This window comes from Amphiura filiformis, chromosome 5 (assembly GCF_039555335.1).
Source record: "Amphiura filiformis chromosome 5, Afil_fr2py, whole genome shotgun sequence".
Taxonomy (NCBI): domain Eukaryota; kingdom Metazoa; phylum Echinodermata; class Ophiuroidea; order Amphilepidida; family Amphiuridae; genus Amphiura; species Amphiura filiformis.
Window position 1 is genome coordinate 47,944,272 of NC_092632.1, and position 70,163 is coordinate 48,014,434.

Below are 70,163 nucleotides of genomic sequence, written 5' to 3' on the forward strand. Positions count from 1 at the left end.
GGTTTTGCTACTGCTATGAAACCCCACCGTACCATCCGCAGTATGCTTGTTCACCCGAAGGACAAACTTCTCCCGCAACAAAAAGCAGAGGCGATCTATGAAATCCCCTGCGGGGACTGTGCTGGCACTTACATCGGAGAAACCGGCCGTCCATTCGGCATTCGCCTCAAAGAACACCCAAAAGAGGTGGAGAAATGTGAAACTAAGCCCTACACACGAGCCAGCCGCAAGTCATCTATCTCAGATTCACAAGTCAGCTATCACCGATCATGTTGCCTCGACAAATCATTTCATCAATTGGGAGGACTCAAAAGTTATCGATAGAGAAGCTGACAAGACCACCAGGTGGCTGAAAGAAGCCATCTGGATACGCCGAAAAGGAAAAGACACTCTAAACAAGGACGAGGGGGCCTACTCACTCAACAACAACATCTTTGACCAACTCATCACGCCCTCTATAGCGGTTCCTGTTGCCTATAAAAGGAAGCAGTCAGATGTGATGAGTTGCCAGTCTGAAGAAACCACTAGTGTAGAGGTGAAACGTCACTAAAATGTGAGTTTAACATCTTCATTTTTATTGGATTTGTATTTAAAAAAATATGCCACCAAAGAAAAGCAACAATTTTAATTTAATTATTCAAATTCATATTTCATCAATTTTATTTCCAGATAATCGTGATGAAAGATTCGAACGTCTTCACGCCGAATTCAAACTGAGCACTAAATCGCCCACGGAAATGATGACAACCATGCAGACATATCATCATCAGGATATGGACGCCTTGAATACCGACAAAGAATGGACACCGATTTACACGCCTTGTTCCTTAGAAGTGCAGGCAATCCTTCAGGGAAACCATACTGAAAACAAGCAGAATAAAGCTAACCTCATCACGATGAAATCGGCATCAAAGGCAACAGTCACATCGTCACATGATAGGGTCTTGTGCAAGCAAATAGTTACAGTGACATATCTTATGCTTCGAGTTTTGCGTGTGGTTTGAAGTTCAGCGGCGGCAAAAACTCAACTTGGGCATGTTGGGTGGTAGGAGGGAGGTGTATACGGATGAGCCGGGTGATGGGACGGGCGGGTTCGGGTGGGTTGGTTCGATGGTGTATTGTGGTATGTGGATTCAGAATGTGACCAAACATGATATGCGCCCTTTTGCTTTCCCCTTCAAAGAGCAATAAAGCTATCATAGTTTGGGCAAAGACTTTTCTAAACTAAATACAGAATAATATATCAGGGTTGGCGCGATTTAAATCAAAATTTTTTTTTTTTAATCACTGATTTAAATCATCTTTTCAATTTTATAATTTTTGATGAATCTATGTTAATTTCTTTCTTGAATTGCCTGTTTTACTTCATTTATAATGCTTCTACACCTTTTGGATTCAATTAAATACCTCTATGATGTCATTTTATCTATTGCTAAAAATCGTTTTCAAGGTGCAAAATTTGATTGATTTTTTTAAATAACCTGATAGGATTGTGCATGTGTCTAGCATTCCACTGGTCTCTTTTGACTTTATCATGGGGTATAACAGTTCTTGGAAAAAATCGATTCAAATAAAAAAATTCTGATTTAAATTAAATCAAAAATCAAAAACTCGCCAACCCTGTCAAATATATCAAGTAAGAATAATCTAAATATTGCGCATTGTTTTTTACAAAAATTGTATATTATATCATGTTATTTATACTTACAAATAAATTATCGTTTTTATATAATTGAATATATTTTACATAATGAATAATTAAATGCTATAGCTTAAATGCTATATAATAATTGAAATCGGATACGTTTTATATTATTCGTATATGTTTATGTATATGAAGATGAGTAAATGTTTCTAGTCATTCTGAATACGAAGAATGTCCTTCTGATATCAAATAATTTTGATTTTTGAAATTCGCAATGTAATACACATTTTATGGCAAATGATTAAAATTGATATTTTTGATATTTAACAGTACTCGAAGCAAACTTTATAAATCTGATGATTTATACTTAAAGTGTATGTAGGTGGGATGAAAAGCCGACGATCAATTGAAATTTTGACCTTTCGTATTGAAGATATGGATTTTTTCCAAAACACCAAAAAAATTAGGTCTTTTGGAAAAAATCCATATCTTCAATATGAAAGGTCAAAATTTTCAATTGATCGTCGGCTTTTCCTCCCAGCTACATACACTTTAAGAATATATCATTACATTTATAAAATTTACTTCGAGGACTGTTATATATCAAAAATGTGAAAAATATCAAATTTTTATAATTTGTCATAAATGTTGTATCGTGAATTTCAAAAAATGAAAATTATTTGATATCAGAAAGACATTCTTCGTATTCAGAATCCAATTCGATATGTCTGATGTGCTCTCATGTCCCACAAAAATACCGTCGAAACGCTCAAAACGCTCATTCCAGATCCCTTAAAACAAGGGATAGATAAAACAATCTCTTACTTACTCCGCCGACTCTTGCTGTCGGGCATCAATGAAGGCTCGCCAAAACACCTGCCCTGCATGCTGGTCTCAATTTCTGCTACTGTTTATCCGGTGTCTTCTTGAAGCAGGTCAATAAAGATCTCCCTGGTTGGTTTCCAAGTAACCAGATCAGATGTTATTCTTTCATGAGCTCCTTTAAGTATTCTGCAAGTTACAGGTGGAAGTCCTAATACAAATGACTTGGGACTTCAAAATAAAATGAAACATGTTTTATATGAGAAGAAAGCATCGAAGGGTTCAACAGACACACAAATACATGTTTAGTAAAATTTGCCAGATTTCGACTAGACCACGAAGGGTAATTCGTAATTACGTCATATTTTAAGCAATGGGTGCATCTTGATGTGGAAATAAGATGAGCAGTTTGTTAATAACCTTGTATATGATTACAAAATACAAAAACTGTGCATAAGAATTGTTTGATTTTAACTTATGAATTAATTAATATGACTAGAACCAACAAGTGCTGACCCAATCGAAGTCAACCACCTATGAAAAAGGGTCAATACGAGGGCTTATTCTGAGCATGTATCGGATTTGTTGTGCAAAATTCACGATACCCAGTAAAACTGTACTATCTGCAATCATTAGATATTGATTAAATTATTTCAACAATAATAATTTAAATTAGCCTTTCTTTTCAGACCGTTTCCGACGTTATCAAATCTGTATTCACTTAAACCAAAACATCTTAACAACCAAAAATTCCATTTTCATTAAATAACTTTGATTTTGTAGCCAAGATATAAGAGTATATATAACCATGGTAATTTCAATATCCTGCCATGTAAGATAACAGAGATGTGATGATGGAGGTAGAACTTTTTGAATGACGCTCGTAGTTTGCACCAGTCAGCATAAGAAGAAGATAGTTGATGGAGAAGTTTGCTATCAGCAGTAGATAGTTGATGAAGTGTGCTATCTGCTATCAGCAGTATATATAGATGTTCAAGAAGTGTACTATCAGCAGTAGATAGTTGATGAAGAAGTGTGCTATCAGCAGTAGATAGCTAATGGAAGATGTGTGCTATCAGCAGTAGATAGTTGATGAAGTAGTGTGCTATTAGCAGTAGATAGTGTGCTATCTGCAGTAGATAGTTGATGAAGAAGTGTGCTATCAGCAGTACATGGTGAAGTAGTGTCCTATCAGCAGTAGATAGTTGATGAAGCAGTGTGCATCAGCATTAGATAGTTGATGAAGAAGTGTGCTACCAGCAGTATATTGCTGATGAAGAAGTGTGCTTTCAGCAGTAGATAGTTGATGAAGTAGTATGCATCAGCAGTAAATAGTTGATGAAGAAGTGTGCTATCAGCAGTAGATAGGTGATGAAGTAGTGTGCATCAGCAGTTAAATAGTTTGGTGAATGACCTTGGTGAATGACCTCGACATGTCATTTTGATGAGTTATTTTTAGGAGAAAGAGGTCCCCATCTGAATAGTTTCCCTTGTCAAATTTGACAAGTTTCTATTCAAAAATCAGTAGATCGTTTTAAAAATGTAATTGATGAAGAAATGTGCTATCAGCAGTGAATATTTGATGAAGAAGTGTGCCATCAACAGTTGGTAGGTATAGATAGTTGATGAAGAAGTGTGCTATCAGCAATATATATTTGATGAAGAAGTGTGCTATCAGCAGTAGACAGCTGGTGAAGAAGTGTGCTATCAGCAGTAGATAGCTGATGACGTAGTGTGCTATATATCAGCAGCAGATAGTTGATAAAAATGTGCTCTCAGCAGTAGATAGTTGATGAAGTAGTGTGCATCAGCAGCAGTAGATAGTTGATGAAGAAGTGTGCTATCAGCAGTAAATAGTTGATGAAGAAGTGTGCTATCAGCAGTAGATAGTTGATGAAGAAGTGTGCTATCAGCAGTAGATAGTTGATGAAGAAGTGTGCTATCAGCAGTAGATAGTTGATGAAGAAATGTGCTATCAGCAGTAGATAGTTGATGAAGAAGTGTGCTATCAGCAGTAGATACTTGATGAAGTAGTGTGCTATATCAGCAGTAGATAGCTGATATGATAAAAAGGTGTGCTATCAACAGTAGATAGTTGATGAAGAAGTGGGCTATCAGTATAGTTGATGTAGTAGTGTGCTATCAGCAGTAGATAGTTGATGAAGAAGTGTGCTATCAGCAGTAGATAGTTGATGAACAAGTGTGCTCATATAGTTGATGAAGTAGTGTGCTATATCAGCAGTAGACAGCTGATATGATAAGATTGGTAGGTATCTACTGCTGATAGCACACTTCTTCACCAGCTGTCTACTGCTGATAGCACACTTCTTCTTCAAGTGTGCTATCAGCAGTAGATAGTTGATGAAGTAGTGTGCTATCAGCAGTAGATAGTTGATGAAGAAGTGTGCTATCAGCAGTAGATAGTTGATGAAGTAGTGTGCTATCAGCAGTAGATAGTTGATGAAGAAGTGTGCTATCAGCGGTAGATAGTTGATGAAGAAGTGTGCTATCAGCAGTAGATAGTTGATGAAGAAGTGTGCTATCAGCAGTAGATAGTTGATGAAGTAGTGTGCATCAGCAGCAGTAGATAGTTGATGAAGAAGTGTGCTATCAGCAGTAAATAGTTGATGAAGAAGTGTGCTATCAGCAGTAGATAGTTGATGAAGAAGTGTGCTATCAGCAGTAGATAGTTGATGAAGAAGTGTGCTATCAGCAGTAGATAGCTGATGAAGAAATGTGCTATCAGCAGTAGATAGTTGATGAAGAAGTGTGCTATCAGCAGTAGATACTTGATGAAGTAGTGTGCTATATCAGCAGTAGATAGCTGATATGATAAAAAGGTGTGCTATCAACAGTAGATAGTTGATGAAGAAGTGAGCTATCAGTATAGTTGATGAAGTAGTGTGCTATCAGCAGTAGATAGTTGATGAAGAAGTGTGCTATCAGCAGTAGATAGTTGATGAACAAGTGTGCTCATATAGTTGATGAAGTAGTGTGCTATATCAGCAGTAGACAGCTGATATGATAAGAAAAGTGTGCTATCAGCAGTAGATAGTTGATGAAGTAGTGTGCTATCAGCAGTAGATAGTTGATGAAGAAGTGTGCTATCAGCAGTGAAGAAGTGTGCTATCAGCAGTAGATAGTTGATGAAGAAGTGTGCTATCAGCAGTAGATAGTTGATGAAGAAGTGTGCTATTAGCAGTAGATAGTTGATGAAGAAATGTGCTATCAGCAGTAGATAGTTGATGAAGAAGTGTGCTATCAGCAGTATATAGTTGGTGAAGAAGTGTGCTATCAGCAGTAGACAGCTGGTGAAGAAGTGTGCTATCAGCAGTAGATAGCTGATGAAGTAGTGTGCTATATATCAGCAGCAGATAGTTGATAAAAATGTGCTCTCAGCAGTAGATAGTTGATGAAGTAGTGTGCATCAGCAGTAAATAGTTGATGAAGAAGTGTGCTATCAGCAGTAGATAGTTTATGAAGAAGTGTGCTATCAGCAGTAGATAGTTGATGAAGAAGTGTGCTATCAGCAGTAGATAGCTGATGAAGAAATGTGCTATCAGCAGTAGATAGTTGATGAAGAAGTGTGCTATCAGCAGTAGATACTTGATGAAGTAGTGTGCTATATCAGCAGTAGATAGCTGATATGATAAAAAGGTGTGCTATCAACAGTAGATAGTTGATGAAGATGTGAGCTATCAGTATAGTTGATGTAGTAGTGTGCTATCAGCAGTAGATAGTTGATGAAGAAGTGTGCTATCAGCAGTAGATAGTTGATGAACAAGTGTGCTCATATAGTTGATGAAGTAGTGTGCTATATCAGCAGTAGACAGCTGATATGATAAGAAAAGTGTGCTATCATATTCCACGTCTTTCTCATCCAGGCTATATCAAGAAATTTTGTATTTCATACTTCCATCTAACTTTCTGTCTTTCTGGGTGCCTAGCACCATTTCTAGGTAACCGGTTTGTAACCGGTTTGGTCCATCAGATGTTCTAGCTAGGTGACCAGCCCAATACCACTTCTTTTGTTTCACAGTCTGGATGACATCGGTGACCAGTGTCATGCTTCTGATCCACTCATTTGTTTTTCTGTCTCTTTTGTGATCCCTAGTATGCTCCTTTCCATACTGTGTTGAGCCACTCTCCACTTCTGCTCCATTCTCATGGTTGTACCTGATGGAAAAAGTGTGCTATCAGCAGTAGATAGTTGATGAAGAAGTGTGCTATCAGCAGTAGATAGTTGATGAAGAAATGTGCTATCAGCAGTAGATAGTTGATGAAGAAGTGTGCTATCAGCAGTAGATAGTTGATGAAGAAGTGTGCTATCAGCAGTAGATAGTTGATGAAGAAATGTGCTATCAGCAGTAGATAGTTGATGAAGAAGTGTGCTATCAGCAGTAGATAGTTGATGAAGAAGTGTGCTATCAGCAGTAGACAGCTAGTGAAGAAGTGTGCTATCAGCAGTAGATAGCTGATGAAGTAGTGTGCTATATATCAGCAGCAGATAGTTGATAAAAATGTGCTCTCAGCAGTAGATAGTTGATGAAGTAGTGTGCATCAGCAGTAAATAGTTGATGAAGAAGTTTGCTATCAGCAGTAGATAGTTGATGAAGAAGTGTGCTATCAGCAGTAGATAGTTGATGAAGAAGTGTGCTATCAGCAATATATATTTGATGAAGAAGTGTGCTATCAGCAGTAGATAGTTGATGAAGAAGTGTGCTATCAGTAGTAGATAGCTGCTGAAGTAGTGTGCTATATATCAGCAGCAGATAGTTGATAAAAATGTGCTCTCAGCAGTAGATAGTTGATGAAGTAGTGTGCGTCAGCAGTAAATAGTTGATGAAGAAGTGTGTTATCAGCAGTAGATAGTTGATGAAGAAGTGTGCTATCAGCAGTAGATAGTTGATGAGATGAAGAAGTGTGCTATCAGCAGTAGATAGTTGATGAAGAAGTGTGCTATCAGCAGTAAATAGTTGATGAAGAAGTGTGTTATCAGCAGTAGATAGTTGATGAAGAAGTGTGCTATCAGCAGTAGATAGTTGGTGAGATGAAGAAGTGTGCTATCAGCAGTAGATAGTTGATGAAGAAGTGTGCTATCAGCAGTAGATAGTTGATGAAGAAGTGTGCTATCAGCAGTAGACAGCTGGTGATGAAGTGTGCTATCAGCAGTAGATAGCTGATGAAGTAGTGTGCTATATATCAGCAACAGATAGTTGATAAAAATGTGCTCTCAGCAGTAGATAGTTGATGAAGAAGTGTGCTATCCGCAGTAGATAGCTGTTGAAGAAGTGTGCTATCAGCAGTAGATAGTTGATGAAGAAGTGTGCTATCAGCAGTAGATAGTTGATGAAGTAGTGTGCATCAGCAGTAAATAGTTGATGAAGAAGTGTGCTGTCAGCAGTAGATAGCTGATGGGAAAAGTGTGCTACCAGTAATATATATTCGATGAAGAAGTGTGCTATCCGCAGTAGATAGCTGTTGAAGAAGTGTGCTATCAGCAGTAGATAGTTGATGAAGAAGTGTGCTATCAGCAGTAGATAGTTGATGAAGTAGTGTGCATCAGCAGTAAATAGTTGATGAAGAAGTGTGCTATCAGCAGTAGATAGTTGATGGGAAAAGTGTGCTACCTGTAATATATATTTGATGAAGAAGTATGCTATCAGCAGTAGATAGCTGTTGAAGAAGTGTAGAATGAGCAGCAGATACAGGGTGTCCCAAAAAAAAGAGGCCCCTCATTGCGCCCTCTTTTTCTCCTATTTTTGAAAAGTTGATCAAATGTATTTTGGTATGTAAAGAAACCGTAAATCGTTAGCTTTAATAAACCGAAACAATTATTTCAATCAGCTCAAAACTTTTGAAGATATGACCTTTTAAAGAAATGTATCCGTTTTTCACTCTGTCCACGGAGGAGGTTTGCTACTTCAAAGATTGAAAAGTGCATATACCATGCATGATTATAAAACATTCCTCGATGATAACTTTATAAAATAACAACTTTAATTACCGGTGGGCTTATGGGTTATGGATTTTTCTTTAGTGTCATTATTTTGGGCGAAATTGATGTGGATGGAACTTCTTTTGCTATACTTGCAATTACTTTTCTCGGTTATTTTATGCCTTTTTGTTTTATTATTTTTCTTACTTTATTGTTTCGTGCATTCATTTTATTGACAACATAAGTCATTTCTCTTTTTGGAATAAAAGGTAGCCCTGAAAAGGGCTGTTTAGTTTGTCTCTGGTTCTTTTGAAGTGAGTTTACTGTGCTGCTCTGCCCTCTACCTGGTTGTGTACCATCCTTGTGCGCCGGATACTTGCGAATACAGCAGTAATACGGGGTTGCGAAGATGTTTGAAGCTAGCTGGTGATCCTCGCTTATAGTGAATGCTTTCCCAAGCCTAATGCTATTATCTATCCATGTCATTAACCGTGTGTTTCGTTTAAATCTTTGATGTAGCCAAACCTCATCCGTGGACAGAGTGAAAAACGGGTACATTTCTTAAAGAGAGCATATCTTCAAAAATTGTGAGCCGATTGAAATAATTGTTTTAGTTTATTAAAGCTAACGATTTAAGGTTTCTTTACATACCAAAATATATTTGACTAACTTTTCAGAAATAGGAGAAAAAGAGGGCGCAATGTGGGGCCTCTTTTTTGGGACACCCTGTATATCATCATCTAAGCCATCTAAGCCACTGCAGGGTGAAGGCCTCTCCAAGTAGACGCCACTCTGGTTTGATCCACGTCTTTCTCGTCCAGGCTATATCAAGAAATTTTGTATTTCATACTTCCATCTAGCTTTCTGTCTTTCTGGGTGCCTAACACCATTTCTAGGTATCCATTCTGTAACCGGTTTGGTCCATCAGATGTTCTAGCTAGGTGACCAGCCCAATACCACTTCTTTTGTTTCACAGTCTGGATGACATCGGTGACCAGTGTCATGCTTCTGATCCACTCATTTGTTTTTCTGTCTCTTTTTGTGATCCCTAGTATGCTCCTTTCCATACTGTGTTGAGCCACTCTCCACTTCTGCTCCATTCTCATGGTTGTACCTGATGGAAAAAGTGTGCTATCAGCAGTAGATAGTTGATGAAGAAGTGTGCTATCAGCAGTAGATAGTTGATGAAGAAATGTGCTATCAGCAGTAGATAGTTGATGAAGAAGTGTGCTATCAGCAGTAGATAGTTGATGAAGAAGTGTGCTATCAACATTAACAGTAGACAACTGGTGAAGAAGTGTGCTATCAGCAGTAGATAGTTGATGAAGAAGTGTGCTATCAGCAGTAGATAGTTGATGAAGAAGTGTGCTATCAGTAGTAGATAGCTGATGAAGTAGTGTGCTATATATCAGCAGCAGATAGTTGATAAAAATGTGCTCTCAGCAGTAGATAGTTGATGAAGTAGTGTGCGTCAGCAGTAAATAGTTGATGAAGAAGTGTGTTATCAGCAGTATAGATAGTTGATGAAGAAGTGTGCTATCAGCAGTAGATAGTTGATGAGATGAAGAAGTGTGCTATCAGCAGTAGATAGTTGATGAAGAAGTGTGCTATCTGCAGTAGATAGTTGATGAAGAAGTGTGTTATCAGCAGTAGATAGTTGATGAAGTATAGTGTGCTATCAGCAGTAGATAGTTGATGAAGAAGTGTGCTATCAGCAGTAGATAGTTGATGAAGAAGTGTGCTATCAGCAGTAGATAGCTGATGGAAAGAGTGTGCTATCAGCAGTATTTAGTTGATGAAGAAACGTGCTACCAGCAGTAGATAGTTGATGAAGAAGTGTGCTATCAGCAGTAGATAGTTGATGAAGAAGTGTGCTATCAGCAGTAGATAGCTGTTGAAGAAGTGTGCAATCAGTAGTAGATAGTTGACGAAGAACGAAGAAGTGTGCTATCAGCAGTAGATAGTGATGAAGTAGTGTGCTATCAGCAGTAGATAGCTGTTGAAGAAGTGTGCTATCAGCAGTAGATAGTGATGAAGTAGTGTGCTATCAGCAGTAGATAGTTGATGAAGAAGTGTGCTATCAGCAGTAGATAGTTGATGAATAAGTGTGCTATCAGCAGTAGATAGCTGCTGAAGAAGTGTACTATGAGCAGTAGATAGCTGATGGAAAGAGTGTGCTATCAGTATAGTAGATAGTTGATGAAGAAGTGTGCTGCCAGCAGTAGGTAGTTGATGAAGAAGTGTGCTATCAGCAGTAGATAGTTGATGAAGTAGTGTGCTATCAGCAGTAGATAGTTGATGAAGAAGAGTGCTATCAGCAGTAGATAGTTGATGAAGAAGAGTGTACCATCAACTGTAGATAGGTGATAAAGTATTGTGATTATTGATATAATTATTGGCTGTTAGCCTGCCTGTTGGTCACTGGAGTATCTATATTGTGATTTTAAAAAGATAAGTGTGTAAAGGAACTTCATGGAAGGGTAGACTAAGTATCAGTGGTATAGTCTACATATGTGCGCACGTGCATATACACAGTGCCGCCGAGAGCCATTATAGGCCCGGGGGTAAAATGAACGCACGGGCCCCCTTTTTTACGGGCCTCCTGAGGTGTATTTTCTTTGCTTTTATGGACCCATGTTTTGTTTATTTTGACGGGCCCCTATATAGGATCCCGGGCCTGGGGTTAACGCACCCCTTAACCTCCCTTTTCGTCGGCGGCACTGCATGTATATCTCATATGATTTTGCCTGCAGAAGTAAATCCTGGCGAAAAATGTCTGTGTCATAGCCTTTTTGTTATACAAAGCTCGCAAACCTGTTGAAACCTTAAATTTTATGTGTTATAAATATACCCGTCGTAATCTCCGGGCCTCGTACCAATTGACTTCTAATGATCCAATACTGACATATACTTTGAATGACAAGGCACTTTTAATTCACATCAGACACAACAAATTAAGTGTGATATACTGAGGATATAATGATGATGATATTGGTAATAAACTTATCTCATTCCATTCATTGGTCTTACTCTGTACTTTTCTCATCTATAGCTTACACTATACGTTTTAACGATGATATACTAATTGAATCGGATTAACAGGTACAGCAGGGTTCAACATACTTCAAATTGCATTAAAATTTGCCATATCTTTATCAAGCTAACACAACTCTCTATTGGTGTGGTCAAAATTAAATGAAAAGTGTTTTTCTTGTTATTAATTCCCATTATGTATTCAACGGCATCCAATGAGACAAATTGACTTGAGTGTGGTGCATTTGTGGCGATGATGCATGCACGGCAAGGACAACAAAAGTGCACAGGGTTATGATACACGCGTCAGATGACTTTGTGGCGGGCGTGGTGGTTCTTTTATAAAACATTCATGGATCCCAATATAGTGATTACGAAAACATTTGGTTTATTAAGCTATGCTTTTGAATAGATAAATTCAATTACATCTAGGATAAGCTCGAATGACAATCCACTAAAATATAGCAGACTATTGTTATATCGAATTACGAGCAATTTGACAGAATCGGATAATTTACCCACATTCAACTTGCATTTCAAACATTGAAGATAATATTGTTTTTCCTAACCAGTAATTATGATATAGTTGAATGGTAACTATAGTTTGTGGGAAATTAAGTATTAAAAAGACAAAATATCAAAAAAAGAAGAAAAAAATATCTAATCCAAAGTTATATGACACGTCATGAAAATAGTCAAGTACGATAATATTTCTTAATTCCATAATCAGCGAAAATCAAATTATATCTACTGGAGATAGCATTTGCTGAAAACTTGAATCATCAATTTTTTTTAAATGGAAGAACAAACTCACAATTAATAATGATAAGCACGCAGAGCTTTCATCTCATGAAGAATTAGATTTCTGTAATTACTAGTAATGGCTGTTTCTAAGCAGTCGTAATATTAAAAGAATCTGATAATAACAGATCGTGAAAATATTTTAGCAATTTTTTATACAATTAAATGAATTTCAAAATTGAATTACGATAATTTCTCTATCAGCGGAGATTGCTATGCAATTTATGCTAATTGCATAATCATAACGTTTATATTATACAACAGCAGCAACGATGCTTATTAAACGCATTGCACATTATGTTTCCTTTGACACGATGAACTGATATATTTCAATGATCTTTGCTGATTTCTCTCTATCTTTACAACTTTCTGTGTATTCACAGTGTGCGCGGTATTCCGGGATCTGGAAAGGCTACATTACTGCCAGAGTTGTTTATTATTGTCAGTTTTGCAGTTTATGTCCAATCCCAGCAAACACAATATTTTCGACATCATTCGCAAAAGGTTATAAAAATGTCGGTTATATAATATATAAAGGTTATAAAACGTTTTCATAACATTCAGAAACATTTTTGATAACCTACTGCAAACATTTTAATATGTGTTGGCAAAATATTTGGCAAAAATGTTTAGGAAAAATAGTTTACAAAAACATTTAAAAAATATTTTTTGTTGTAGTGTGTTTTAAAACGTTTTCATAACCTTTAACCCGCCATAACGTTTTTACCTAAACCAAAACCCAAAATATAACTTGTTTAAAACGTTTTTAAAACATTTTTGTGTTTGCTGGGATGCAATAATTCATTCATTCATTCATTCATTCATTCATTCAAGTTGCTTTCGCTGTATAGTCGCTGAAGTACCTGTGGTTCGATAGAGAGTTCTGAGCGAATTCTCAAGAAAATATTCTCTTGATTTTCATTCCTTATTAGATTCCCTACTTGTGTAAATTTGGAAGTGTGTAAGGTTGTAATTTGTCGTGTAAACATAGGTAATTTGGATCAATTGTTTGGCGTGTCGGGTGAGCACGGGATGTCTTCGCGGCTGAGCGGTGGGTCTTTTTTCCTTCCTAAAATTTCCCGCGCTAAAGTGGGTAGTCATTAGATCATTAAACTGGTCCCTTTGGTGTGTTGTAGTGATTGAGGCAATCACCGTAATAACCTTGGATGAAATAAGAGACCCTTTTACTCCATATAAGGGTCTAGACAACACGTATTTCCATGTACATCAGTATATACATAGTACATACATACTTGTGCAAGAATCTGACGAGTTGTGATAATTGACTCATTCGTGATATTAACTTGATTTACATTTTCCCACGAGAGCAATATCACTTTTCTTTTTTCAGGCTATAAAAGTTTTCATCATAATTAGCGACATTTGCTTCATCGTGATTTACATGTTATATTATGACAGTTGTTGTCAAGACTGCCGCACGCGACGTATTGTTTGAATATGGCGCTACAACAAAATACAAATTAGTCAACCAAAAGAGCTATTTTATTTACTGCTATATATGATATATTCGATATCGCAGCACCATGACAGTGGGCATACAATTGTAGACGAGAGTTTGATTGAAGTAATTAGCCTGATTAGCTCGTTGTATTATGGTGAGTGTATATGCGCCAGGGCAGGAGGGGCATGCTCTTTGTACACCCGTGCAATCAAAACGCAATTCTTAATCAACCTTAAAGGAAACTGCAAACAGATTTCAAACTGCCATTAGCTTGATTAAAAAGACAGGCGGACTAACGTACAGACGTGATTTGAGCATGTTGTGATGATACAACAAAATTAGACAGCACTAACTTGTAAAATAAAGCGTTATAAACATGATAAATGCAGCACTGCATGGTAAACGGGTAAGAAAGAATATGCAGCATATATTTTATACGTCTGCATGAAAAGGAAAATCAACCAACTCGGGTGGAACAAGTTGCATGCGCGCAATGACCATAGGGCCAATTTCAACTCCACAAAATTCACTTAGAAAAAATGGCCCGCGAGAAAGGTAATTTTTAGCTCCTACTAATAAATTGCGCGGTTAAAACCTGGAGGCGTTTGCTTGCTCGTCAGCTAGCGCTATAGCTTACTCTAAAATATCGAAAGGACGAAGCTGTGTATCTAGCAAGCTAGCAGCTATGAATGGCGCTTGCTTATTTGATGGAATCACCGTACAATTGTAAATCGTGTTACAGAGCGTTTAGCTAACGGGAATTGGTAGTAAAAGGTGACGCCAAAGGGTTAGACAGGGACTTATAAATAGTGAGGGAGGGGTGATAATCGCACGAAACAAAAATCAAATGGTTGTTCGTATGTCAAGTTTGTTGCATGATAATTGTGCTGTGGATGTTTGCATATTATTTTATGCAAATTATGTAAATACGTGCTTCGATCAAAACCACAGTATATAGGCTATTAAAAAATTGCTGTCTATTAAACAATTTATTCATCAGACACTGGTTGAGACAGGTATATCGTAAGCGTTTGAAATGGAGCGTACACAGAAAATGATATGAATCTATTTTGTGATAAGTTTCCAAATGATTGATGCTGGATGATGAAGCATTTCTAGTTTCGATTGAAATCTTAGGATGTCTCCCACCCAGTCCACTGATTTTACAAGCTATTTAAGCTTATCTTCCCATCTTAAAATTGCCGGGATCTTTCATACCCATCCAGGCTCCACATTTTGTTCAATATTTTTTAAACCTTAAGGCATATACAAGATTTGGTTTCAGTGAAGGGAAAAAAACGTACACGGTGAAGAGTTGTGGCGCAGAGTCAGCGCGGGAGCCTCTGTTTTATTCTGATAGTCTGCAAATTGCAAATCAAGCGAGGTAAAATAGTTGACGGAATGCTTACGCGTCATTGAAAACCGGCAGCAATATGCGTGTAATTTTCTTCAGATGTACAGGTGAAACAAACCATGAATATGTGGAGTACCAATACTTAGTATGGTATACTGATACCTATAGATTCAACAAAACGGGTTATCAGGTTTTCATATCGTCTTATAGAAAATAACAAACAAAACACATAAAAAGTTGATAAATAACAAAAGTCCAGTATTTGAACTTGTTTAGCATTGATATGGTTTTGAATAAATTTCTTTTATAATCAAAGAAAATTCTCTACTGAACTCTATGAAACACGATTTATCCCAACCTTTTTTTTTTCTAACTGAATCCTCTTTTTCTTTTCACGGAGTATTTGGGAGGGGGTATAGGACCTTTAAGATATATGTGTTTTTGGCTTTGTTAACTATAATCATTTTCTAATATTTTCATGATTGCCGCTGAATTTTCTGATATTTCTGAAATATGATCATTTCACAAAATTTGACCCCGTTTGAATTTAGAATTCTTAGACCCCCTCCCATCAGAGTTTTATTCCATTTATCCCTGACATCAACTTAAGAAGGACAAAACATATCATGAACAACTTTATATGGTTAGATCGAAGTCATATCTTGCCAATAAATTAAGAATTAAGACGACATGTATATCTTCATTGTCTAAAACTTTACAACTCTTACATCTATAACTCATACTGCACTACATTCACAAGGTGAAATTAATCCTTGGCTTCACCACAAAGGTTTTTAGCCCTGTATAACGAAACATCTTTACTATTCAGTTGTTAGGTCCAGCAGTAAACAATTAAATTGTAATACCACTAATGACCAGTTTACATTGATCAAGTCTTTGTCATAGCTTGTTACAACCTGAAAGTATGTCTATCGCACAATGACATTTTACATTGACTTTGATTACTAAGCTTTATACCTGTTAACATGCCATAGCTGCTATTTGAGGTATGTAACTCAACCACGGCACGAATATAGTGTTGTTTCTAATATAAATGAATACAGCATAAAGGAAATGTGGCTGAAATTGGATCTGAACTGTCGACCTCTGAGTGATATTGCTAAAGCACAGTACCTTTAGAGCTCTCCAGTTCCACCAGTCAATGCGATTACACACAGAATACCAGTATCTTTGCTTAGTAAAAACTGACTAACGCCCAAATCACAACCCCGGTATATACGGTATATCTACTAACAATGTTACAGATACGTGCTATCTACTGAAGATAGCAAAATAGCAGACACGTGCTATATGCTATCTACTGAAGATAGCAATATACATCTACTGAATGCAGCAATGTTACAGATACATGTGATCTATTATACTTATGCAAATATATATGCGTGGAACAAGACATGATAATAAGAAAAACTGTCACATTGCTGACATATAAGTATAATAATGTATAAATTCTACCCTATAAAATGGTAGAAATAACGTGTCTGCCTAGTCTGGAGCAGGAAATACCAGTTTATAGCATTATTTATATTTTGCATCAAGGAGCTTTACCATTCTCACGCATGCTATTGGCTTGTTATAACCAGTAAAGTTACAGATATTCCCAAGATAGATACATCATGTGTAATTATAGGGTATTTGAAACAAATTAGGTTCTATTAGGCTCTCCACCTTCTTAAGTGTCCTATTCTCTTCGTGTCTGTTGTTTAATTCATTTATTTCTTATAATGTTAAGCACGCTATTAAGTGGGACTCTTTTCCTTATATGGGTACTTAATTTGTAGCTCATTCTTTTGTGAGGGTTGGACGATACGAAGAGTCAGAGGCTCATATATAACGACATTTATTTCAATTGTAAATACGGGCATGATTCTCTACTCTTTTTAAAGTAAACAGGTATAGTTATGATCGTTAAAGATACGTTTAAAGATGGCCATTGGCCAATCTTATGAAATATACGTATTAGGGATTTTATTGGACAACAAAAAACCACAAATCTTAATCTTGTCTAAAACATCTGTTATTAGATGGTCTATGAGCAAACACAAAACGTTTTCGACATCATTCGCAAAAGGTTAGAAGAGGTTGCCAGAAAACGTTTAAATGTCGGGTTATGTAAAGGGTATATAAAGGGTATAAAACGTTTACATAACATTCAAAAACATTTTATGATAACTTACTGCAAATATTCTAACATAATGTTACTTAAGTGTTGACAAAATATTTCGCCAAAATGTTTGCAAAAAATATTTTACAATAACATTTTTAAAACATTTTATTAATATTTTTGTATATAGTGTGTTTTCATACAAAACGGTTCAAAACGTTTTCATGACCTTTATATAACCCGACATTTTAATGTTATTTAAACGTTTTTACCAAAACCAAAAACCCAGAATAGAACGTCTTGTGTGTGCTGAGTGTTTTCTCTTCACTGAAAGGTCGTATGACATGTAAATGCAGACAAAAACAACATAATACCGTAGTTTAAAAGCCTTCTGGAGAATCATATCTATAAAGAGTTATTGGAATGATTCTTTTCACTAAACATTGATACAAAGGCTATAACACAAATAGCAGTAAGTATCTTGCGCATGAATATTTCCCACTGGGATATGCCTATACTGAAAAAAAGAAGATTCAAAACAATATCGGGGCTATGTTTGATAATCCCTATGTTATCACCATCAGAAATGTATAGGCTACACTCTATTTTTTAATGAATAAGTTGGCACCAGTTAAACAAGGTAGCTAATAATACCAGCCCGGAAACAATGTTAGAGAAACGAACTATACTGAAAACACACTTACTACCAATGTGTGATATACGAATTATACCATCTACTGAAGAAAACAAAGATGCAAATATATGCTGGCTATATTGAAGATAATGTTAAAACACCTGATATAAAAAAAGACATGTGTAAAATATAGCAATGTTACAGATATTCCTGTGCATGCTATCTACTTGCACAGTATAGATAGCATCATGTGACAGACATGCATGGTTATCTGCTGAAGTTAACAATTAATATTACAGATACATGTACATTAAATTATATTGAAGACAGTAATATTTCTGAAGATAATAATATTACAAACACGCACTATCTGCTGAAGATAGCAAATTGCTATACGGTATTACAGATACGTGCTATCTACTGAAAATAACAATGCTATAGACGTGTGATGTGATATATATTGAAGATATCAATACACGTAGCCTACATGCTATCTATACCATGTCTACAGAAGATATCAATATTATATATACTTATGTGCTATCTTCTGAAGAAAATGTTAAAACGTGTACAATTACTCAAAATATTAATATTACAGGCACGAGCTATCTACTGAAGAAAGCAATATTACACATACACACTGACGATAGCAATGTTAGTGCACACATGCTATTTACTGAAGATAACAATGTTACAAATATGTGCTAATTACTAAAGATAGCAATATTACAGACGTGTGCATTCTATCTACTGAAGATAGCAATGCTACATATACACTGACGATAGCAATGTTGCAGATAGGCGCACATGCTATCTGGTAACAATGTTAAAAACATGTGCTAATTACTAAAGATAGCAATGCTACATATGCACTGACGATAGCAATGTTGCAGATAGGCACACATGCTATATATACTGAAGATAACAATGTTACAAACATGTGCTAATTACTAAAGATAGCAATATTACAGACATGTGCATTCTATCTACTGAAGATAGCAATGCTACATATACACTGACGATAGCAATGTTGCAGATAGGCACACATGCTATCTGGTAACAATGTTAAAAACATGTGCTAATTACTAAAGATAGCAATGCTACATATACACTGACGATAGCAATGTTGCAGATAGGCACACATGCTATCTACTGAAGATAACAATGTTACAAACATGTGCTAATTACTAAAGATAGCAATATTACAGACATGTGCATTCTATCTACTGAAGATAGCAATGCTACATATACACTGACGATAGCAATGTTGCAGATAGGCACACATGCTATATATACTGAAGATAACAATGTTACAAACATGTGCTAATTACTAAAGATAGCAATATTACAGACATGTGCATTCTATCTACTGAAGATAGCAATGCTACATATACACTGACGATAGCAATGTTGCAGATAGGCACACATGCTATCTACTGAAGATAACAATGTTAAAAACATGTGCTAATTACTAAAGATAGCAATATTACAGACATGTGCATTCTATCTACTGAAGATAGCAATGCTACATATACACTGACGATAGCAATGTTGCAGATCGGCGCGCATGCTATCTACTGAAGATAACAATGTTAAAAACATGTGCTAATTACTAAAGATAGCAATATTACAGACATGTGCATTCTATCTACTGAAGATAGCAATGCTACATATACACTGACGATAGCAATGTTGCAGATAGGCACACATGCTATCTACTGAAGATAACAATGTTACAAACATGTGCTAATTACTAAAGATAGCAATGTTAAAGACACGTACATGCTATTTACTGAAGATGACAATGCTACATATGACGATAGCAATGTTACAAATATTCGTATATGCTATCTACTGAAGATAACAATGTAACAAAACATATAATATAAATGACTAAAAATATCAATAATACAGACACGTGCTATAGTGTTATCAGATATGCGCTATCTTAGGAAGAAAGCAATATTACAGACTCATGCTACCAATCACTCTAAATGCTCGTATTTTGCACCCTATATACATTTAAACCCACATTTCCGGTGCCACAGTAGTGATAGAGAAAACTTTTGTAAAATGACACATCTCCTCATTGCAGCAAATGACACCCCTATTACTTTGCACAGGTTTTCACTGGACGGGCTAAATATGGGTCATAGTCAAGTAATAAACATATTTTGCAAGATATGGATGTGCTCTGTTGATTAAGGTACACTTTGTCAATATCGACCCATGTTGCACTATAGCAAATCAGTATATAAAATTGAAATGGGAGAAATGCATTATGGGAAGCGTAAGATATCTTCTCTAGATACGAGTACTTATATATAAACATCATTTAATTTTGAAACTGTAACTTTCTGGAATCAGGAGAGGAAAAACACTTAAGCTAGTATTCAACAATTTGAAAGTTAGCGAAAGTATAATTCCGTTGATGCCTAACAAAATTGTATACTATACCCCTTAGGGACGCACCATAGAATTTTTTATTTTATTTTTTAATTTCATGCATTTATACAAAGTTAGGTGGGGAAGGTGTTTTTTTAGTGCTGGTGGGGAAAGTTGTTTTTTTTGCTCATGTAGTGGGAAAGTTCTTTTTTTTCAAAACTTCCTAGCCCCCCCTTGAAGTCTAATGGTGCGTCCCTTATAGATCATCGTAGGAAAACTTTACCCAAATGAACAAAACGATATCAAATCACCTTGTAATTCTATCTTATTTATTTACTTTCTTTCATTTTACAATATCGTAGTTTATAAATCTAGTTTATTTCAGTATTATTGACCTTTTACACTTGATTTTATTGAACTTGTCACTTTGTTCATCCCCAGTAAACTGTATTCTGATAAAACTTTTACTTGCGAAATATAAATTTGCATCTTTCTATCTATATTCGTAGGAAATGTTAAACAATGCGGCCGATAAAGACGTAGGTACAACGCATACATTTATCTTCTAATAAATTATATTTAAAATTCCAATTTAACAAATCAGACCTTTCATTAGGTTTGAATAAGCATCTAAATTTAAATTTGTATTATATTCCTGTATAAAAATTAAGCATGATGTGAATAAAAGTTGCAAATTAAGAGAGAAAGTCAAGAATCGAATGGTAATCAAAATGATACAAATGCCTTTGTTCACGCCCGGTGTTGAATAGGCTTCTGACGATAAGCTATTGTAATGATATAAAAGATTTAACCTACCACGACAAAGGTGATGGGTAGTCAGAAACCCAATGATGATTATGACTATAATTAATGAGCTGTATGTTGACATTTTGTAAAAAATATTTATAGCATTTTGACATCTCTGCTGTTCAATAAGATCCTATCTTCATTAAAAACAGTCGATGTTAACTATATTATGATGTATTGATGTATATCTATTCGTTTATTTGATGGCGATTTTCAAAAGCGGTTCGGGGTACCAGATACAGTTAATTGATGTGTTTTTTCCCAAAGGATTTTATAAAACGAGTCCTTTCGATGCTAATACACGCTAATAGTTCATAAACGGAAATTAAAGCTTATTTAAGAGACTATAAACATGGTAAATAAGCATTATTAAGTAGCATTTGACAACCACTTTTATCAATTTAGTTCATTTGTAGGGATGTTGAATTCGAATTTGTTGTCGGACAAACTATATGTATATAGTTGAACCATACAACCCTTAAAAGGACCTCTAAAATGGCCCATATGATTGTACAGGGTCAAAAATGAAATACAGCCTGTCTCAAAAAAAATTGTGCAAGTCAAAAGCGCCCTCTTTGGCAATTAGAAAATACCGTTGTGACATAATGCTTACATCAACGTCACAGGCGCAGTCTTGGCTCTCAAATGCTGTTTGTTCTGTTCAATTTGCTTGTTCCAATTTCGAGATATATGTTTATTTAACAACAAAAGGGTAAAATCACAATTGTGCCACTTTTACTAGGGAAGAGAGCTGTACATGTGAATCAATGATAGCTGATATTGATGCGTCTAATGCACTCCCCCTTTCGGGGCGCATGCATGCATTAGACGCATCAACATCAGCACACGTGCATTATTTTGTCTAATATCTCTCCCAACAAGTAATACGCGTTCATTAACCTATAACATGTATAAGTGCGCAATATTTGTTTGTCTTTTAACATGTCTTTTACTAAGAGAACAGTATTTACCACGATAAAATCATTGGCATGCACATGTATTTAATTTTTACAGCAGAATGTGAAATATTTATTTATCTTTTAATCTCTTTTAAGTGAAAAAAGAGAATCATCATTCCTGTATCATGATAAAACAGTAAAACAGTCAAAAACATTTTGTATTGTGTAATTGATGCAGTCTGTTGATTTCACGAAGGAACTCTTGATGCTATCACTGTTACATGTAAAAGCCATCTTCCCTAGTAAAAGTGGCACAATTGTGATTTTACCCTTTCGTCTTTAACTAAACATATCTCGAGATTAAAACAAGCAAATTGAACAGAACAAACTGCATTTTAGAGCTAAGACTACGCCCATGACGTTGATGTAAGCATTATGTCACAACGGTATTTTATAATTGCCAGAGAGGGCGCTTTTTACTTGCACAATTTTTTTTGAGACAGGCTGTATGCTTTAAACTTTAAACACTACTCTAAGGTGGTACTACACACCTTGATAAATTTGTGACTATTTTTGTATGTTTCTCAAAAAATAATAACACACTAGCTGGTAACAAAAGTTATGTATATTATAGGGGCGAGGAATCCAGTTACTACAGTGGAATTTCAGTGACTCAAGACAAGCGGTACGTTATTTATGATAAGAAAAGAGGTACCGCTAGGATGTACCTCATTTCTTAACATAAATGAACCACTTGTCTTGAATCACTGGAATTTCAGTGAAGTAATTGGATTCCTTGCCCCTATAATATACATAACTTTTATTACCAGTGTGTAGCCTAGTTATTTTGTGAGAAAAATGCAAAACTAGTCACAACATTTATCAGGGGTGTAGTACCACCTTAAAGACATAATCAGTATCACACAAATGTTTTGCATGCATATATGTGACGTGTCATGTCAAAAGGAGACACTTTTGGGCAGGATCGTAAATGGAGAAATAGCCAAAAATCTGCTGGTGGGTGATTTTTTCACAATTTGGGTTTGTTGCTAATTTGTGATGTTATTAATGTTAAAAATATTGTCTGATAGTTTCAGACCGGAATGTAACTGGCATCTTGTATTTTTGAGACATTTTTCAAGTTAATTCCCACTCTCAACATTGTCAATAATATTTTTAAAGGCCGATATCTCAATTTCCAATTTTATAATACCATAACTTCCGAACTCAATATCTTTGCTTAGGAATGTCCAAATTCATTTTGGAAAACGGCGTTGTGGAGCAAAATATCTCTATATTTAAGATATGTAAAAACCTCAAAATTCATAACCTGCCCAAAAGTGTCTGCTTTTGACATGACACGTCACATATGACTTCAGCTAGTAATATAAGGAGTGGTAGGCCATTCACGTTTGGGATTATTTGATGCAAACGGACTAGACTTCTTTACTTTATAATGTCCATACCACTCAACCTTTTTAGTTGAATCCGACCGAGCTACTATACAATACCCAAAATATACAAAAACTTTTCACATACTATACTATACCCAAAATATAAAAAACTTTTCACATAATGCCTAAAAATTTCACCAATGTTATAATTGTTGTCTGTCAAAACCAATCCAAAAATGTGTGAGAACTGCAATCTGACAGCCGTTGTAGAAGACGCCAAATATGTGGCTTTAATTCGCAATCAGTGATGTTCTCCTTTAATTTTTCCTCCTTAAAATGATGTGATATTTTCAGCACGATTGAATTTGATAATACGTTCATATGATTTCTGATGAACACCAATTGCCCATTGAATAATTAAGTTATAGCACGCAATGGGCAATCATGGCATTGGCAAGTCAAACGAAAACTCTGAACATCTGTACGCAAAAACAACTCGCATAATTATGATTCTTCTTGCTATGAAGCATATCTCCAAATCAGAATTCAGGGGATATTTAATTTTAAGTTTACCTTAGCTTAGCTTAATGTACATTAATGGTGATATCTATTTTATGCACTGTAAAAAACCAACGGAAACGCTTAATAAACACTAAAGCGCGTTTATATTTACTTTCTACACGTAAAAGTATAGGAGGCGTTGCATACGATTAACACTATAACAAATTTCTTTTGAAAAAAAGTACAAAAATTCTCTCTTATTCACAGTGAAGCTATGCAATTTGATAGATTGAAATTCACAAAATGCAATTTGATTAGGGGAAAGCTATTCCAGAGGGACTTATGTAAATTAAATGGAACAGCCATTTCAGAGGGAGTATGTAAATTAAATGGAATAGCTATTTTGGGACCATTATTTCAGAGGGAGTATGTAATTTAACTGGAACAGCCTAATTGATATCAATATTGACGTCACAGATTCGATTTGTCACATGATCGTCAAACCTGTATTAGAAGGTGTCAGTTCTCAGGAACTGACACAAAAATATGTAGTGGTAGCCCTGGCATCTAAACAGTGAACAAGTGATCTTCCCTCTCCTAACTCGCGCTTGGTCGATGATTAAGAAGCCGGTCTATATGAGAATCAGATCACTTCCTAATGGTTTACAACAACTCAGGGACTTTGCTGCATAGCGCACATCCTAGACATTCTAAAATTGACCATCGCAGCTTGGATCAGCTCCCCCAGTTTCGTACGGGTTACAACCAGACAATTAGCAGTAAGTTCCTTGTCCAGAGGAATTTCAAGCTAACTCAATTTTTCCACGAGAGCGTATTAAACCACCGTCAGGGATCAAACCCGCAACCTCTCGCACCATAGTCGAACGCCTTGTCGATTGAGCTAACTTGACTGCTAAGCGGATGATATGTCTGTACTTGGATTGTGAATATCCCAACAGCACCAAGACGGATTGGGAATACCCCATCAGGCTCTTGTCGAAACTGACTGCGAGATGTATGTACAGTTGTAGACATATCATTTGCCAGTACTTACGGGTTTGGGTGTATCGAACTTGCTCTAGAAGATGCATTCATTTGTTGGTAATAATCCATAGAACTTAACAATATCAATAATTTTAGTAACTTTAACATATTCTACATGCGTTAAACGATAAGCGATTAATTTGTGACCGATTAATTTGACTCAAAAAGATGCGACCTATTTTATTGGTCATATACCTACATGTCCTATCGCCTATTCATTCAGTACTGGGGCAGTAGACACTTGACTATTATCAAAATTATAATAGACGTGATAGACTTGTCTTGAAAAGTTATTAAATAGGAAAATAAAGTATATTGTTGTAAGGAATAACAACATGTAGGTGCCTGGTGGTATTAGTACGGTACTTACTCCAGGGATCGGTCTTAAAAGATTATTAATGCAATGTTCTCTACATGAAAGCTATAACACCTCGAATTTAAAAATGGTAAATCCCATGAGCGGTCGTTTTAATGAATTTCACAATTTGCAAGTTTTATCTTAAGTTACTTTGTAAATGTTTCAAAACGTGCGATGAAAATTTATCATGTATTTAACAGGTCTGTTGATTAAATATCACTAAAAGTGGATCATATGCATGACCAAGTAAACTATATATAAATCTATCAATTCTAGGTCTTTTGAAAACTTCTCCATTGTGCATGATACTCTGCACAGTGTCATCGCCCCGATATCTTCATGGCAGAAATCGCCATGGTAGGTTGAATCCACCGCCACACATGGTCATTTTGTTCCGACCTGTTTAATAGTTTTGAGACGCATAATGGGCCGAAGGACATCTGACTAAGGCTACTGACAATAGCCCAGTGACTGACCTCGCTGTGTGTGAGTTAGCATGTTACGCCATAGGTCACTGCTTTTAGACTGAGACGAATATTTAGGTATATTCGTCTCAGCTTTTAGACTACCTCCACGATTGGCCTACACTGCGCTATATAGTTCGGCACATATAAAATCAGAATTATTGTCAGTTTTTGAGTTCAAGACGCAAGCTTCTTTCTCAAGACTCAAGCTAACGACTATCATATCTGTTCAATACATATATTCAAGTGCAAGGAACCACATCTGGCTTCTTTAGACGAAATAATTTACGGGAGATATTCATCATTTTCTACCCCGGTATCCAAAGATTGTCGTCTGAATATCAAAATCGTGCATAGCACATTCACGTGTATCGATCCCGGGTATTTATTTTAGTATCTCTGCTGTATCAAGTAATTATTAGCCAGGCGATGTCGGTGTGCTCTGGCTGTTACATTTATACATAAAACTCTGATTTGTATTAATTTGTACACTCGATAGATTTTCACATCTGATCTTTTCAGTCACCGTACTCCCACTGTTTGTTACCTTTCCATTTGATATTTTTACTCGGGCTTTCGCGATCAATAAACTGGTAGATCCCAAAATCAGAATTTTTCATAAGTGAGCCCTTATTATAATTATGCCAAGATATGTTGCATTCAATAACATACGCATACTTTACTTGTGCTGCATGTATATTTTTATGATCATTTATTGAATACTTTTAATTGTGATAAATGTCAGTATAATTTCGAGTTCAACTGAATGCGTTCATCATGTAACATATTTTTATTTATCAAAAATCGACTATGGTATAGTCTAGGTCTTTTGGGAATATCTTCAATACGAAAGATCAACATTTTTATATGATGGTCGGCTTTTCATCCCAACTACATACACTTTAAATACATAGCGTTAGATTTATAAAGTCTACCTAGTTTACTTCTAGGACTACTACATGTCAAAAATATCAATTGGTAATAATTCGCCATAACATTTGTATTATATTAAAATTATTTGATATCAGAAGGACATCCCTCTTATTCAGAATGCAATTTGGTATGTTTGCTATGCTCTCAGGTTCCACAAAAATATACTGTGCAAAGGTGGGTCACCGAGCCCTTAAAGATTATGACATACAGCCCCTCTAACTTTTATATTTAATATTTGAGCTATATTGAAGACAAACTCTTCTTATTTCTTCATCTCTCAATTTACGGTAGGCTTATTCCCCGCCTCCCTTTGTCTATATGTCACAACTTTCAATTGGTAACATAATGAACTTGTTATGAATATTAAAATCACCCGTAGTTGATTGAAGCGCGCGAATATCTTTGCTAGTTCGCACAATCATATTTATATACAGTAACGTTATACATACGTGTCTAATGAACCCTGAAGAAATGTTGAGTTAAATTTGATAAATGTTAATTAATTTTAACATCGTTATGTATATTTCTTTGTTTTCGGGAAGCCGTTCTCATGTCGTGTCTTGTCTTGTTAGTTGACTGATAAAGTCATACCGGAGTTTATTGTACAGATATATAGTCCTTTTCATTCTGTATTTGTATGTTTATTAAAAATATACCTTTCATACATTATGTTGAATTAATATTGCTTTTACTAAGTAAATCAGTTCGCTAATGAAAAGTATATTGGGAAGCAAAATATTTATTTGTTTTGCATTTGTTTCGCAAATAGCATCCAAATAATACCCCAACATCAAACACAAAATGTTATAGCTATAGAAAAGGTTGCTATAATCTACAAATTATGAGTATGATATAAGTATTATGTATTAAGAAAGTTCTTTTGTTTTCATGATATGTACACAGGTATTGATATAGCCTAGTTGTAATTAGCCTGTTCAACTTCATAACACCCACACTGCATGCTAGACAACTTTTGATAAACCGATAGAGCGGACTCAGCACTTGTCTGCACTGTTCGGTTCGCTGTTTCAACTTGTTCCGTATTGCCAATACATCATACGTAATTTGCAATATATTTCTAATGATTTAATAAATCCAAAATAGTTTTCCAACTTTTAAAAAGCTTTTATATCTATACAAGTAACACTTTCTTGTAATCAAGTGATTCTAATAATATAATAAAATCACAATATGATTACCTGTTTATAGTTACTTTCAGAATCTAAACATTTTAATCTATATGGTATATCTAAATATTTAAAACAGTATAAATTGTTAGAAGCATAGAAATTCATTAAACGATAAGAACATGTGCAGAGAAACCGTGTTTTGAAATCACTTACTCGTATGGAAATGTAGATATAACAACTGCAGACTACGCAATAGACTAATCATGTAATTAGGATCCATCATTCAGCGTTTATAGATAGTTAGATAGAAACTCTTGCCTTGAGGAGTGATAGGATCACATCTTGATGGAGAAGAGAGCTTATATGTACTCATCTCACTCTAATTGTGTTCATAATGTCTAAGGTTAAATGCTTAGAGGGGCACAGGCAAACATTAGCAGGTAATCAGATGCTTTGATAATGCTAATATGTTTCTGGGATTGCTTTTTGCTAAATTGTCGATTTTCAATTTACATATATTGCCGCGTTGATATTATTAAATTTGTACACTTAGGCCTATTGTATATCCACCCGTAAAATACGAGCTGCTGCTCGTGCTTTCACCCCGCCCACACACCCCACCCACCAGGCCCCAAACCTACACCCAATCCCACACAAATTCCCACACATTCACCAACAACCCACATACAGAGAACATTATACAGAGAGCATTCTTTGTATATTTATTATTGTTGTGTTCAATCCAGCAACATTAATGCAACAACAATGATCGTAGTGTGATTTTACCATGTCCCGGATCACCACTTTATTATAGTCACTTACATGGACTTCCAATTTTAAATTCAAAAATTCAAAACATCCATCCACCCACCCGCAACCTCACCCCCCCCCCAAAAGAAAACACTCACCCCTACACTCCCACGCACACACACCTGTTTGTAAATACGTTCAAACGAGGACCTCGACTTTAGACGGATCTAACCGAGGACTTACACACCCGTTTTTAATCGACACACCAGACAACTTACTATCCAACTGAGACCCGTCCTATACCCACTATGGGGGACCTGTCTTATATGCTATCTTATATGCATATTTGCATCATTTCCTGGGCCTAGTTTCAAACCGAGGACGTCCTCGTTTGGAGGTGTGTCCTCGTTTTACGGTGTGTATCCATATGTAGGTCCTCGTTAGACGGCATTTACAAACGCACCCCTTTCTTGTTCGTTAGCACGAGACCAATATATAGCTGCAATACTCAGCCTCCAAGACAAACATCGCAACCAATGTTATTTTACCACTGCCCGGAATACCACGAACTAAGCACCTGAGCTTACACTTCAAAATTTGATAGCCGTGATACAGTACAAACAAGACTATATATAAATTTATAATAATACAAGTATGTTTTGGAGTTTGTTTGTTTTTTAAATTACCTTCAAAGTCAATTCCTATCCATATTCAAATCCCATTCAAATATTATTGTTTGATTATTTTCCTCTTTTCTGTCATCATTATTACCGTTTAGGTATCTCGTGAAGCAGGCGGAGTTGGATCAAGAAGTCAATCTCGTATGTCATTAGACCCTCCCTCGGGTCCGTGGAGAACGACTGGTAATGTAGATTACATAGCATTAAAAATCAACCCAATACTCGGAATCAGCGTCATGGACTTTCGCGTTCACTTATAATACGAGTATATTTCTATATTGATGCATGGTTGACTGTGGTGGGTGTAATTAGTGGCGTCGATTTGTGGATGAAGAGGAATGGGTTTTGGCATTGAAGAAAATAAGGGGGGAGTTGGCATTTTTGTTCATAAGGCATTACGTAATTATTTATTGTTACATTATCCAGAGATGGAACCGAACCGAGACTGGGGGCCAGTCTAGTATGTCATCTGTTCACATGGCGGATTTACGTAGCAATTATCCAAGGCTGACAGTCACACGAGCTGTCAACAACATCGATCTCCCATACAAGAGCTCTAAGGTTAATTGTTAAAATTGGAAAACAAATGCTGACAAATCTCTTGGATAATTATACAATCTCATGATAAGGACTCGGGACTCTTTTTATTTTCAGATATAGGCTAATCATAATGCTAAATTGTCTTCACAAATTTTCAAAAAGAAAATTGGTATTTATATATAGAGAGACACTTCACCCCCCCCCCCCCACACACACACACCCTTCAGCACCACCCACACCCTATATATTACTATTATTATGGGGGCATTTTTAACTTTTGCACTTTATTCCATTATCGTGAGGACATCGCACTGGTATACAGTTTGTTATAGTGCATATGACTGGCTGAAATGGGCTATATCAAGGTAAACTCCTAATATTTTCCGCATGAAAACGTCTAAATTACATTCGTTATCGCTATAGATGTGGGTGTTCACTATATAGTTTATATCATCAAGTACAGTGCCTTCTCTCTCTATTTTATTTAGTTCTTCAGATTGGCACTTTTCTCCCTACTGCGTTGAATTCTCTACTTGTTTAACATGGGTGATTAAATAGGCTATGGCCAATTTACCTATTACATTCTACCCGAAATAGTGCAGAGAAGACGGCAATGTGGATCCGTCCGGTATATCCTTTAGGAAGTCTCCGCATCCATAATTCGTCTCAAATGAGTACAATTAGGTTGCTACCTGGGTAATTCTGTTAGACGGCTAACAGACGGAAATTTTTCTGTTAGTACGGTATGTTTAGTTAATTATGCTTGTTTTATATGGTGCAAACTTTCATGCAGTGTACAATATAGCTTTTGGGCACAGCAATCTGCTTCATTTCAGAATGAAAACAACATAATCAGAGCATAATTCGTGTATCAGAAGTACGAATTTAGAGTAATAAAAAGGATCATATAACAAGATCTAAAGAAAAAATTGATAATAAAACATAACAACAGAAATGAACAAAATGAGATTTTGGCGCCATTTTGATCGTCATCTTTATACAACCTAACCTATCATATCATATCATATAATGGCATGTCATATTATCATGTCATATCATATCATATCATATCATATCTATAAACATAACATAACATAACATAACATAACATAACATATAAACATAACATATAAACATAATATAACATAGCATATAGCATAGCATAGCATATAGAATTGCCGAGCATAGCATAGCATATAGCATAGCATAGCATAGCATAGCATAGCATAGCATAGCATATAAGCATAGCATATAGCATAGCATAGCATAACATATAACATAACATAACATAACATAACATAACATAACATAACATAAAACATATAACATATAACATATAACATATCATAACATAACATAACATAACATAACATACCATACCATATCATAACATAACATAACATAACATAACATAACATAACATAACATAACATAACATAACATATTTATGATAAAACTGTACTGTATAGTAAGCCTACAGGTAAAATAGATTTAGATAGGAATATGACGTACAATTTGACGTTGGTTTATGACCATTGTCAATACCCTTGCAGTTATTTGTGTCTATTCCAACCTTACATTTTAACATTTTTCTGTTTTCATTACCCAAACTCCCGCGCAACAAAATCACGTTTATCAAATAGACAGATATTTTGATTTAGTTTACGCGCGCAAATTTATCAAATTATTAGTCTTATTGGCGCGAATTGTAAAAGAAATGTTATTAGAAATTTTCAAAAATTACCCTGAGCAATCAGTCCATTAACATGTAATAAAATGTAAAATTGCCACTTAAGGCCTATAACATTGTGAAGCGTGTAAAATCAAAATTGCATTTCTAACGGCACTATTTCAAAATCATTTATAGGCCTAGGTGCAGAATAAAAACAGCAATAAGCTTCCTTTCTGGCCGGGCAATAAAACCTAATTAAATCACTGCATAGCACTTTTTGTCATATGGGAAAAAGATGTCCAGTTTTATTATTACCTGCTTTGGTCTATAATGATCATTATAACTGATCATTTATTACTTTAATGTCTACTTACTATCATTCAATTTCATGTTATTTACTCCTAATAAGCATGATGTGAACATCAATAAAGCGACGCCTGCAAATAATATTTTTCATGTTTTCGTACGACATATGCAAGCATTATACTGGAGGAGACGCGCGCTGCTATACAATGAAATTCGTTTGCGTTTTCTTGTTTATGTTTAATAAAAATTGCCTCTCTTATTTTTTGCTTGAACAGTTGAAAAGAAATGTATCCCCTAATACCTATAAATCCGAAAATTCAATGATGAACCAATTCATCGCGCATATGACCGCGTGTACTAGTCTACTGAATGCCTAATGAGTGAATTACACATTTTAGTTATATGAAATTCTATAGTAACAAAACCCGCAAAGAGAATTCGCAAAACAGTTTGGGCTTGGTTGGTTTGAAAACCCATACTTTTTCATATTCGACACTCGGTCATTTTTAAAGAAGAATCATCTTATAACCTCGGACTGTTAACGTTTTCTTACACATGAAGGGTATCACCCGGCCTACTTCATCCAAAGATATTTCAGGTCGTCCTTAGTGACTTGACCAAACCAAAGGTTAATTCTGCTCATTGAGCAGCCACCTTTTTATCGTGAGAAAATGAAGAACGCTGCCTTTGGCAAATCACATCTAACGGTAAGCAGCGATCACCCACTTTCTAACATATCGACGAGCGGATAGTTGAAGCATAGCGGGCGATCGACGGCGGCGCCACATCACAACTCCATGCAGTTATCGTAAGTCACTTGTGTTGTGCTGGTTGATTGACACTTGCCTACATTGACATTTTCATCAAGAAGGGGTGGTTACCTACTCATTACACAATGGTTAATTGCAACAACTTGTCACTCACAGTGCGCAGACTCGGGTTATCTGTTAAGCTGATGGCTCTAATACTTATACCGACTTCTGGGATGATGATGATAACTTTATGGGGATGAGGATGATATGCACGGATGCTAAGACATTCAAATCTGATTTGATGCCAAGTCTATAACTGAAGTGAACTCCGTTACTATGGTTATAGATTGATCACATTGCTGCTGCAAAGAAGTCAGACTTTCTCTCGAGGGGAGTCGAATTGAAGAGAGATTTGGACGCTTTTATATTACAACCTTCCAACAACTCCAAACATTTTCGAAGTGACTTTCAATAACGTCGGACCGTGCTTCTATGAGCAAAACAGTCGTCAAGATTATTTCTTCTTCACAAAGATACTGATATTGTCAAGATACTTCTCACAATGCCAGAGATGGTAAGCGACATGGCAACCATGGGACATGGGGATATTCGTGGGATCACCGTCCCTCGTCCTTTGGTCAGCAGCTCCGCGTTATCTCCTGCTACAGCTACTGCAACACCTCAACGGACTTCTTTCGCCATCCATGAATTATTAGGTCTTGGACGGGACACCCCTCAACCACCCACCAGCCCACCATCACGAGAAGCCACTGCTGCAGCAGCTGCTGCTGCTCTGCGTGGCTCACCGGCAGCCGTTATCAGGACACATCAATTTCCATCGGTGATGACCAGTTTACATGGCTTTCACCCCGCTGCTTTGCCGTTTTATTTTGCTAAGCCACCGACAGCATTTGAACCGACAACACTTGCGTTGGCAATGCATCATAGTAGGCTTCTACCGACAGCACCACATCACCTATCACCGCCTATGGAATCGCATACAGGTAAGATAAAACTCAAAACACGCTCACTCTGCTCACTTTTTATGATAATCTCCGGGGTAATCTCACCAAATTGTTTGGAATTTCTCTCGAATCAAATTGTTTCTGTCATAATTAAAATCACACTTATTATAATGTCTATTAATCAAACGAACAATTCAAATTTAATAATCCTCACGTCGAGTGAAACATGGAATTGGACTTCACCTGGGATGCAAATTGTGTTTTTCTGTGATACAGGTATACATGTATATTATGAGCACAAAATTGCAAAAAGAAGATTACTTGTTTCTCAACTTGCTTATGCATCCAATATACCATTACGAAATTTCCCAACGTTCAAATAAGGAAGATACATGAAGTAATGAACTTTTTCTTAAAGATACATATTTAGTGAGTATGACATGGATCATGGAAGGAGCATTACTTATGCCTTTATAACCCTTATTGAAATCATTTTATACTAACGCACTAAATTGATGCCACTATAGTAATCACATGTTTACATCGTTTCATTTAATTCAACAAACGAGTTTCTCGTTACTAAGGATAATATAAATAAAAAAAGATGGAAGATTTGTAGCATATAAATTGCAAAATAAAAATGTTAGATATAGTGTCACTTTTAAATGGTGCATGCTTTGATGTAATAAGCCTTTTTATGCCAAATTGTGTCCTGGTCAATAGGCATACTGATTTTTACACAATTTAAAACATAAATGCACTTTAAAAAGTTTGATATAGGCCTATGTAAACAAAACAAAATTTGAAAAGTCTTGGATATATCTTAATTTTACCTTAATTACCGTATATGCCTGGTGACATGACGAACAGCATATATAGGTAACCTAACAATTTTTTTCGATTTAATTTCAAGCATTATCAGTCCAATATATTATCAAAATTATCGGCATGTTCCACTTCATGTGTAGTTGTACATGATACAAATTACTTGAAAAACAACATCAATTTGCAATAGGAATTGTATTTCATTTAACATAATTATGTCAACAACAGCAATAACAACAACGACAATAACATTAACATTACAACAACCAAGGAGTTTCCTCTTTTCCAACCATTTATTTTTATCAGTTTAAAAATGGTCTCAAAAACTGTATGTCAAAAACGTACAAATATAATGTATGTAAACATAAGATTTCAATGCGTTAAATTAACTGATTAACTTCTTCATAAAGACAGTATTATGTATAATATAACCTGTGTTATTTTTAAGACAGCTTTACTGTTCTAAACTTTTTATTGAGAAAAAATCGCGTCCGTATTCACTTTGGGGCATGCATGCAGCTCAGTGCATTCAACAAGTGAGAGAAAGGACCACGTGTGAATCTGGCATAAATAGGCATGTCAATTAAATTGATGTGTGATTGCATGTGAAAAGTTTTAAAACAATAACATTCAATAACGTTTCTCCTCTATACTGGTTTGAAGTGCAAAGTTTTCTTTGTAAGTTTGTATATTCCAATCATTTCTCACTTTTAAGAATCATCTGGTCATTTCACAAGATGAGAGAACATCTTCCATGAAACATTTCACTTTTCTTTTCATTTTTCTTTTTTTGACATCTATTATTATCATAATTATAGGAAAGTATAATTGAGTATGGCATAAATATGTGCACACCCATACATTATACATTACATTACATAACATTACAAAAATCATTTATTATGCACTATTCCCATAATTCAAATGAGACTAAATAAGTTTGGATGGCTTTGTTAAAGATGGATCAGAATTAAGATGATACCTTTGGAACAAGTGGAAGCAGAATAATCCTCTCTGGTGTATTCTGATGAATGATGAATAAAGTCATTCCCAAATGGTAACCGGCATGCATCATGGGAGGTTGCGTGGTTGGTATATTAATAATGTTAGGGCAGTGGTTCTATTTGCTCGCTGGCCACAATCGTTGCAAATTTCAGAGCTGTTCAGGGGCCAGCCCTAATTGGTATAGGTGGGCCGGGTCTGGCCCCTTGCAAAACGTTTCATGATTAGGCTGTACCGTAAACTTCCAGGACATTGCTACAATGCTGCGTTATATTGCTTTCGGATGCATGGGTAATACAAAGGCTAATATAATTAATTGGTTAATTAATTTCTTACAGCTAATTAGCAATTTAACATACGTGAGACGTGCAGATTGAAACAGACTTTATTGACTTAAAAGTGCAAAATTTAACAGTTTCAATATCAGTATATACCAACACTTTACAACATGGGTTTACATTGTTGATATAACGTCCATCTTATAGCAGACAGACGAGGAAATTGGGATTTAAAATCTGGTAACACGATTTGCTTTCATTTCATCTCTCGTTATCCCACTCTCTCTTTTATTTGAATCTCCAGCTTTCAATATTTATTTCAATTCCGGTGGATATGCTCAACACAACCAACCAAAATTGAGTAAATTGAAATTTTAACAAATAGCAAGGTTTCAACGAATGAAGGTTGCCGGGGTTTCGCCAGGTGTGTTGCTGACTTCTTCGGGGATTCAGAGTCATATACCTGATGACGAAAGCTCGACAACCTTTTCAGTCAACGGCGCACCCTATGAAACTTTGTTGCTTGTTATGAATTCGTGCATGAAAGCATCCATTGAAATAAATTGTCGATATGCTGATCAGCAATGTAAAGAGATGTAAAGAAATTTTCCCAGATATCACAGAAATTAAACTGCCGTGCGATTCTCTTCAATTAAATTAAAAACTATATATTTGTAAAGATTATTGTTTAAAAACAAAATCATGGAACTTGAATTTTGTTCAACATTCGAACGATCCTTGCATGCACACCTGTGTCCAGAGCCATGCAAAGATGCGTGATATATATAAACATGAAGGTGTCGTTAGTAAACACGTAATTGGCTTGACAAATTACGCTAATTAGGTTTAATAACATTTGCTATTATACTCTTACAGTTGAATGTAAACCAAAGTGTATACTAATTATCGTGTCTTAGAGGAAAGCGAACTGAGAAACTGAAAATGCAAAAGTTTACGCACCTGTGTTTATTTAAAACAAACCTCTTACTCATATATGACTTTGTTTATTGTTAAGTTTATAGTTGAAAGGTGAAATGAAATGAAAGAAATAAAGAAAAACACATGCACAGACAGTCAGACAGAAGGAAAGACACGAAGAAAGACAGTAAGAAAGAAAGGAAAAAGAAGGAAAGGAATAAAGACAAATAGAAAGACAGACAGAAAAGAAAGAAAGACAGACAGAAGGAAAGAAAAAAAGAAAAGAAAAAAAGGACAGAAATAAAGAAAGACAGAAAAGAAATAAAAATATAGAAAAAATTAAATAAAGAAAAAGAAGGAAAGAAAAAAGACAGACAGAAAAGAAAGAAAGAAAGAAAGATAGAGAAAAAACCGAAAAAGGACAGAAATAAAGACAGACAGAAAAGAAAGAAAGAAAGAAAGAAAGAAAGAAAAGAAAAAGAAGGAAAGAAATGAAGACAGACAGAAAAGAGAGAAAGGTAGAAAAAAGAATGAAAGAAAGAAAGAAAGAAAGAAAGGAAGGAAGGAAGGAAGAAAAAGAAAGAAAATGCAAGAAAGAAAGAGAAAGAAGAAATATGAAAATAGAAAAAGAAAAGGATATAGAAGGAGAAATTGTACCGGGAAAAGAAATAAATGAAATAGAACAGCAATGGAAGAAAGGAAAGGAAAAAGAAAAGAGTCGGATTTCGCGGTTTTCGGCTTTATCGGTTTTCCGCTTAGGCTAAGTGATATATCCCAGCGGAAAGAAGTGCGCGTTTTTTTATTGCATGCAAAGTTTTGTTGCAAGTTCGGGAGTGACTATTCAACTAACAAGTCAAGTTATATTTGACCGACTTTGACCGCGTTATGTAGCTTCTTTGTTGGTTCAATACCTGTTTGCACACAACCGTTTACATACCCAAATTTAATTGAAATTTCACACATTTTACAACACGCCAAAATAAATGTTATAAACTGTAACATGTTCTACCCGATGCTGCCAGCGCACTTCAATCTCACACTCTGCCAAATTTAATGTAAAATCTTGAATTATTTTATTAAGGAACTTGTCTAAATTTGACTTATTTCTTTATTTGATATTGATATCGGACGTATCTAGTACTAATTCGCCATTATACCAAAGGGCATACATCTTGTTAAGATACGGTGATCTACTAACCCCCGGGTCGAAACACTAACAAGAGGTGAAGACCCACGACGCAACACGGTTTTGTCATGGTTTACGAGAACTGATACCCGCATTGGAAGAATCTGGCAGCTAGAAAAAGTGCCGTGTTTTATAGCATAAATTTGCTAACACCCGATAATGAAAGAAAAAGGTGCAAAGTGACAGTTGTATGCCCCCGAAGAGCGTAAACCTATCGCTTGGACACTGCTAACTTGCCGCATAGCTGTAATCTAAGGCTGCTTGACGCACTTTAAGCGCACTAGTATTTGAAAGCACTTGCAGGGCTAATTCATATTTCGTTTCTTTTCGCGCCTTTTGGGAGTGCGACTGATTAAGATACGGCGTGGAAAACGGAGAAACCCAATATGCAAAGTTCGATATAGACATCTTTCCTTAATTGGGGGGACAGTATAATAGCTTTATGTATCCTTGTGTATGTCAGACGGGACTCAATACACGACAGTGTATGGCTTGTCGATCTTTTGAGTATCGCTGGAATTTCGCTAATTTAGATAAAATACACAAATACAACTTTTGTATAATGGTTTTACGATGAAAATGTTCACACTGTTCAGAAAGAATATTTTGGTCGACTGACGCATCAATTTTCTTACCGATTTCCAATAATTGCGTCAGTGCTCTTGTGCCGTGTATAAAATCACTATTGCATTTTTAAAATCTGTGGTTTATTTTCCCACTTAACTATTACCGAATACGATATAGTAAGATAATTTATGTGTTCTTGTCTTCGATGTAAAAACACCTTGTGGGATATTGGATAAAATCCAAGTGATAACACGGATTAAATAATCCGAAATTGCTTGCTGACGACGCCGTCAGGGCTTCGACTTAATTTCTTACCCATTGATTCACGCGGGTTATTCGGGGGGCTCTTTCACCAGCGTGTTAATTCAATAACAACTCGGTTCGAAGCAAATCAAATTAGGCTTTACATGTTTCAATTCGCTAAAGTGAGTGGCCAGAAGGGGAAACGGGCCAATGAGCGAGTGGTCATTTAAACATAGATTGGCTGCTAGTGCATACACGCATATAGATTTGTCAGCTTTATTAGATAGGGGTGTTTTATAAGGGAAATAGCTACTCTTGTAGCATCTTTCGTCTGATTCCTGATCCCCTATACGTGTTGCGCAAGTTAAGTTGGCGCGCTCCAATTGCAAGGCCGCGAGCAATGTGCAATCCATTTAAGAGGCAAGCCAATTTCTTGCAGGCGGTTCTATACACTTACTCGAAACACGTTACTTATGAAGAGTAAAGTGTGTACAAGGCTTTAACTGTTGTTAAATATAGCTAACAGTGTGCATGAAAATGTGTCTTATTACACCAAGTACACGCAGGTCAATGTTTGGATAGGTTATTGCATCGCTTATTGGCAGGCTAGAACTTGGTTGCATGGTCTGTCTCTATTAACAGGTTGCCTCACCGTAACCCGCCCCATAAACCAGAAAAAGTTACACCAAAATATTCAAGCATCCTGTAACAACCTGCAACAAGTTCAGAATCTTGTTAATAAAATATATTGATGCTGGATTTAAATAGTCAAAATAAAGACTTGCTCATTACAAAATTGTGGAAATGAAAACTATAAATAGGCTCCCGGGGTATACAGGCTATTAGGAAACCAGTTTGGAATCATCAAAACACATAAGTTGTTATAAATGAATGAAATGAATGCACAGTATTATTTATTAGAAGTCTTTCCTGAACTTTCTAATACATACTAAATACATAATATTTTCACTAGCTATCCCCTTCTAGTTTAATATTATATATAATTCAATTTCAAAAGATGAGACGTATAAATAGTGGAGAGGAAAAATTGGAACAAAAGTTAATTGTGTCAACCTTCCTGCAGCAAGAAACTTTTCAAGTTTTTTAGATTTTTTATAAGGTGTGGCAAAGGGGTGAACATCGACTTATTAAGACTGCAAGATTCTTTTCAGCGATCCCTGCTAAAAATGTGGAAAAATATGTATTATATCTGTCTCGATTACTAACAAGAGTAGCTTGATTCAATTATCTATCCCGCGCTTTTTAGCACCCAACTTGATTAGAGGAAACTCTATGAGTGCTGAAAGTGAAATTTGTGATTTACCGCCAGAACTGAATCTCGGTTTGCGTTTCCACAGCCATTCCGTTTGCCGGTGGTCATACGGAATAAAAACCGCATATTTCGCCGACAAATATCTCAAATATATATGTATACACCATCTAGATTTATTAAAACTCAACCAAAAATAGGAGTAGGACCTTCCGGTGAATTGTGACACACGATAAGTACGACCACTTACACTTATCAATTATTTCACATCATTCTCTCTTGGAAACTACATATACTAGTACTCCTATAATCAAATTTTCAAACCGTGGTTCTGTAATATGGAGATTAGTTTAATTATGAACATGTTTAACAGTACGCCTGCGAGTAGTGTGACTTGTATGCCTTTGCTTAGCTAGTGAGCACAGAAATTCAATTATACTGATTGCTACGCTATCCCGTTAGACAATTTCTTCAGTGGCGGGGCGGGAACGATAAATTTCACCTTATAGGTCAGCTTCTTACAACTAAAAAGGCTAGTTGGTGCTTATTTTAAACAGCGTCGCCTGTTCCATGTGTGTTGTAGGGTTATTGATTTCTCATGTAATCGAATTAAGATATTTTTTGCCTCAAGATGTTTGTTTTTCTCTGTACGTGAGTGGTATATAAAATGTTCTTTAAAAACTGGGTTTTTGTTCTAAATCGTTACAAAGCATTGTGCGCACTGTTCCTATACGAAACAGTCACCTAATTTGCAAGTAATTTACTTCAATGGAGTACTAGATTCAATATCACCGAGTGTTTAATTTGCAGTATACTAGTTATTTATTGAAGGCTATATAGCCTAATTAACCAACACGGATAGGATACGTCATACACGAGTTATTCAGAATGATGATGTCTTTGAACGTCGTAGACTCCTAAGCCTAACATCTTATGCTCAGTATAGCTGCTCACTTCAGAGAAAGCAATGTATTTCATATTATAGGCTCTAATTGTGCACATAAAAAGTATGAATTGTCTATCAAAGTAGCGTATCAAAATTTAGTTAAATTCAACACGAGAGTTCACTCGTAGCTGCTATCTACTGAAGATAGCAATCAATACGCAACAGGTATATAATTATGTACAGACTATTCCCGTTAAACCTATGATGTGCTTACTCGTGCTGTCTACTGAAGAATTATATACTGTAAAGACACGCACTCCATGTGTAACTCTATATGCTTTGTGCACTTCGTATCAGCTATCTACTGAAGATAGCAATAATGATTATAGTTGGTATACGCAATAAGTCGCAACTTAGTGTATTTCACATTCAGTAACATTGTATAGCTATCTACTGAAGATAGCAATGATGTCTATATTTGGTATACGCAATAAGTCTGTAAGACAACTCCACACAAATAATATACTTAGTGTATTTCACATTGTGTAGCTATCTACTGAAGATAGTAATAATGTTTATAGTTGGTATACACAATAAGTCTGTAAGACAACTCCACACAAATAATATACTTAGTGTATTTCACATTGTGTAGCTATCTACTGAAGATAGTAATAATGTTGATTTGGTATATGCAACAAGTCTGTAAGACAACTCAACACAAATAACTTAGTGTACTTCACATTGTGTATAGCTATCTACTGAAGATAGCATAATGTTGATAGTCATTATACGCAACAAGTCTGTAAAGGCTACTCAACTGATACTGAATATAGCAATTTGATTCAAGTAAACAACTTTATCGTGTATAGCTGTCTACTGAAGATAGCATGTGATAGTTGTTACGCATCAGTTTGTAAAGATATGTACTACATTGTGTAAAACTATATTTCGTATGTTTCACATCTACTGAAGATAGAAGTAATGTTGATAGTCATAATACGCAACAAATGTTTACAGACAAATCCACACTAACCTATATTTTATACTATAGTGCATTTCACATTGTGTAGCTATATATTGAAGATATGGCGCAAGTTGAAGTTGATTTAAGTCTAAACTTAATCGTGTGGAGCTGTCTACTAGCATGACTAGTAGTAATAAAGATAGCAATAATTGTTACTGTCACGCAGCCTGTAAACATATTTTATATAAATTGAACAAGGCTGGGTTATGTCTTAACGCAATCCTGGTGAATGCTAATTAATTTCAATCGGTATACGATCGACATAACAAATCTAAGTTCAAAACAGTATATTAAAACAGGGAAGTCATCCATGATCGGCAAAGTAAGTCTATTTTCATGAAAATTCGTATGGTATACAATTTTTTCATTTTACGTAGACCTATTCCTGATCTTAGTAGTTAAGTTATTCTTTTCACACCGGTCTGAATTTGTCCCTGCATTATAGGTTCTTAAATCCTTTATCTTACATGAAAATGTCATACATGTGTATCAATTTTGCTATCTTCAGTAGAAAGCAAACTGTCTTCAACTTCCAACATGTTTCCGATACGCAAAGGCGTGGTGCAAAGAAAATTAAATTACCGACTGTTCAAATGTTCTTACCATATTTTGGTACTATAGACTTAATCTACATTGTTTTACAACGACTTGTAATAATAATAATAATAAGCTTGATGTCAATTTAATCACAGGCCTTCTATTGCTAATTTTATTTTCGAAATGAAGTTAATGTGTAATTGTCTAATTGACCTTTTTCTCCTTAACATCCCTTTTAGAAAGTGTTGGGTAATATTGTTGGTCGGTACGGAACTCAGTTTCATACTTGCATGGCGATTCCCTCGCGACTTTCATGCCCACTGGCAACATGCCACGCGGTATTATTTTCAAATTAGCCCGGCGAGATTTGATATACGAAGTGGTTCACCTTTCGGACTATGGCCAATAATGTAATGAGGAAATACAACAATGAAATACACAAGACATGATACGACCGTTGGGGTTTAATTTCATCACCCAGGGTAAAAAATATAGCCTTAAGAATGTGAACTTAAAAAAGAAAACGTGGACTTAAATAAAGGCAGGGTTCTTTCTTGGTCCGTGGTTTTGAAGTGAAATATTTTATCACTTTTCATATATTCTTTATGTGGCATATTTACAGGTTTCACTGTAAAAATTAATATTGTGAAAATTATAATTTGGAGCTTAAAGTCGATCTTATTAGACCAGCCTCGTTCAGATCTTCATTCTTTAGAAAAACAAGCTTTAATTTCAAGCAATCGAGCTAATACGCTTATCACGCCAGTGATTTCACCATCATACAAAAAATAAAATACGAAAAGCATTTTTTAGCCTCCAGTGTCATATTTGTTTATCATCAAAAAGTTGAAATGTGGGTTTATCCTAAAAACGGGAGCCAATAAAAGTTATCATTCTGTCGACACATCGATATTAGCACGCTAATTCCGTGGTAGCTAGTTGTTAAGGCGACCGTGTGAAGGAATCGTGCTGAACACAGGTCTTGCTATCGGAAGTGTCAACTTGACGAGATATAACTGACACTTGTGTTAAAACAACTCATTTATTGAATAGCAGGCAGCACGAATAGGCTAGCATGCAGCATTGAGCTGCTGGAAGCGATTGGGTGGGAAAGCTGAAGTATATAAGGGAATAAAGCCAATTCATGAGATTTTATAGGATATAGGGCCTATGGGATGTGATGACCACGTAACCAGAAGCTATTTTTTCAAAGGGATACTCTCATGTCCCAGAAACTTAATGCTATAAGTAGGCTTATTGGACTTGCGCGGGAAAATATCACAGTGAGTTTATTTTTTAAATGATACATAAACTGTTATCAAATATTAGATCATAATTTAATGGGGTTATTAACCCATCCACCCCTGCAAAACAACAACAAAACAACAACAACAAACAAACAAACAAACAAACAAACAAACAAACAAACAAAACAACAACAAAAACCACAGGAAAGCCAAATGAACGAACACAATCTAAAGGCGTACTTTTAATGCTATCTTCGGTAGATAGCACCGATGTGTAAATAATATAACCCTATAATACTAACTCTTTATAACAGATTTCAACACATATCTGGATTGGGTCTTTCATACTCGTAATTTATGACCAATTTTACTTACCCTTTCAAATCACGAAACAGGTTGAATTTATTTTACTATCTTCAGTGTTCGTAAAAATACCCTGTCCTAAATGTATAAGTATTTAATATTTTTAAAAACATTGCCACTCTAGCTTGATACACACGCGAAATTTTGTATTTTTGAGTTAAGTCTAGAAAATCATAATAATTTACACAAAAAATCTGAAAAGTGTTATAAAACTACTGATTCTATATAGGTTCAATGATTGGGTTAATTAATTGAAATCAACATTTAGCAAATTAACCGCAATATTGTTACCAGTCACGTTGTGCAGAATGGACGTGTGTGTGTGTTATAATCATTTATCACGCGCCAACTATAATCAAATGACAAAAGGTACCCTTATGTATTCCCGTCTGACTGACAGAAATTCATGCCAATTTGGGATGATAATTAAATAGCTTTATTATAACATATCATTCACCAATTAAAAATTTACATACCAAAGTCAAAATATTTACTTCATTTTGGGGTGGTATCGTAATGTAGTATAATAAATTCCAAACAAAAATACCTATCATGATATAATTTTGCACATTGTCAGCATGCCTAGATAGCTCTAGCTTTTTTTTGCTCAATACGCCATTAAAAGTCGTACAGTATGTATAGAATATACACGCATGTGATTTCCCCAAATTGCGGTAATTAAAAGTCGTGAAATTATACTTATTCCCAAACGGTCCTACGCAAAGGGCCCTGTGGCATGCAATAAATTAATGATTAAAAACTCCCTCGAACCTCACGAAATGATAGTGACTGTACTCCTCATTCCATTCATTCAAGAAACTAGTAATTTCTTTAATGTTACACGCGTAAAGGGCGAGAGCACAATTGATATGAAATTACCCTCGCTTATTGAGAAACGACGACCGTCAACCCCTGCGAACTTCATTACCGTTGATTACCGTGATTTAGACTGGACGTTGTGCAGTATTATTATAGGAGATTTAAAACGTTATATGTTTGGAATTATTTATATAGTGTTGCTGTTCGTAAGTCATATAAGTGATTATAGGACCATTGGGTGTGCTGAAGGGTGTGGGTGTGTTCTGGTTTATTATAGTGACATCATATAATTGACAAGGCATGCAACATCTGTTTCTGAATTATTGTGAACAAAAGCATCATTTTCTCTGTCAAGATATTGTCAAACTCTTAAACATTAACTAAAAAATGACAAAAATGAAATCAATGATCTTGACTAAGAATCTGAATAAATTCCACTTAACTTTCAGCATGTATTGTATAAGAAAATCTTGAGTTTGGTCATGCTTGTCGGCTTGACAGGTATCATTGTTTTGGATATTTTACTGTTTCATATACGTGTCAAATAAAGTTTAGAAATCAATTTTTCTCAAAGATCTTTCTGCAATAATTTGCAACAAAGCTGATGCGTGCAGATACTAAATTTATATTAAAACTTCGTTGTAATTATAAACATTCAAAATATAGAACAAATGTCTTTTATTGCTTTGTTGAAATTTGAATGTGAAACAGTAATTTTTTCCACTAATAATAAAAAAAACCGACGTGAAACCATGTGATACATCGCTTTCTTCACGATAAGAAGTAGCATGTTACCCATCAGTATAATAAGGTATACAAAATGTATCAAAAAGAGCATAAACAATAGGTGTTGTTAATTACATGGTTATGGGTCAGCTGGGTATTGGAAGTAAAATATGCTACGCTTCTAAAGCCGAAGGGTGATACTTCCAAGTGGGTGCAAATGGTGGTAATTTTATTATTGAGAAAACAATGAATCTGATTCAAAAATATCCATTATTCAGAAAGCAATGACTTTTTTCATTAAAAATTTAAAAATTGTGAGTTTAAATAATCTAATAAGGTTGATAACAAGCGATGAGTGTGCACGCACAAGACGGGACTTGAAGAAAGCGCGTATTCGTGTCCAGCTCACAGTATTGTGATATTTATATATATTTCCCTTTATTTTTGACGAAATTAAGATTGTTATATACCAAATATATCACGGGCCTGGACTTGTAAATCGTGCCATGTCAATCATAAAGTGATACAGTTGATCCATATCTCGTAAACAAAGGATATTTCGTGTAATTCAGAAAAGTAACACAATCATGAATCACCTTTTGCCAAAGTAAAATAACAAAAATGCTCGCGGACAACTTTGACTTCTGTTTGTTGTCATAATTTTACACGGACAAGGATATTGTTTTTTATCGTTACAAAATTACACGTCATCGGATTAATCTTTGCCTCTAGTGGTATTTAAAATATGATTAATTAATTAAGGGTTAATCACCGAAGTGGATAACAACCAAATAATTAACTTTTATCAACCACATAAGCTTATAACTGAGCGGGGGAAGAAACAATATGGACGCGATTTGTAATGTTTGTCACTTGGAAGAAATCAAAACAGGCCTATACTTGGAACAAGTAGAAAGAAATACAAAATGTAACATTAGCTATAATTATTGTGTGTTGTAATCTCGTAATTTAAATCCAGTTAAAATATTGGGCCGTTATCAATTAAGTAACCATTAAAAATCAATTAAGTGTTAAGTACGTGTGAAATTTGTATAATTAAGAATTAAGAGCATGTCAAACTCCTGTTTTATAATAATGTAATTTGATTTCAAAATGTTGAATTGTTTCCAGTCAAGGACGAGGAAGAATTTAGAAAAATCCAAGAAAATTACAATAAAAGTAGGAGGGAGAGAGAATAATAATGTCTTTTTTATTCATTTATAAATAAAATTAGGGTAAAAGGAGCGTCATTTTAAAAATATGGGCTAAATACTGTGCTATTGACGTACCCTCATTTAAGTTTGAAAATTCATTAACGACTCGATGGATTTGGTAATGGCCAACTATCAAAGTAAAGTGACTACAGTGAGACGTGTTACTGGGGCCTAAATTATGACTTCATTTAAGCTTAATTCAATCACTCTTTTGGGTCACTTTGGCTATACCTGCAAAACGCCCTATTTCTTTAATGTCTAATTATACCAATGTAACGTTTAGCCGTCCGTGATATAGAAAGACATACATCTTGAATATATAGACAGTATTCAGCGCACCGACATGCAACAATTTCTATAATCGGGTAAAATATATTGAAGTGATTATGAAACGGCAGTTCTCAAGGTTGTTACTTAAACTTGTTACAACGGAATTAATTTATTTCCTCGTGTAATTGCACATAGGTTGTTAAACTACATTAATTTTGAACATTTTAATACTTTTTATTATTCCTGATTGCTAAAATGCTATTATAAAATCGATACCATTTTCGTCAGTAAAGTTCGCGTGAGAAAATTAATCTTTTAAAATAGGGTTTAACATTTTATTTTCATTTGACTTAACAGGTTCGTGATTTTGTTTATGGTGTTCTTTAACATTTAACAGAATAAGCACTGATTTAAAATTTGAACACATAAAAAAACACATATTGTGTGAACATTTTAATGAGAATTATTCTTGACTAAAGTACAAAACATTGTTGTGAAACAAAAGAGTATAAGGGATGACCATTCGACTTCGAGGGGGTAGGATGTAGTGGTCGGGACAATTTTTTTTTCGCCGCCGAAGGTGGCGAAGTTTTTTTTAAATTTTCATGCATTTATACACTGTGAGTTAGGTGGGGAAAGTTTTTATAGCTCATGTAGTGGGTGATGGTGCGTCCCTAAGAGCTAAAATTGACAAACGCCTTCAATGGGTCATTAATTTATAATCAATTACATGCATAGTTTATTAAGCTGTTTTAGCTGGGTTTTGTTTCTTTAAAGATATTGACGAAGATTCCTGTGGAAGTCCTGACCGAAGCAGTCTCATCGGCAGACCTGGAAGCAACCCTGCATCATTGATGGGCAAGAAGAAGCGCAAGAAGCGTCGTCATAGGTAAGAGACTGTCATATTAGAAGTGTGAGCAAAACGTTCCTAACAAATTTAACTTCTGTCAAAAAAAAAGTTTTTCTTCTATTTATTTTGACATTTGTTATCACAAAGTGAATGTGATCAGTGATTTAGATCATGATATCACAGCAAAATTAACGCATTGACTGCAGAATTCTGATGCAAGTATTGTTTGACTTGAATTGTATAACTTCTTCTTGGCGTAATATCAATAATCCTATACTTGACATTTAGCTACAAAGTTATCATGTAGCATTTTTTTACTGGACCAAGAAAATAGATCACTCTTCTCACAGATTCCAAGAATTCTTCCAATATTGTGGTTTCCACAGACGCTTCAAACGCTTCAAACTTGTATTGTTTTTTCTTGTCGCGCTTTGAAGCGATGACATATCATGCGCATTTTGCTGTTATTAATTTATCACATTGTGCTATCTACTGAAGATAGTCAACTTAAGGCTGTCATCAAGGAGATGAAAATATGCACTATTAAAATGTTGCTAAGGACTCAAACTTAACCACTCACCGTGCTCACAGGAAAGATATAGATATTCTTAATATTTTAGCTTAGGAAACACAGGGAGATTAAGTAGTTTAAGAGTATAACAATAAATGGTCCCTTATTAGACCTACATTTTTTGTGTAAATTTGCCTATAGAAGTGGTCAAAAAGGGCCCTGGAAAGAATGAGTTTGACATAAAGACATTGAGCCTGGAATATTTTGAAGAAACGCCCCAAATCACCCAACGACTGCATGTACATGTAGAGTTCGATATTTTGCCTTTTGGACAATAGTTTGCCGAATGTAATCGCCCGAGGGAGATAGACGTCTAGCATGCTAGCTGGACTGTTCTTCACTAGCTATAGATATGTACGTATAGCCAAATGAACCATGCACTGATTTTCCATGCCCGCAAGCATTAGTATTTTGTGATAGGAGATTCCTAACAAAATTAGATGCATTTTCTTCTTAAAACGTCCAAAAATTGTCTCAAGAAAACTTATCTGAACTAATTTTTACTCAGATTCAAGTTGGCAATTAAAATTGACAATTTCAACTTAAAATATTTGCAATCGGGTATACCTTATTGCCCCCCCCCTGTATCTTCTATAGTGCGGCGAGGGCTATTATATCACTCAAGTTGAACTTGAAGGCGAATGATATAATGTACCACCAGCAAACATTGAACCATGTAGCAGTTTGATTGGGTAACAATTACTGATCAAAAAGAACATGTTTGTATCTCAAGGGATATAAGGAAGAAACAGGGAAGACATGAACGAAATGTATTAGTTCGTCTTAGAGACGTATTTTCGTTGTAAAAACCGAACACTCTAAACTTTGACTTCTTAACCAAAACGATTTAAAACATGTAAAATGTTTTACATGTTGCATATTATATGAATGTATTATGGATATATCGGGGTTTGACAGCATGCAGGAGACGCCGAACGAGTCACATTTGGTGTTCGTATAACCTGCACCACTCACATCTTCGGTGATAAAATCACTGGTGATGCATGCCTTCGCTGCTATAGCCAGCGATGACATGATCACCATGGCTTACATGCCTAGCATGGACCAAACGTCAATATTAATTTTCTCGAGGCAAACGAGTTATTGGAAAACAAACAAATTGGCCATCAGTTCTTGATTTGATCGAGTTTATCGAATTGAGATCTAAAAATTGCTTGTTCCGATTGAAAATGGTCGGGTTGGTGTTTGCGCTTGAGTAAATTCTAGATAAAATTGGCCAGATCCTGATGGCCTGCATCAGGTCAGGTGGCAAATTACATGAAAGATAGAAGGAAATAGTCAATGAGAAAAGGATACATAGATGGTTATATGGCTCTATCGTTGTGTGAGCAAATCGTTTACAAGTCAAAAGGAAGGTCGTCAATACAACAATTCTAAATTAGTTTTTCGTTTTGTAACCTTTTTAGGACGATTTTTACGAGCTATCAGTTGGAAGAGTTAGAGAAAGCGTTCAACGACGCTCACTATCCTGATGTGTACGCAAGAGAAATGTTGGCACTCAAAACAGACCTGCCTGAAGACAGGATCCAGGTGAGTTAACTACCCAAAACACAGTATTTCGTTCAGTAATCTATTTTCCTTTTCCCTTAATTACTCTTCTTCTGTCCCTTTGTCTCCTTCCTCTTCTCCCTCTCTTATCCTTCTTATTTGCCTCCTCCCCACCTCCTTCTTCTTTTCGCCTCTTTCCTCATCCCTCTCTGCCCATTCTTCTTTGCCTCATCCTCCCTCCCTTCTTCTTTTTCGCCTCCTTCTCCTTCTCCTTCTCCATTCTCTTCATCCCTCCCACACTTCTTCACTTTCTCCTTCTTCATCGACATCGTATACTGTTTGTCTCTTCATTCCCCTTCTTCAATTCGTTTTCTTTAGATGTTAAAATATAATATATTGACACATTTCTATCGGGGTACATTAAAATCCTATTACACTTCATATAATAAGGTCAGACATAAATTAGGCAATATTTCTAATTAATGTTTACTTTCCAACGAGCAGATACAGCAAGGGAATTCAACTTATGACTTTACAGTGCCTTTATCAAGGCTAATAACTCGAATGGTTTTAGGCTTTATTTTCAGTAGGGAAATTAGCTTATATTATATTTGAAGGGTTACACTTGCACAGTATCTTTAAAAGAAGCCGAGAGATGAATTAGCTCTGTGTGAAGCAAAAAAAAAATGCCTTCGCGTCGTGATCATCGAATAGCCATACTAAACCTTGTGACACACGGTGTTTGCTTGTTAATGAAGCTTATCTTTAAAAAAAAAATGAAATTGGATATTGATGTGATGAAATGGGAGACCAAAGCGTCTTTCACGACCGTATGACTCCCAAATTGACAAGATAATCAAGACGAAGATTGGGACAAATTAAGAGGATTACCGCAATTGTCGGTGAAGATGATAGACCCCAACTATGGCTTATCGTGTACCATGATGCTAATGAAAATATAGCAAGTCTTGTTTCAAAACACTAAAGATTGATTTTTATGAAGACACGCAATCCACTCTTTCTAATTTCCGCGCGCCATGAGTGATGAGTTGTCCCTAATATTATTGTAAAAGTTTATTATAAATGAGCAATTATCGATGCAATTCATACCTGTAATTTGTTGTCAGTTGATATAATGAATTAGTTGATTGCGTCTGTAACCATGTCAAGCTTAAATCATAAATGGGGAACCAAGTCAATGAAATAGAACATGGAATCCTTTACGGTTATATGGACCAGAAAACTGATTGCTTATTTTACGGATAATGTGTTAGCGCAATGTAAGTTTTTAATTTCTCACACTGCGGGGAATATCGCCTTACTGAAGATAAATGATTAGCAATTTGAGCGTGAATGGGAGATTAGTTGGCACCGATTTATAATAATTGATCACTGTGTACAAGTTTGAGCTTATACCTCGGTTTTTGATACAGAGTAACATCTATAGGAGAGCCTTCCATATATATCGACCTCTTGCTATCTACTGAAGATAGCAAATATCTTCGGAACCTTCCTCGTTCAAAACTACAGTATAGTTGCTTTCTTTATCTATATAACATAATTATAACGACGAGTGGATACGTTTAATGCACTCCATTGTTATAATGATCAAACTTGCTATCTACTGAAGATAGCACATTATCCGAGTTAGCCGCATCATGACCGTATACTGTATGTTTATTTTGTATGACGACCACATTTGTCATCCACGGAAGATTAAAGAAATTTCTGTCTTTACTTGATTCTCATATTTTTCTTTGGTTGTATATAGCAACAACATTGAGAATAATTTTCTATAGGCCTATCGAGAATATACAAATACAGTTTCTAAGGTGGCCAATTTTAACGAGCTTTGCTCACTTTTGGGTTTCCTACTACCAATGAATTGTTTTGTACATTTATCATGTTATATATTATTGGGGAACTAAATTGAACATTGAACATTGTTTTCATAAAGTGAAAAAGTGATAAATCATGATGAATTATGCTACTGATCAATAAAATTGCATTGTTTAAAACACATGAGTTGTGTCATTTGGTTTACAACATTCAGATTTTATTAATTTTGGAGAACATAACTCGCATGTAAAGAGAGAAAGTACATTATTTTTAGAAATAAATTGTTACAAACGCAGACGTTTTGGAACATGTTTGAAATCTATTAGTTTTGCTTCAAAGATTTCTGCTATTCCAGTTAAAATCCACACACCCCATATTGGAGACATACCCTTAAATCTTCTACACATGGAGTGTGAATTTCAAATGGGGTTACCTGAATGGGTGACTCCATTTGAAATCTACATACCCTGTGTGGGAGATTAAGGTCATGTCTTCCATAGAAGTCATGGATTTCAACTGGAATAGCACATTCTAGAGTTGAAGTAGAAACATTTGAGGGGAATGTTTATGCATATTACGTGGCAGTAATCGCAGACTCTTCATTAACAAATTGCAACAGTAGAACATAAATTGGAAACGTTATAAATTATATTGGGCAATCCATTTCACAAAAGAGTAGACAATATCCAACGAGGCATTAAGAAGCACTTATCATAAACTCGCTACTGTAATACTCAATCTATACGTCTCCCTTTATATATTGGAAGTATGTGGGTCAAAAGTGTACCAATGGTTTAAACGGCCGTAAAAATGAACAAAATTGGACTTTAAAATTGTCAATTTGTCTTTATTGAATCACGGTTTCCTCTGCTATGTAACCTTCGTGGCTGGAAAGCTGCTTTATAGATGTAAATTACATTGGTTAAACTTCATTTTGGGTAGGGAAAACGTTTAATAAAGGCCCACTTTGATAGTCTGGCAATCTTATAAAGGGTAACATAATTATCTAATTGTCTATTGGTTACCTGCATGACGAAAGTGACGTTTGTCTGGATGGCTGTTGCATCTGCCAAGTCAAAGAGTTGAAAATAACTTCAGTTATTTTGCTCAAAAACCCCAAACGTAAAATTCCGTTACTTCTCATGCAAGAGTCCCTCACTAACGGAAATGTTTAACATTAAGGCAACGAAAACACTTTTTTGTGAGCTTTATAAAATTTAAAACAACCGTTTTACGAAGTGGATTGCGAGACAAGTTTTGAAAAAAATTAAAAATGTAAAGATTTGTTTTCAATTTTTTCGCGCTTTCTATAATTTAGCCACAAAACAAAAGCAACAAATCTCGATCGACCGACCCTTACTTTGCAAGTACGTCCGCCCATAGAACAGGGTTTTTTCCTTCGCCTAAACAGTGCTCAAAATTTAAAATAAAATGATTCCATGAACGTTTCCATCTGTTTATACTTGCTGCAAGTCTAATACTCATCGACAATACTATTTTCATGATTTTATTTAATGATTGTCAATAATATTTATTGAGAAAAAAGGATTCATCTTTTTTCACTCATTTCACACAATAGTCGTGGGCATTTGGCGTTAAGTATAATTTGATTAAGGAAGTACAATATGAATAATGAAAATGGAGACAGAGCTACAGACGCATCAAAAACACGATTGGCAATTGAATGATAAATTTGCAATGAACTTATTGTTAGTTGAAAATGACTTAAAATTGATAAAAATGAGCAGAAAAAAATCAAGAAGCATTTATTTGAAATAAATTCATTGGCAATTCACATTTTAATATTTCATTTTGAAATAACCCACCTTATATGATGCGCATTATATTGAAATAAAATAACCTATTAGCACGTATGTCGAATTGTGCATAACGTGATGGCAACGCTGACAAGTATATTAAAACTAAGAACGTGTAAACAGGGTGATATATAGGGAATGGATGATCACGGAGAGAGACAGCTAGAGAGAGGGGGGAGAGGACAACCATACCCACACACCCCGCATCCCCATAACCAACCCACCTCCGCACCATACCCCCTAAACACTCCCCGATGCACAGCATTGTCATATATATACACCATGATATACGAGGTACTTAGCGCAACAACAAAGACTGTAATGTAGTTTTCCCATTTTCCGGAATACCATTGTTGACAGTCCTTTTCTCATTATTTATACACATGCAAAGATTAGGGGAACTGAAATAGATATAGAATGATGTGTGAGAGAGGGGGAGAAAAAGAGGTGGAGAGCATGGGAAGAAAGAGAGAGAGAGGGGGAGAGAGAGAGATAGGGAGAGAGAAAAGAAAGAGAAAGAAAGAAAGAAAGAAAGAAAGAAAGAAAGAAAAGAATAATATGAAAGCAGAAAAGAAAGAAAGAAAGAAATAATATGAAAGCAGAAAGAGAAAAGGAGAAAGAAAGAAAAAAGAAGGAGAGTAGGGGGCCTAAGGGAAAGAAAGGGGAAGTGTAAAATGATGAAGGCGAAAGGATGAAACCTTTGTCACAATTTGTTCCATTAAACACTGCTATGAATCACTACCACTTTGAAACTGACAAAACGAGAAAACTATAAAAGAAATGATATTTTTACACCTTTATTCACGGAAGGCTATGGCACGATATCATGCAATGAATAAAGTGATAATTTCATTGTCACCTCTAAATTCACAGTGTTATTGAAGGTTTTGCAATCATCTCGTAATTACGCACTTATCTCATCAGAATCGACGGTCAGTTTATCGTGAATTACGTGTAGATAAAGACACCGTATACTGAGGCATTGGTCTCTGTAGACCGGAATTTACACCAATTATCAATTCATTATTTGACTTTACACATATCTCAGAGGTACATTTCAAATAAGCTATATTTCCATTCAGATATTATCAGTTTTTCATTTGGCGGGTGTTTTGCAACTGTATTATTCAATAATGCTGCCCAATACAATTCATCTTTGCACTTTCCTTTATATCATTTTTTTCTAATTTATCAAATTAGAGTCGAGCTATAATTCCTATGGGTGTAGTGTTTTTACAATTAATCCTGGCGATATCACTTCATTCATGTCATTGTTACGTTACGATGACTGTATAGATCGTTTCAATTATAAAGGTTGTTTGATACAAATTTGAGGCGGCTATTTTGTATCAAGATTTGTTGGCGAAGTTATAGAACGTCGCGTATATGTTATATTCTATGTATCTGTTTATCATTATCACATTCTATATAATGCTTCTTTATATCATTTTCTATACATTTCATCTTGGGCATTCATTGTTCACGTACTTGTTTAAATCGTTTAAAGCGTGTAATTTGCACTATTATAGAGGATAATATATAGTTATCACATCCGGAAATGTTAAGAACTTCAAAACTAGTAAATTTTATTTCTAATCATGGAAAATATATTATAATCTCAAACAAAATGCACTTTTTGCTTAATTCTAATTGTTGAAATATAATCTGTCTGTCGTTTTTATAGACTTAACACTTAGTGCAATACGGTTATCGCCACGTGATCAAGGCTAAGCATAATAGAAAAACAACAAAACTCCAGAATATATTTGAAATATTTGCCATTAATATTTTACTTGTTTTTGAAAAGATTGGAAAGATAAAGCTCATTTGGATGAGGGTGCTATCATTTGATTTTGTGAACGTGTTGAAATTGATTTTAGAACTGAGGCAGACATCAACCTGCATCAGCTTGCATTGGTTACCCTTACCCCATCTCTGCCACTAACCCTTACTCAATTCTGAACTTTCAATGATCAAACTATATAACCCAGAAATCCGGGCCTCAAACTGTACATTTTACCTTATTTTATGCAAAAATTAATAAATTGTAAACGAATGGGCCAGCTTGATAAATTGTGGGATAGGTCAATCAAGCTAACAGTTTGATAAATAAGGTTGACAACAAATTGTTATATATCGCATTTATATATTAGGCATTTCCACGACTTCATACTAGATGTTCATCTTTTAAATATTTCTATATCTTCACAACAGGTATGGTTTCAAAACAGACGGGCCAAGTGGAGGAAGCGCGAGAAATGCTGGGGACGCAGCAGTGTAATGGCTGAGTACGGATTGTACGGCGCTATGGTGCGACACTCACTGCCATTACCGGAGAGCATACTGAAATCGGCAGAAGATGAGAACGGAGACTGCTGTGCGCCGTGGTTATTAGGTGAGTGTGGCTGCTATATTACCTCGGTATAGCTGCACATTGTGTAAAATTGCGTTAGATATGCACTAACTGCTGAAAGGATAAACTGCAATACAATTGGTCACTTTACCGGTAGCATTAATGTTGTATATGTTTTTGCTATCTACTGCTGATAGCAATGCTCGTGACATAGAGATAACAATGTTTTTGACAATCAATCTTCTGTTTATAGCAACGTGCGTTTCAGCATCACAAATAGTTGTCAAATTCTTAACATAAATATAAATGCAAGCTAGAGAGCATTAGTGACTTATAGTAGTATGTTATCTACTGCTGATAGCAATAGCCACGCATGTAAAAATTTGATTCCAAAGACTGATGCTCCAGATGCATGCTATCTACTGCTGATAGTAAATATGTATTTCACGCGTTGTAATGATAGCTTTTAGTATTATTTTGTTGTTTTCGTTGTTATTGTTTATTTTAAACTAAATTATAAGCGTAGTGTCTTTCTTGAAATTGATTTGATCGCTATTATTGAGTTATTTGAATGTTTGTTTCAAATTGAATAAAAAGGGAATTGGTGTTTTTGTTGCACGATAAATGTAAATATTTCATAATATCAATATGACCAGTGTTATAGGCTTACAACTAATCAACAGTATGCAGCTTTTAGACTGATATGATGAAAATAAATCCTCTTTATAAATTATAAAATAGGGAAAAGCTTCAGGGATTATAGTTTGAACTATCGGATGAAAATATGTTAGAATTGTCTTAAAAGCTTTAGTACTTTGACGGAAACAAAGAATGGAAGCAAATCTGATGCTGTAAGCATATGAAAAACAAAAATAGTGTCTAATATGATGAGAATTTTGAGCACTCTTTGACACAGATTTGACAATTTAAATTTTCTGATCCTTCTTATCTTTGAAAAATATGTTTATGACATTACCATTACCAGTGATTATCCATGACCTATTTTGTTCCCTTGCACAGATAACAAGATTATCACTGATCGGATGGAAGGTTAGTTAGACTCTTGTTTCCTTTTCAACTTCAATTTAAAAGTTATTAGCAGAGGAAGTTGGTAATGTATAGGCCTATAACTTGGTCAAATTGATCTTGAATTCTTATAAGGTGGTTGAGTCATTTAGAAGACAGAAAGACAAACTTATTATGATAACTATATTAAACTGGGGCGATTAGATACTTCACGTGAGCACACTGTGGTACCTTATAACCAAAGTTTATAGCACAATTTAACAATTACTTTTTTTTCTCTCATCTATATCTGCAGGTATGCACAAGAAATCAGTCGAATCAGGCGGTAAAATGAAGGACAGAGATGAAGATCTTGAAACAAACGAATCCTTACATCTCCAGCAGAAAAGCAGCAGTCCTGAGCCGAAAATTGCCGATAAAATGACCACCCCAACCCCAATGGAGGACACAACACACGAAGCTGATAAGTTACGTTCGGACAGTATCGCGTCGTTGCGAGCAAAAGCGTTGGAACACAGCGTAAAACTAGGGGTGCTTCCGGATGAAAGTAAAGACATTCACGATAAATTGAGTAGTAGTAACAGAACCCCCACAACTGATGAAAGTACCTCTGCATCATCACATAGAGTGGAAGAAATGCTTCATTACAGCCGGACAAATTCCCCAGAAGTCGATGATATTGATGTGGAATCGAATGATATTGAACAAATTGATCATTCTGATCAAAGAATAGACTATCACTGACAATCCTTTTCTGAACTGATTATGATCACGGCGGTGCAATCATGTAGAATGAAAATTATACTCGAAAGTTTTGTACATAATATTAAAAATTATAATTTATATGAATATTTGATCTTTAATGAAACCCTGATGTATATGTCATGATGTCGTTGTTCTTGCTGTTATTGAGCTGAATGAGCTCATCTGAAAGTTAATCTTTATAAAAAAATGTATATTTCTCATGCACATTATGAATGTTCGTTGTATGAAAGTTCTTGTTCACGAGTCATTACTCAGTATTTTTGGTGCATTTGTCATTTTTGTGCACACTGAGAGAAACAAACACATACCACATAAATAATGTTCCCTTTTTAGGAAAGTTCAAATTCCAAAGTCACCACGGGAGCAATGATTTAAATTTGCTGTTAAACACCCACACACACCCACAAAGTGGTTGTTAAATGTCCCATTTATTTATGTGATTTTGCAATTTGTAGAGGGTTCATTCAAATGAAATATGATTAAGCCTATTTTGGCATACATGCGACATTAATACATCATTTTATTCAAAAAATAACCTGTTTGATCAAAGAGTGGATCTTATCCAGGGTGACTAATTGAGAAGTGGATGCATAAATTAATTAATGGTGCTTTATCTTCAAGAGTTATATCAAGATAAATGTTGCGCTATCTTCAGTAGACAGCAATAAACTCTTAGAAAACATTCCGAACCTAAAAAGGTTCTTACGCTGTCATGTATGTACTAAAATATTCTACAAAGGCTAGAAAGAACCATTTTGGACATGGAAAAGGTTCTGTAATGGAATAACCAGTTTGGGGTTCTTGTAATTTCCTAGAACCACTAAAGTGTATTTGTAGATTAATGGGGGAAAGAGGGGCCTAAAACACCAGCAGTGAACTGTGATAACCCAGCAGTCATATGGCTTCTCAAGGAACAAGTCTCTTCATATACTATATACACATGTCAGTTTTTGTACATAATTGTGACACTGGTCCCATGCACATGGTGGAATTTATCAAAAAAGTTGTTGGGATGTTTTATTGGATAAATTTTATAAATGTACTAGCTTTTATGGCGGAAAATATGCACAAAATGATTTACGAAAATGCTTCTATTTTGAGAATGGTAACGCTGTCTACTCTATTGCGTGGGCGACGTCACAATTACGTCATGTTGGTCATTAACTCATTATCACACAAAAATTAAAATGTACAAAATGCTGCATATGAAAATAAGAAACATGTAGCCATATTTGGTATTTCATGTCCGGTACACCACGTTTCTGTAATTCATGGTCACGCAAACGAAATGTACAAAATGCTGCAATAAGAAAAAACAACTTGTCGATACTGTGGCATGTTTGTTACGTTATCTTGTCACGTAAACTTAAATCATGTATACAAATTTCTCGAAATGTTCATATCAATTGGTATTTTATGTCTCTGGTCATATCATGGTTGCGTGGTTATGTCAAAGTTACGTTTTAGCTAACTTATCAACAAGACAAGAAGCCCTGCCGGAGGAATTCTTCTGGGGTGAACCCATGCTTATCAAAATAATCAGTGACGACACATTTATCTCTGAATTTGACAGATGCTAATTGATGCAATAACATTAAAATATCAATTGGCACCTGTTAAATTCAGAGATAACTTTGTCATTGATTAATTTGATAACCCGGCAGGTTTGGTTCGCCCTAGAACTGCTCTGGCTGCCATGCCGGCTTCCTCGTTAACAAAAAATAGTGATATAAGAAAATATCAAAATGTCAATATCTATATCAAGTATTCCGTGTCTCTTAAAGACTTTTATAACGTACATGCAGGTTTGTGCACTCGTGCGTATTTTACGTCAAAATATGTATAAAATGCTTCATAAGAAAAACATTCCATGTTAAATGGTACTTTATGTCTATTTAAGACCGGTAACTCTGTGGGTTCGTGTATTTTGTTGGGCGAGTTACGTACGTATTGTCATCGGTTGTGTCAATTGATCGTAACTCAAACGTAATTATGTACAAATGCTTCATAATAAGTATTTTTCCTGTCTCTTGTCGAGACCCAAGCAAACACACAACTTTGTTAACAACATTTTCAAATGGTGTACAAAGGTTTTCGGAAAGCATTTAAAATGTTGATGTGTTATACAGGCTTTAAGGTCATAAAACGTTTTGAGGACATTTTCAACTTCAGTTATTTAACCTATTTTCCCGTTTAAATATTATTAAACATCTTTATTATGTTTTGAAAACGTTTGAAACATTTATGGGAAAAACAATCATGGTATTTTATAATAACGTTTTTAATATCATAATGTTGAAAAATATATATACTTAAATTAAGGAAGCTGTGCCCTAATCTGCATCATTTTAGAATGTAGAATGGTTACATTTTTATAATGGACATGATGAGGACCAAGTCTGTAATAGTTACTGTTATTTTTTACGAGTACAGCCTGAAATTTCACATAGATGATATTTGTCACACAGTACATAACTCGTAAACTTAACCATATTATTATATAATATGAATATAATATAGGTCGTAAGCGCACAACTTAATATTTTGTGATCCTTATATAAGTATCAAATTTGAGCATGTTTATTTTAGACCCTTTATATTACCTCACTTGTGTATGAATTCAGGACACCCAAATCAGGTAAAGAAAAGCGTGTCCAACTTTTCAACAGGCATGGGAACTTGAAATTTAAAAAATGTTTGCCGATGTTTTCCGGACGTTTTTACTACAGTCAGACGTTGGTGTTTTTGGTTCTCGCTACGTAAATGTTGGGACTGCGTCTGTCGCAATAGAAAAACATCCGTAAAACGTCCAACTTTATCAGACCGACCATGGCATAATTTAAGTAATTCTAATGACCAGTCGCTCTTTTGAGCGATTGCTTGTCTCAACTGGACCGTATAATGCATACTTTTTGGAGTATAAGAAATTACCAATTTTATATACTGACCAGCAATCAGTCGCTCATGGTTGGCGATCATGTATAGTCTCAGTTTTGAAACTATATTAATTAATTCATAGATTTTTTTTTTTATATAAAACGAAATTAAATAAAACAACTTGTCAATGAAGCTCTCTATAGTCTCTTTGCATTTTTAATGGACTGCGTCTGTCACAAAGTTAATCTGGATTAACACATTGACACTGACGATGCAACAGTGGCGTAGCCAAGGTAAGAGGGAAGCTTCCCCCTGGAACTTATTGCCCCCTCCCCCTATGGGATACTGGCGTAGCCGCCGTGATATCTTAATTTTGTATGCCTTTTTTGACCATTTTGTTAAATTACCTGGCATCATTTTGCTCACAAGACCTTTTCCTGGGAGGGGGAACTCAACTTTAGAAGTGACGTATCAACAGGCGTCGGGAAGTAGGGACTTGCCTATAAACCGCGGTTCCGTCCGGTTTCTATTGTTCTAAGCAATGAAAACCGGACGGAACCGGGCGGAACCACTTCTAAGTTGAGTGCCTTAGGGACCTTTCAAAAAAGAACTAGTAAGAACTATTATAATACCGGTCAATAATAACGGTCAACTCAAGGGGTGGGGTGGGCAATAGTCCTGAACTTGAGCTATATACATACAGGCCTGAAGATGAATAACAGGGTCATTACTTTTGGTGCTCAAATTCAAGATATGACCTTGTGAAAAATTATAAGTTTCTTTTTGAGCTCAGTTTATAATATAGTACCTCCACACTCACGCCTGTATACAGTATCGGCAAAAATCGAAGTCAAATGAACTTCAACCTTTCCAACCCTCCAAGATCGTTTGAACACATCCCGGGACCATTGGCGTCAATCCGGGGGGGGGGGGGGCAGGGCGTGTGTCCCCCACTTTTCGGCAAAATGACCCATTTTTATGTTCTTTTCAGCCACTTTGTTAACAATTTTGGCCTGGTGTCACCCCCCACACCCACCCCCCACCCACCCCACACACATTTTAAGCCGGATTTGGCGTTAACAGGGACATAATACTGACCGTTCACATCAATTTTCGTGAACGGACCTGTCTACTACTTGGGCTTGGTTATCTGTCTGTCTTCCGCTGTGTCTGTCTGTATGTCCTTTCATTCTGATGATGATTATCACTATCCGACATTATATAATTACGACCATTACATATCAATATGTTCATAGTTTTCAAATTGGATGCACGAATGGACGAGTAAGATTTTACGCTCATCCAAATTAACGGCATCTCCATATAGTTATTATAATATATTTATCAGGACGACGACGCGCCTATAAATATATATAAAGTGACTTTGAGTTGAAAATGAAATTAATTTGTATTAAAAGGCTTCACTTGTGCTTCTTCCAAGCGGCAAAAAGGCTCGTAAACGTGTAATTAGACAATTCGGTGGTTGAAGCACAGTGAGTAAGTGGAGATGCGTGCTCATCATAAGGCAAGTCACTTGCAAATTGGTCATGTTTATCTACAAATTGACAATGGCGGACGTGATACCATCGCAAAAAATATCTTTTAATTTAGGTCCCATTGAGCCATTATGGCTAATGTCTTCAAAGTTTTCTTTTATTTCACATATTCTAGATATACGGCGATGCTATTGAAAATGTAATTTACACCTTTTCACGCCCTTCTATTTTCCGTGAAGTATAGTTTGATACATGTACATTTATAAGCGTATGACGTGCAACTTAGATATTACGATAGCGCTTTACTTAAACAAGTTTCCCCATCTTTACATATAAAAACGGTCCTTATTTATAATTATAAAAAGAACTGTGACCATGCATTCATAATAATTAATGAACAAGAACACAGTGAATTAACACGTAGAAGATGATCGAAAACACCGTGCTTGCGTATTTATTTATCTATTGGTTGATTGATAGGCTATGTTGAGTGATACTGATTTTTTTAAACACACAAATTCTTCTGAATCACCATGGACTTGCAAACGAACCAATCTTGTTAACGTCCTGATCTTAAGGAAACTGATTTCCCCGGTTATGTCATCGTTTGCAGTGATATTGATAGAAACTTCGTTAAAAAAATGCTGCTAAAATTTTAATCAAAATCGCCCCCAAACCGTTAAATTTTCTCCCTCGGATCCGGGGTGGGGGGGAGTTTTGCAGACGACTGAACTGTCCATATTGATGATTTTTTTTTTCATTTTTAAATTCTTTAAACGAATGCAAATTGCCGGACATTGGTAATTGGTATACTGCTATCTACTGAAGATAGCAAAAGCAACGAGTTACGGTATGTATAGCCTCCATCACAGATCCTCAACCGCGGGCCAGGCACGAACTGCGGATTCATCATCGTCGTCATACCAAAACCATCATCAGTGCATGATACTGAAATATGTAGAATACACCTCTTTTCTATTTATCTCTATAAATGGGCCAATAGGCAAATAATAAGCTCTATATTATAACATATATTAATTCTAGAATAACAAGATAGCATAAAATATAAGGCAAATAAATAAATAAATAAATAATAACCTCAAAAAAAAAAAAAACCCACATTGGCGAATCAATTCATAGCAGATAATTAATTATAACAGAAAAGTACTTGTTATTATAGCAAAATATCTATTCAATGTGAGAAAATTAAGTTATATTAAGAGGTTTGCCTGTGTTAGTGTTACAGAAACGAAGGTATATCACTGGCCGATAATTAGACCCTGTATTTATACGTATTTTCAAGAATGAAAGAAATCAAGATAAATCTATGAAAAAAGAAGGTAAATTGAAGTAAGAATACAATAAGGAAGTCAAGTGGCTAGTTATTGAGTGGAAAATCATTGATCTCTTAATAACGACCGGCGTTGCATTTGATTTATGTCCCGTTTCATTTCTGTTCATTAAATGTGCGAGTGGGGCGGGGTGGGTGAGTGAGGTGTGTGGGGGAAGGGGAGAGTGGGGTGTGTTTGATTGAGTGAAATTTTGTCAGGCCCAGCGAAGGAGGACAGGGGAGAGCAACTTATGACGGGTCAAAAGAGGTGAGTGAGTGAGGTGTGTGGGGGAAGGGGAGAGTGGGGTGTGTTTGATTGAGTGAAATTTTGTCAGGCCCAGCGAAGGAGGACAGGGGAGAGCAACTTATGACGGGTCAAAAGAGGAAGAGACAATTTATAGAGGTAAAAATCCCCAGAATATAATAAGCGTTGCAAACAAAACAAAAATATTTACCCGGTACGAGATGCTGCCTATTCAATTCGGACTAATCTAGATCAACTCAGTATAACTAACCGTGTTCTCAAACCCCGTGTGCAACTCCCCACAACGGTTGACGCAGTCCTAAAGGCTACTGGTTCATAACACGCAACTCATGTATAAGCATGATAAGAGGCGAGTAATTACCTAAGTAGGCCTACTTCGTCATTTAATTTTTGTCGCAAATCCGGGGTAAATATGATTAAAATATACTGCTAATCACTGTAACGATGTGACTGTACCATTCTTTTGCTTAATAAAGTGTCTTTAAGTTACATGGGAAGCAATAATGTTATAAGAAAATTATATGAAAATTGATAAATCGCCTCTGCAAATGTACACGGTATGGATGTCATTTTCAAAATAAAACGTTAAACTTGTTACTTAATTGAAATTTATTTACATATTTTATTAAATAATTGGCCTACATTTGTATGGTGATTAGCAAAATTCGTAACTACAGTATAATTTATAATCAAGTATAATACAAGATAGGCCTATATGTTAGTTTGAGAGACGTTTTCTCCAAATGGGTTCTCTTTGCAAATATCTTATTAAATGATTGCCAACGTGAACAAATCGACAATCAAATAATTCAATCATTTTTCTTCATCTTGCTAATCATACTTCCCGTTTTCACTTCTGTATTTCTCCACTTTCTATCCATCACCTTCTATTTTAAATTGCCCAATTGAATAGACAATCAAAATGATTGAATATTCAATCTTTTGTCATCCCGAATTAGGGACAAATCGTTTTCGACTGTATATTTAGTTGACATGGTCGACTGATATGAATTTTCATTTTTTATCTAACCAAAAGGAGTGATTCTCAATCTTTTAGCGATTAAAAGTTAGGAGCAAATCTTTTCGATTGAATTTTCAGTTTTAAGGATTGATTTTATTGATTTTCATTGTTTTGAAGGATGGAATTAGGAACGAATCCTTTCCAATTGAAAAAGATTGAAAATATTAAATCCAAAAAGTTTGAAATCTGATTCCAAATATATGAAACACATATCATTTGGTAGTTCATTTGGATTTTTTCTTTCTCTTCTTATAAAATTTATATAATCATGACGATCAAGAGACACAAATGAAAACCATGAAAATATATCATCGTATACAATACATACATATTTTGAAATGACAACTCGTAAAAGTTCACATCACATCACATCACAGACATATAAACATGTTTAAAAAATCATTAATAGGGCCTAATACGGTAATACCCTGTCAAAAGTAAAAATATCACCAAACTTGTGAATACAATAAAAGCAAACCAAGGCTCCAGCATCCATAGTAGTAGGCCTACCCAATTAACTGGTTTGATAGGGCCTATTAGTGTCGTATTTACCAGCAAGGGTGCTTAACAAGGCCTCAGCACACAAAGTGACTCAGGATGGGGCCCTCCAATTGAGTCCAGTTATATTGATGACTATTGACGGACCGTGTGAATTCACAATACATTTCTTTGATTTCTATTGTGAGTTATTTCCAATACGATTGATGAAACACCTTGGGTGATATGATGGCCCTTATCAATAGGATATCTGTTCATTTAACTGTTATTTATTACAAATTGGCTTAATCCCTTATTTCTCATTATAAATGCTCTACGTTATTACCTTGGAAGAAAAAATTGTATAGGGTGCGTGAAAAGGTGCACATAATATTAAAATATTATAAAAACCAATGACCAATGATAAAAACAAAAATAGGAGCGATTGTCGAATAGGATGCAACTGGTCTCATTACCCCAACCCTAAACGATATTGGATAGGCAAAAGACAAAATCCTATATTTTATTCTCATTCTTATTCAGTTTTAATGTAATTTTTGCGAGAAAAACTGCCTTTTTCAGAAAAAAATAAAGTTACTTTTGTGAGGACATCCCTGTTGTTTTAAGCAAGTTGAATACCCAGTTCGGTAATTGTACTAAAAATAACAAGTTCAAAATAAATAATAAGTTCAAACAGTAACGATAAAAAAAATCAGAACGTAACAGTAAATGGGCCTTCACTCCCAGAAGTTGTATCATAGGCATCGGAGCTTGGACACCCCGTATTTTGTGACTATGAAATCGTCAAGGAAAGTGGCCCAATTTGCCACCGCGATTAATTGTTATAACTTCCTCTAAACACTTCTTTTCAAACCTTTAAAAAAAGGTTTATAATTGGCACAGTGGAACACACTTGTCGCCAATAAGTTGTTGTAAATGGTTAATCAGGTACAAGAGTACATGCTCTTTAAACTGTCCATCATCTCATCAGATCGGACAGTAGCCCACGATGTGCGTATGTCATGTGCAAAACTGATTTGGCATGGGAAAAATGATTGCTTCACTTCGGAAATTGCTATTTTGAGTCTTTACGGTCGTTTTCACATCATCATTCTAATGTAAAATGCATTCAAAATAAGTACAAATAAACCTACTAGGTCAGTGGTTCTTAAAAATAGTTCTTGGTATGAAGATTTAAAGGGTCGATTCAATACCCAGACTTCAAAACCCCTTCAATTTGTCAAGCCTCTGTTGTTAAAGATGTCAAATTAGCTCATGAAATCAATGGCTTTAATAGCAGGAGGTTTCACCTAATGATCTCCACTGATATTGTTTGGGATTATTCATGTAAACAGTTTTGACAGTTAGTTTAATCTGTTTCAAGTATCTCTATAGCTATTTTGAAATCTAGCTATTTTGTTAGACTTCTTGACAGGTCGTATTTGTTTATCATAATACTGAAAAAAGGTCAAACTAATTACCCAGAAACCACAAAATGTTTTAAAACGGGTTTTTTTTTTGTTTTGGTCACGGAAACGTTTCAAAACATTTGTATGAAAAATGCTACATCAACGTTTTTACAATGTTGATAAAATGTTAAAGTATTTTTTACAAACGTAAAATAACATTTTTTTGCAAACGTAAACGTTATTAAACGTTTTTGTATCATATGTTCATTTATTTAATGTTTTTATTGCCTAGCAACTTAAAGCGCAAATTGATATTTTTTAAACGCCCTGAAAATTTTGTATCATTTATTAATCATTTATTTAACTCAACATAATTAAAAACTGTTGTCTGGAAATAAAATTTATGGCAACCTTTAGTGAATGCTTTTGAAAATGTTTTGTGTTTGCTGGGTGTCTGGTTATTATGCTGGTTTGATTTTCACATTGCACATCTAATAATAATTGCATAATAATAATATATTTTTGCTTATCTTCCCACCATCCACCAGAACTAAATTCATTGTATCTCAAAAAGCATGCATAACACCACAAAATCTACACTTCCACCCACGAGAGCAGAAAATTTTTTGCAAAGCTCCCTAATTTGAGATAAATGCTGGCAATTTTGATAGTGGCGACCTATTAAGTAAGTAGTTATGGTCTGAATGAAGGACTGATGGAGCCAGTGGTAAGGTGATATAGACATGGAGTTCAAGACATCCTCATCTGATGTCAATCTGTTGGGAGTCTGTCACAAACGTGACAGCAAGGCCTACAGTATACATTGTCATTTAAGAAATATATTCACCCCTTACACATTACCCACCCCTCACATACACTAACAGACACACCCAGCGTTACATTGCGGGGTAATTCAGGCATATAGATAATTTCATTAGGATGTGGGATACACAAATTACATGTCAAACTTAAAATTCTGACAATATAAGACACACTAAAACCAACCATGGCTTTTTACGTTATACTACCTCTAGAGGCCATTTTAAAGCATTAGAAAAGTACTGTAGCTAGGAGTACATCCTCGGAGTACCAACATTCCTGTAATATTATCATGTATAAAATTGAAAATCTATTCACAAATTATAGCTTTGGTAAACAACCACCACACACACACACACACATAAACATGAAAAAACAGGTAATATTTTTCTTCAATCTGTATGTTTATTTTTCAAACGCTTCATTGCTATCTTCCTCAGTATATTTCTGGGAATTGAGTAAAACTGTTCAACTTCTAACTGCCATAAAAATATGAACCAATTGTAAAAATATACATCCATTAACAATTAACTAATTCCTGAAAATTCATCACAGAATCATAACATACTAGTATGAACATTTTCCAGAAATGAATGTTACTTTATAATATTGAACATCAATTATATCACCCCACACACAAAAAAAAGGTTTGCCTGTCAAACATTCTGCATTAAAACTGTGTTTTTTTTTTTTTAGCTAAATGCTACAAAAAAGCCTGTAAAAAAGGCCCATCACCAGGCCCGTAACCAGGGGGGGGGCCAAATCCCCCTTTTTGACCTAAAAAGTCTCATTTGCAAGCATAGCGAGAGACAAATTTTGGGTTTTTATGCCTTTTTGGTCAAAAGGTCCAAATTTTGTCAAAAGTCCACTTTTTTTCAAAACACCCTAGTCCAAAAAGGTCCAAATTTTGAAAACAAAGGTCCACTTTTTCCAAAATCAGCCCCTCCAAAAAATAAATCCTGGTTACGGGCCTGCCCATCACATAGGGATCCATGCTATAGGATGGCTTTCACATACTTATACATGTGAGTTTGAGAGATAAACCTTCTTGTGGCCTTAAAATGGTGTCAGCTTAGAGATTTGAAGGAGAAGATGCTTGCATTTATTTGTTTTCATGTTATAAACATGATAGAAAATACAAACTTTACAAATCAAGCAGAAAAGCAAGACAAGTGAAGTTCTCAATACAATCATAGACCATTTGATACAATACACTTGTGTGTACATGTTGACTGCTCAGTGCCAGAAGCGGGTATGTGCAATAGCTGCCATAGCTGCTGTCAAGTGAAGATGAGTGCAATATACTGTGTGTAAATTGCCAAATGTTTACAGGGAAGTTAATTGTACTTACCCACTTTTAGCACTGAACAGTTGATGTGTTGACAGGTCCTTTCAATCACAGTGAAGAGGGCTGGGTAAGTGTTGACATCATGGTTTAAGACACACTCATCTCTGCCTTTTATAGGTTTGTGACACACTCATCTCTAGTTTGTGACATATTTCATGAAAAAATATTTATATAGGTTGTATATTTCCTTGCAGAAAAATTACCAATGATTTAAATGTATCAATGTAATTGGTCTGCAGGTTTTGTGGTTCTTATAAAGCTACAACATTTTTTCTTACTTTTTGATACAATAGATGTATCCATATCTATCACTTTTAAAGTATCCTTCAAATTATAAACCCTGCTTTTCAAATATTACTGGCAATATCTTGATAAAAACATTCGACAAAATGAGATGATCTTAGAAATTCAAACTTTTTAATTAATTGCAAGTCAAAGTTCCATGGCAGCATATTGATGCTAATATGAAATACAAATTCTTTGGTCAGTCACTTCTACTTTCACATCTACTATTAGTACTTAGTTGTATCTTCCACATTTTCCATTGATATAAGCATAAACCAGCTGTTGTTCTCAAGATTGCATCACCAAATCACCAACAGCCATACACCCCTGTGAGTATGCTCACAGCTCATCTGATCACATGTGTCATTTATAGAGGAGGTGGTGCCCATACATTGCCATGTGAATCAGGCTTGTCAAAGTAAGGTATATCCCAAATCCATGGACGATCTGAAAGATATAAAACCAACACACATAGCAGCTACATCAGGGTAAACCTTAATCTTGAACTTATTATATTATGCAATCATATTTCTCATTATTTAATTTTATATTAGAATTAGGATCATACTTAAAAGCTCTGTAACATAGGGGCTGTGCAATAATTATGAGCAGGGGGGTAAAATTTTCAAATGGCATGCCAAAAAATTGCTTGCCCCCCTCTGAGCCTGCCAAAAAATCTTTGCCCCTTTGCACATGCCAAATTGTTGAGATCTCAATTTGCAAACCTTAAATGGTCTAGGTATATATGCTGTGAGTGCAGCTAGCAGGAAACTTTGCAAATTCAATTTAAATTTCCTAAGCCTTTAGCCTATAGACCGTTTTATTTAAAAGGTGCCATGATTGAATGCAAAAATCTCTTGCCCCCTCTCGGCTTGCTAAAAATTGCTTCCCCCGTTTTGGCTTGCCAAAACTTTCTTGGCCCCCTCCAATTTTACCATCCCACCAGGGCTCATAATTAATGCACAGCCCGATATTGATTTGCTATGGGTTGTTGATACCTTTTCAGAACTCCCTGAATCTATCCTCTTTACAGCAAAAAGCATAAGGGTATTAAGAATAAATATTGTTATGGTAAGTTATAGTAAAAAAAAAAAAAGAAAAAAATTCAGGGGAGCTTGGAGGTTAGGAATATTGTAGGAAAGTAGTTTTGAAGAATGGGAGCTTATTGAACTGGGTCATTAGGAACTAGGGCATGCTGGACGGAGGGTCATGAAACACTGCCATACAGGCTTGATTGACTAAGACTGCAGACCTACTCTCCATCCTTCACAACCTGGTGATGTTAAAACCATCATGCCACCATGAGGATGGCACATGAATTCATCCCAGACCACAAC

The 70,163-nt window shown here is 35.4% G+C and overlaps 2 protein-coding genes across 3 annotated transcripts in view; one reads left to right on the forward strand and one right to left on the reverse strand.

Moving 5' to 3' along the window:
- Positions 1-32,537: 32,537 nt before the first annotated feature.
- Positions 32,538-60,556, forward strand: LOC140153270 (visual system homeobox 2-like). Of its 2 annotated transcripts, XM_072175973.1 has the most exons (6): positions 32,538-33,433; positions 47,547-47,658; positions 49,618-49,741; positions 55,570-55,750; positions 56,729-56,758; positions 57,030-60,556. In XM_072175973.1, exons 1-6 carry the CDS (start codon positions 32,992-32,994, stop codon positions 57,476-57,478), a joined length of 1,338 nt encoding a protein of 445 aa, XP_072032074.1. In that variant the 5' UTR covers positions 32,538-32,991; the 3' UTR covers positions 57,479-60,556. The 2 variants fall into 2 exon arrangements, with proteins under 2 accessions (XP_072032074.1, XP_072032075.1); XM_072175974.1 differs by lacking the exon at positions 56,729-56,758 and having other exon boundaries at positions 32,541-33,433.
- Positions 60,557-68,963: 8,407 nt separating this feature from the next.
- LOC140153272 (tyrosyl-DNA phosphodiesterase 1-like) overlaps positions 68,964-70,163 on the reverse strand; it is a 23,954-nt gene continuing 22,754 nt past the window's right edge. Inside the window, exon 15 of the mRNA XM_072175975.1 lies at positions 68,964-69,273. Within this exon, the coding sequence (XP_072032076.1) occupies positions 69,194-69,273 (80 nt within the window). The 3' untranslated portion in view covers positions 68,964-69,193. The remainder of the gene's footprint in view (positions 69,274-70,163) is intronic.

Excerpts from the sequence above, each read along its gene's own strand:
- LOC140153270 (XM_072175973.1), top strand. The coding sequence starts at position 32,992 with ATGCCAGAGATGGTAAGCGACATGGCAACCATGGGACATGGGGATATT. Across the intron at positions 33,434-47,546 it reads GCCTATGGAATCGCATACAG|ATATTGACGAAGATTCCTGT; the intron begins GTAAGATAAAAC and ends GTTTCTTTAAAG. Across the intron at positions 47,659-49,617 it reads CGCAAGAAGCGTCGTCATAG|GACGATTTTTACGAGCTATC; the intron begins GTAAGAGACTGT and ends TAACCTTTTTAG.